The 72,089-nt window shown below is 37.8% G+C and overlaps 1 protein-coding gene and 1 long non-coding RNA gene across 2 annotated transcripts in view; both read right to left on the reverse strand.

The window, feature by feature from the left end:
- The window catches only part of KCNV1 (potassium voltage-gated channel modifier subfamily V member 1), a 13,700-nt gene extending 10,198 nt beyond the window's left edge, over window positions 1-3,502 (reverse strand). The window contains exons 1-2 of the mRNA XM_040547778.1: window positions 3,429-3,502; window positions 2,695-2,854 (exon numbers count right to left, since the gene is read on the reverse strand). Coding sequence (XP_040403712.1) covers window positions 2,695-2,854; window positions 3,429-3,502 — 234 coding nt within the window. The remainder of the gene's footprint in view (window positions 1-2,694; window positions 2,855-3,428) is intronic.
- A 30,262-nt stretch (window positions 3,503-33,764) lies between these two features.
- On the reverse strand, window positions 33,765-36,980 carry LOC121065503. The gene is made up of 3 exons (XR_005817119.1): window positions 36,869-36,980; window positions 35,970-36,070; window positions 33,765-33,889 (listed from the first exon to the last, which is right to left on the reverse strand). It is a non-coding gene; the product is annotated as an uncharacterized LOC121065503 (long non-coding RNA).
- Between the last annotated feature and the right edge of the window lie 35,109 nt (window positions 36,981-72,089).

Genomic DNA, 72,089 nt, shown 5'->3' on the forward strand with positions numbered 1-72,089 from the left:
GGGAGTTCGCAGGACGGTGTTGGACACCACCCCATCGTGTCCCCCTTCCCGCTGATATACATAAAAACAAGCGTGCTTCTGAATGTGTCTTCTTTAATGCTGCTCCCTCGTATGAAAGGCTGAAGCCAGTCAAGTCAAACAGCCACCGTCGTGGCCAGGCGATGCACCTCAAATAACTTGTTTCAACTTAGGTGCATTCAGCCTTTTTTTTTTTTTTTTTTTTTTTTTTTTTTTCCTGAAATAGTCTGGAATATGCTTGGCACTGTCCTGTGTTGACTTGTAGCTCTGCTATATCATGGTGCAAGTTAGATTCACCCTGCTCACATTCACCCTTCTCACAGTTTTGTCCCATACCATGGGAAACTATCAATTCTGACAAATTTCACACAATTTGCTTCTATAAGCCTGCGTTTTCTGCTGCCTCTTAGTTCTTGCCTCCTGTGTGGCCTGCTTGTGTGGCTCTTCCATGAAGCCTGCCAGGGGTAACATTCAGGAGCACAGAAGATGTGTCCACATGTGTCCTGCTAGCACTGCATGTCCTACCTCCAGCTTTTGATCCCCGGTCACTAGAGTTAAGTACAACTGTGTAAGTTGTACTTAATAAGTACAATATGCACTCAATAAGTTCAACTGTTATGTACCTTTCTCACATTTACTTCACAGAGGTCTCATAATGGTTCATCTTTTGGATACCAGTTATCTTCTATATTTTATGTTAAGATCAACTGAACACTTGACTTATCACTCTTTTAGCAACACCTGTGGAAATCTCTCTGCTCTGCTCAGTACTTGCAGGTGTAGGAATCCACTCTGCGCATCCATTCATTGGAAAAGTGTTCACTGATCAGAAAGAATCCAGAGGAGAACAGCAAGAAGGGGGTCATGGACAAAAAGAAGAGGAAGGATGGGATAGCTGCAGAGTGGAACAGGCATTATAGCAATGTTCAGATACATGAAAAGCTGCATGCAAAGTTGAAGGGTATAATCTGTCCTCCTTGACCACACTGAGCAGGCATAGAAGTAAGGGGCTGAGTGACAAGAATGATGTTGAGGGTGGTGATTATGAAGGTTTCGTTAGCCAGGATGATGAAGAAGTGGAGGAGATCCTCTGAGATGTTGGTCTACACCACTGGCTGTCAAAGAACCGACTGGAAGAGGGTCTGTCAGGAATAGCAGAGGTGTGCTTCACCCTTTCTTGAGGCAGGCTGGAAGCTTTAGATGACCTCGTGAGACCGTTTCCAATTCTGTAATTCAATATTTCAAGTGTGTTATAAAGAAATACAATACAAGTACATATTTGCATAGATATCCCACCTTTTATTGCTTAAAACAATTAAATTGAAAAATAATTTAGGTGAATAATTGCAAAAAATGTGAATTCATTTTCCATCAAAACTGTCACCAATTGCTGTTATGAAGCCAGCTTTTGGGCATAGCCCACATTTAGTCCAGGATTGCCATCTGGGAGTGCAGACCCTTTGATGGAAAGCACTTAAACCAGCACTTACTTATAAACAATAATTAAAAAATTCATTAAGTAGACCATCAGTAATGAGAAGTAAGTACTTCACCACAGCAAGATGCCTTACTAAGTGTAATAGACCCATAATTGTTCAGTCATAAACCTACTTAGTCGACCTCTTTTCAGACTATTCTTTTCAGTAGACATTCTTTTATGTCAGCACGAAGTGGTTTTCTAGACATATCTTCTCCATTGGTGTGGAGAACTGAAAACGTTCTCCTCACTATTACTGTGATTCAAGGGACAGGTACTTCCCCTGTGAGTCCAGATCCACTAGTGTTTCTAAGAACCCAATTAAAAAAATTTGCTGTTGTCTATTCAAAGTGACTATCTAATTCACAGCATCATTAAAACTGTAGATCACTTGTTCTGAAAATACCCTGATGTATAATTTTCAGCTTATGTAATTTCGGCCAATGTAATTTTCAGCCTTCGAGTAACCAGGTTCAATATTGTGTTTACCTGTGTTGTTAATGTAATAATGACTGTATATAAGTCACCTCAAAGTTAATTTTTTGTCTGATTATCCATTGTTCAAACTAGGATGTTGACTTCAAAGTGCCAGAGATGCACTTGAGGCTGTGTGCTAAGGTTGCGCTTTCCATTAGTTTTGTCCACTTCCTATGAATTATTTTTGCTCACTTCTCACTGCAGGAAAGCAGCATCACCCACAGACTTCCATAGTATCCATAACTTCCATAGCGTTAATTCACGTCACTGTCATTAGTCAGAAGATCTGGGTGTGATGTAGTGTGTTACCTCTGAGTTCTGACTTCCTGCTAGTTTTCAATTAATTTTTTATTTAAAAAAAGATCTTTTAGAAAACTGCTATAAAACTATTTTCAAATGTACCAGTAGAATAAAGCTGGAATGTTTTGAGAAAATGAAAAAAATGTTTTATGGGTAGAAAGGCTCAGAAATAGAGGATTTATTTTTCTGTCACTAGACACAAGAAACAGGGATTACTGGTGTATTTTTCGTTTTCTGGGGAACTCTTAAAGGATCAGCTATTTGTTGTTCCTTTTCATTGGTACATGAGGAACCAAAACAACAGCTCTCATAATTTTATCATTCCCCTGGCAAACCCACTCAGGCAACCATACTCTTATGCCACCGGCGTAGTGGCAAAAGCTAATACAGCAGAACAAAGAGAGTCATTTGGTTTTACAAACTCTGCCAGTGAAGTGCTGCTGCTGAAGTGAACCATGGCCACTTCCAAGGCTGTTTGGCTCATGGAACTTATAACGTTGGATAGTACCACGTCTGCATGGTTTAGAGATGTGGTTCAGACCAAAGGCGTTATCCAGTGCTGTTTTATCATAACAGGAATGTCTGCAACAATTGAATGATAGTGACATATGTCTAAACTACTGTCTTTACCAATGCTCCAGCTGATATTTCCCTGGCACAATACCACTGACTGAAGAAACAGATTTCATTATTTCAAGAGACAGTACAATTTTTTTTTTTTTTTCTTGAATGCTGAAATATGAGTTGGAATCCAGCATGTCTGTTGTGGGAGTTGAAAAACTTGCTTCAGCAGAAAACCAGCTGTTACAAAAACCTTTTTTTTTATAATCTATTTTCCTAATCTTATGTACTGCTCATGTTGAAAGCTATGATTTTATGTCAATTTTGTAGTCACATCTTCCAGCTGGAATGTTATGGTATACAGGAAAATTTGTCCTTATCTTTTCAAATAGCATTGATTCTCTTCTCACAGGAGTAATGCTTCACAATAAGCTGATTACAAGTTGCTGGGATTTCTGACACATATTTCCAAATTTTTCAAGTGTTTTGATCTCATATATTAGTCTATTTGGAATGTAGAAGTGCTTCTTCTGGACCTTATGTGGTAGAATGGAGAAAAGAGGTTAAGAAAAAGAGTATGACTGGTAAGACATACCTAGAGAAAACTTTCCTCAGGAACAGCTTCATAGTTTCCAGCATCACAGGGACTTGAAGAACCAGAGGTTGCATCTATCCTAACATGTTCAATAATGTTTTATGATGCTGCAAATCCATTTTGGACTCCATTTCTGTTTCAATATCCATAACATTTTGTGCACGGCTCTTCAGAAGTTAACTGTGCCCTGGGTGAAAGATACCACACAGTCTTGTTAAATCTTCCTTCATTCTTTTGCTGTGACTGCTGAATAATGGGCTCTGCTCACATTGCCAAAACCATTCATAATTTTGCTGGCATCTGTCATACTATAGTTTCTGTGGAAATGTTCAGTGTCAGTAGTATATCTTTAATTTTTTATATGCATCCAAGCTCTGTGAGTAATACACTATATCAATTGTTAAAATTAATGGATTTGGGCAGTTCCAGTATTTCATCATTTGTCTATTGTGAATATTTTGTCTCAGTGCAAGCCTTTGAGCCCTGAGTTCCATTACGTTCAACACTAGATATAATTTGTATCATAAACTCAATCCCTTGACATCGATCAAGGGTGACTTCCTTAACATAACAGTGGTGCTTAATCTTGCCCGTTGGTTAGTATGAAGCAGTGCTTTTAGGGAGCAGTTGCGGTTCCTCTACAATCTAGTTATCTGAAACCTGTCAGTCTTTCATCTACCCTGGGAGCTGCTTTAACCTCAGTCTAACAGTAATAGGTGAGAAGAAATGAAACCTGGAATTTCTATAGGCAACTCTCTTCTGTTTCCTTCGGCAAGTGAAATAAGAGCTTATTAGAACAGATTTGTTTCCTACAGGGATATTCTGCTTTTCTTGTGGAAATGGTACAGCCGAAACCAGTCAGATCTCACTTTCTCTGAGCTAGCTGCATAGATCAGAAGACGACACACAGCTTAGTCCACATTGTGTGAAAACAGTTTAAGGGAGTAGGTAACCAAGGCTAAGTTAAGAAAGCTGTTTTCAGTATCTTTGAACACTACCCACTTTCAGACCCTATTTATTTTCTTGCCTTTTACAATGTGGTAGGAAGTAAAAAAAGAGTAGCTGGGGAGGTAGTTCTGTAGAGCAACCTACACACATGAGCAGTTTTATTTTCAAAGTAAGGGCTGACTTTGCATACACCAACTGCATTGGCAGGCATGTGGCTGATGTTTCCTACTGAAAATGTAATGGAAATGGGCTTTAATATATAAAAATGAGTTTAGGAAACAGTGTATATAATGTTGGGCTGAATTATGGTTCTTTCATTTTTAGTAGATTGGGAAAGGGGATTAATATGAATTTTATCATGACAAATGTCCCAAAGTCCTTAGAGATGAATAAAAGACAGACAATCAGACCTGACTGTTGACCTACCTAATGCATTTTTTAGAAGCTATTACTTCTTTCTTCTATCACTGAACAGGTGCAACCCAGGAAAGCCAAGGATGATTACATACAAATATCAAAAGGAAAAGTACTTTTCTTTAAGTAGGGCCATGGCTTGTTTCTCTGAAGGAAAGCTCCAATATGTTAGTATCCAAAATAATGCCTTTTTTGAAAGGAATCATAAAATAGATCAGAGTGAAGTCATTCAGCACAGGATGAGATTTAAAACAAGCTGCGATTCAAATCTATGTTATCAGAGACAGGAACAACTTTTGTACAGAAAAACCTTTTCTGTCTTCACCAAAAGAGACTACGTTTTTGGATATTAAATGCATGCAATGAAGTATGTACAGTTTCTGCCCAGAATTGCTTGTTTTGTTTGGCAGCTAAGCTCACTGCTTGATCAGCCAACTAGCAAAGCTTCTGGTCCACTCTTTAAATAAACTTGAAATTGCTTGTCCTTCAGATTATTAGAAGATTATCATCTTCTAGTTTGGCAAATGACAGTTCCTTTCTGCTAACATTTCAGATAAACTCTCCAACCTTTAAATCTGTGTTTTATTCATACTTTCATGTGGCCTGTTCCAATGACTACTTTTTATTGTTTATGTTTCTTCACTTGTTTCTGCTGTGCTAATTTACCACACAAGCTTTTGCTTTCCTTCAAGACCATACACACCTTGTTACGTGAGCTATTTCTCTGTCTGTATGTAATCTGAGCTGCAAGTGCTTAGCTTACTGCACTTGAGGCTGGTGGGCTCTAGTCAACAATGCAAAAAACTGGTTGGGCCATCTTATGGATCCTATCTATCTTGCATATCCTTTGCAAGGAAACCAAAATGTGATTGAATAGGAGGTAGATCAATACGGTCTTTGGGCAAGTTTAGGATTCACACTTGGACTAGAGAAGCTGAATTTTTTCCAGATCTCACAGGTCAGGCATATTTTCATTGCTGGCTTCTGTAAATCATTACTAATGATGCATCAGTGCTTGACTTGTTAGCTGCTCTCATGCCAGATTTATCACCTTTTCTGCTCAAGCTATATGCCCTGCAATTTCTATATGAAGCAGTCTTAATACTTTACATTCTTCTCTCTCCAAAGCCTGTTTTACAGTCTGTTTTATTGCCCTTCCCACAAAACGTAACTCATCAAAGTAAGACCACCTTTGTTTTAGATTATGTCTTTTTTTCTGGTACTTATGTTCTATGTCCGTTTGTGCTACCCCTCTGTCCCACTGCCCAACAGGAAAAAACAGTTTCTCATGAAGTTCTAGATGAAAAATTTTCACACTGTTCAAAACAGAGCAGAAATGAAAGAGAGGTAGTCGAATGATTTGTAGGGAGAGACCTTCCATCAGGAATTTCAAGCCAGCATCAATGCTCTCTGCTCAAATCCAGATGCTTCTCCTTGGACAGTTGCTACATTCTTATTTATAACTTGACATCATTCATGGTAGCAACATGTTTTCAACATGTTTTTGACGTGTTTTCTCAAGATGTACCATTTATTTTTAATGTAAGGAAAATGTAATGAGTGTGGCTCAGATTGAGTTAATTTTCTTCACAGCAGTCTGTATAGTGGGGTGTTTTAGATAAGTGACCAAAACAGTGTTGATAACACAACGTTTTATCTGTTGCTCCACAGTTCTTAGTGTCAAGGCCTTCTCTGTTTTCCACTCTGCAGGAAATAGGCTATGGGTGGGCAAGAGGTTGGGGGGGTAACATAGCCTGGACGGCTGACCCAAACTGACCAAAGAGGTATTCCATGCCATACAACATCATGCTCAGCAATAAAACTACGGTAGGGGCAGGAGGGGCAGGAAAGTTTTTTGAAACTAGATGTTGATTAGAGACTAGTTGGGCATTTGGCTGCTGGTGAGAGTTGGTGAGTAAATTCCTTTGCATCGCTTTTTTTCTTCTTTTTTATTTTTTCTTTTCTTTTTTTTTTTTTTTTTCTTTTCCTTTCCCTTATTAAATTGTCTTTATCTTGCCCCATGAGGTTTTCTTCCTTTTGCCCTTCTGATTCTCTGCCCCATCCCTTGGGGTGTAAGTGAGCGGCTGGGTAGGGGCTGAGCTGCTGGTTGGTGGGTCAACCCACCAGAGAAAGGAACACTCGAGACTGTATATCATGACATCACTTGCTGCTGTAACATTATACTTAGTAAAACCAAGTATATGAAGAAGTGATACTCACACTTCCCTTCATAACCTAAAAGATTTCTAGAGCTGTCCCCATTTCATTTTTTTTTCTTTTATTTTTTTGTTTTTTTTTTTCTTTTTTTTAATGCAGTACTGACATTCTGATGACTGTCTCATATGATCAGAAAAACACTTCTACAAGCTACTTTTTGTGTGGAGACCTCTGTGTGAAGACTGTGTGAAGTTAGTGATGTTCCAAAGAGAAAGATTTTGCAAAGAATTATCCATATCATTGATTTTATTCACTTTTTTGTCTGATTTCAAAATATTTCTCTATCTAGGTAGTTGAATAGCTGGGAAAGGAAGAGGTCAAGACATACAAATCTTCTTAGTCAGGGACTTTGCTCTTCTTAGGGGGAATATGTAATTTTGAAGATAGTAAATAAGCAACTGAGAATAAATGTATTATTACAAATATATTACGATACCATAGTCAAATATACAAAAGAAACAAACTGGACAAATTTTTACATGACGTATGTAGTTGATTGTTCACTTAGAAAGCTGTATCTGTAAATCTCTTGATATAAATTAAGAGTAGGCTCTTTGAGGAAGTTCCATTATAAACTGTTTTCTCAGCAGCATATTAGTAGAGATGGAAGACAATGCTCTTTTAAACTTTGAACATCTCTCATGTAATGAAGTCCATACCCTTCAAAGAAATTGGCTCCTGAATCTGTGAACATTCATTGTGTTATGCAACACATCATGGTCTTCTGGTAGAATACTGGATACCAAAATGAACCTTTTTTCATAAGATTTAATTTTTCATTTATTTTTCCCACTTATAAAAGGATGGAAATTGTAACAGCCAACAGAAAGAATATATTTAAAAATGATGTAATCAGTTCCATCCTATTAAAATATTAGGTAATATTTATGTAATAAATCAGTATCAATCTTTGAACAACTGCTAGGATGGAAAATATCTATTTTATGCAAAACTAACCACTGCTTCTTAAGAATTTGTGTAACACCAGGAAAGTGTAGACATTGCAGTAACCTCTGGCAAATTTAAAATATTTATTAAGCCATTCAGAAAGCATGTACATTGTAATAACTTACATATCCTTATCAACAAAAAAAAGATCCAATCCGTCTGGGTACTTGACAACTCCATCTACAGTTCTGACAGGCATAATAGCTAAGCTTTGTATAACAAGCAGGAGAACCAGAGCAGGCATGTCTTTTTACAGAAAAATCATCATCATGGAAATAACTTTAGATGATTTCATACAGTGCAAAAGAGAAACATGTTCTGGCAACTTCATCTCTGCTGCCATTCTCTGCTGACTTTAAGTGGGGTTCCTTTTCCCCCAAAGTACTGCAGTTTACATTTTAAGTGTTGAATAATTTTCTTCAATTAATAATGCAAAGGAAATTTATGTGGTGTAGTATGTAAAGTGGCCATTCACCAACTCTTCATTCATTAAAAGTAACTTAACAGCCTTTAAATTTACAAAGTTAATTTGAATATATTGGCTAATCTGACATATATCATTATAGCAAGAGGAATTCATTTTGTAAGAGGAGTTGTGGTTCTTAAGTGGCTGTTATGTATAAATTGACTTCCTGTGTATGCGACTGTCAGCATAATTGACCCACTTTGTCTGTCTATGAGGAGCAATTCATTAGTTTTATACACCTCTGTGTTAGGATGCGATGAATCACACCTTACATGTCTCCATTCGTCTCCCCGGATTCTAAGGGAAGGCTAGACAACAGCTGAGATAAGGTATCAGCATTGTAGATATCTGTGGTTTATCATATGAATTCGACTTGCCTTTTTTTTTTTTTTGTATTTGTTTATGTTTTGGTAAAAAACAAAATACTTCTTTACTACTTAAATCAGTTTAGTTATTAGTACTTGTTTATCAACACAAACATTTATTACCAGTGTATCACACATATTCTTGTAACAAGGTAAATACTTTGTACTTTTGAAATAACATCATTTGTCGTGGATGTTGCAAAGAATTTTAGAAATGCAATAGTTGATTAGTCCTCTCAACATCACTATGAAATAGGTAGGTCCCATTATGATTAAATGATGACAGTCATAATCCCACAGCTGCCCTGTGGGATTAAGTTGTTCTACACCAGACATCTCATGCTTTGAAGCGGCTGAATGTCTTGGAGTAATCTGGATCATATAGGAATGCATGACAAAGTGCGGAACTTCTCAGGAGAGACATTTATTTCTGGTTATGGGTGCAGAGAAGGGAGAGTTTTGTTTGTTGACTTCTTAGCCCATGTCCTAGAATTTATTTGTGTCTGGAGGTGGAGTCCAGGTCCACTGGAGAGCTTTGGGAATGCAATTCTGAGAAAACTTCCTTGGGCAGAAACAGTCCTTATTTCTCAATTTCAGCCCGCCACATTTGCATAAGTAGTGCTTCATTAATTAGTCATAATAAATTTTCCACGGTTTAGAACTAGGTGAACAATGTGACATGAATACTACTCACTGGAATGGTTCCTGTGTTTCATACACTGGGACATGCACACATGACATGGACTAAATAGTCTTTAGGGTCCCTTCCAACCCAAGCCATTCTATGATACGATATGGCTGTAGGCATGAGGACTGATGATGTTTCATGATATTTTGTTGTTAGACAAGACTGGATTCTAAATAATCTGGTCACATCTTACTACATTTGAACACTAATAAACAATTTCTGTTTAATATCTGAAAAATAAACCTCCTTTATCACATCTTGCAGGTTTTACTGCAAGGAATAAATCATCTCACAAATGATTCCCACACAGTATTAGTAACTTCTGGTTTTGGTTGAATGCATGTAACAAGAAGAAATAATGGCATATAAGCAAATGTATGAATATAATCACCTCAAATGTCTATAAAACTAGATACAGTAATATCGATTCCCCTTGAATACAGTATTCCAACTGCAATTGCTTCACCTTCAATAATTTTGGTTTTCACTTATTAAAACTCCAGCAGGCAATGCTTTTATAGATGTCAGTAGGTGTATGTTTATGGGTATGAGCCTGTCAGAAAAAATCTGTTTAATGTCTCCAGTTTTTGTAAGTCCTTTATTGTTGTCAGACAGAATTTCCTAGGCATGGTGATGGGTGTGCTTATGGATTTCACTCCTTTCTTCAGGCTGCATGCGACTTGGTATAGATTTGATCAAACACGTAATTTTCACAAATAAGAGAGAATTCATAATCTATCAGAATCCAGGATGTTTCCTTAGATAGTGCTAACAATAAATTCACAGGCTATAGTCATAAATGGTTCAATGCTCAAGCTTTGGGTCCCACTGAGAGTTTCCAAGGAAATTTTGCAACACTGTCTAATTCTTCACTTGATTTTGACTTTTAGGGTTTTGAAGCCTAAGGGTTTTGTCAGTTTCTAGGTCCCTTCCCTTCCCTTCCCTTCCCTTCCCTTCCCTTCCCTTCCCTTCCCTTCCCTTCCCTTCCCTTCCCTTCCCTTCCCTTCCCTTCCCTTCCCTTCCCTTCCCTTCCCTTCCCTTCCCTTCCCTTCCCTTCCCTTCCCTTCCCTTCCCTTCCCTTCCCTTCCCTTCCCTTCCCTTCCTCCTCTCCCTCTCCTCTCTATACTGCCCTGGTTAAATGCACATTTAAGTCAATAAGTGATTTTCTTTCAGTTTCAAAGGATTTCAGGATTATGCCCAGACTTTGTCTGCTTGAGCTGTAGAGAGGAAAGCCTTTCTGCTTAATTCTCTTGGTTCTTCCCTTCCGTGTCTTGAACTATTGAGCACTGAAAGTGAAACCTTCAGCTTGCCTGGGAAAAATACAGTTGCATTCCACCTCTGAACACTACTGCAATACCATTAGTGATAATTTATGTTATATCTGTAATATTCTTAAGTGACAATAAAGCCATAAATAACCATAAGTAACCATAAAAGAGTAAAGTCATCTTGACATCTAAAAGGGGATCAGAACTGAAAAAGAGAGGGGAATCTAATTCTAATGTCCAAATCTACTCTTTAGTAAGCAGAATGACTCTGTTTGTGCTGTACTGAGGTTTTGCCTAAAAGGAATGATAGGAAGCCTGAAATACTTCTGGCCATGTTGTTTTCTTCTTTTTCCTACACTACTGCTTTTTATCCATAATTTCTTTCCTTGCCAGTCTTGATTTCCATTTGCCTTATTCATGCTGCTGCCCTTGATAGCTCTCAGCTTCTGACTCAGTGGAAAAATCCCTGACTGAAGTACCTCCCTCAAAGAATGTTCGAAAACTTCTCATCAAGGAAAAAAGTGCATAACTTTAACATGCAAATAATCCCAGTAATTTTAGAGAGAAACCTTACACTCAAGCACATGCATACAATTTTCTGTAACTGTACATATGTAATAATCCTAATCAAATAGATTGCAAGCTTGATGAAAGATTGCTTTGTGATTCTGTAGAAAATTCATTTTGTTTTGTCTTTTCAAAGCCTAATTAAAGGTATGTGCCTTTCTTAATGTCTTGATCATGGTATGATCATTTTTTGTTAATGATTAAAATGTTTTAAAAGTAAACAGCAGAAATATTGAGCATAGGCTACTGAGACATGAATTCTCTGTGAATTCATAGATACTATGAATGATCCTTCTCTATACAGTATTGTTGCTTGCCAGAAAGCACAATCCCAGTAATCTCACCTTGATTTTATTTATTTTAAATTCTATTCACATGGCTAGCAAAATTCTTTTGGTAGACTTCATCAGTTTTAACTAGATTTCTGTGCTTTGTGGAACAGATATCATGTTAAGGTATTCTGTCATGTTTTGTTTTTATTTTATTTTTGCTTGCTTCCCCTCCTGCTTGAAAAAATTAAGACTAGCCAATGGCTGCACCCTGTCCGTTGCTGGGTTCCCTTCCCTTCCCTTCCCTTCCCTTCCCTTCCCTTCCCTTCCCTTCCCTTCCCTTCCCTTCCCTTCCCTTCCCTTCCCTTCCCTTCTCTAATTTTTGTTCCTAGATCATCATATTTAATAATTATACTGAACTATATAAATCAAGTCTTTCCTGCCCCTTTCTTGCTGCTATTTTTAATGATTTCCAGAACCTCAGTGACTCAGGGCTCCATTCATTCATCTCAGCCTACTGCTTTGAGCAACACATAGCTGCCAGCCCCTTTAAGCTGCCCTGGGATAGAGTCTGCCTCTGTGTGAGAGAAACCTCTCCTGCTTATTTACTTCACAACTATTGCTGTTTCATGGCTCCAGGTGGGGTATATGGCTAAATTGTAACCGCCAGGTTGGACTGTTTAGATTGGACATCATTAACTAAATCTGAGACAACTGGTGGTTTTTTTTTTTTTTTTTCCTGGAGAGTGATTTATAGCAATTCTTTCTCTGTCCTGGGTTTATGATGTTGTATATGACTTTTTAAAAAGGGCCCCTCTACTTGTTTTCCAAACCAACTTTTAAATGGTTCAGAAGAGGGTTTTGTTTTCTGGATAGGTAGGGAAAAGATCATTTTTAAATTAGTTTTTCCTACGGTTGTTTTCCTGCACTTGACCCATCATTTTCAGGTCAGCTGATTTTTGCTGTAATGTTACTTACCTGTGTCTGTAACAGACTGAATGTTAAGCATATATAAAAATGAAACACATAGAGGAAAACTCACTGTTACAAGAATGCTACAGGTCTGCTCTTATTTTTGGCTAGTTTTGTACCAGCTGAAGCATGTATTCTAGCCTTGTTTGCCCTTGCATGCAGATTTGAAGGAGATGACAATCTAGCCCTTAACCCCACAGCAGAGACTAAGACAAGGAGTCAGAAAAGGAGACAAACTCTGGGGGCCTCTCTGTAGGATACCCTGCTGTAACATATGAGCTGGCACTCTCAGAAGAAAGCTGTGTGTAGAACTCTTCCTGGAGACCTCTTATGTTGCTGAGAAATTAGCTGCTGAAGGTGCCACTTGTAGATGTCTTATCCTGGCAACCCGCAGAGATGGAGTTCTTTATAACTGCTTTGGAGTGGAAGTGAGGGAGGGAAGCAAGCAACTTGTCTCCTTAAAGAAAAGGTAAAATCTTAGCATTATTGATTCCTGTAGAGAAGCCTTAGTGATTTGATTAGAGCCAGGACTTTACTGTGAGCAAGGCATAGAAAAATCAAATGTCACAAGTTGTCTGCTTGGATCAGTAATATGTTTAGGGTCTTCTGAAGTACAGGCTCAGTACTCTTGTGTTAATTTTTTACCCCTGTTCCTTGATGATCCCTCTGACTGGAATATTCCTGTACTGTGGGTTGGTCTTGATTCTATTAGATAGAGGGTAACAGACAGGATGGACAACTGATGGAATTATCTGGAAAGGACCAAGCGAGTTGCCCAACTGTAGGCATCTCATACCTCCTTACATATGCAAACAAGCACCTGCTGCTTGGCCTCCTTGCTTCCTCAGGGTACCACGGATCTTTTATAGGTTTTGCATCACCCATGCACCCTCAGAAATATTAAGTGGCAACAGATAACTTCACTTATAAGGTGAGTTAAGCCTAAAATGTCTGTGTTAAAATAATTCAAACAGTGTATAGTTAAATGAATAAAATTTCAAATATAGAAAGTCAAGTCTGAAAGAAAAGATCTCATCTAAGGCTAATATTATTTCTACTCTACCCAAAGTTTTCCTTGAATTGAAAGCATTACTTTTGCTAAAGCAATTCCTTTCCTTTTGTTTTCAGTCCTTTTTTTTTTTTTTTTTTTTTTTTTTTTGGTTGTGAGGTACCAGCCCCACCTAGTGAATGATTAATGAATTCTTACAATACAGCATACCAGAAGAGTTATAAGCAAATGCTCATTTTTTTCTGGACTATATAGTCTTTTTCTCCAGTTAAAGACCTTGGTAATTCTTAACTTCATCAAAGCTGTATGTAAAAATTACTGGTGGAAGTGAAATTAAAATCAGAATCAGGCCCAATGGCTTGCTGTCATGTGTTACAAGATTAGTTATAGCCCTCAACAGTTTTAGCATTGTGGTATGATTCAGAGTAAATAGAGCATCAAAGCAATACAAGTTTTGGACCATGGAAGGGAGAAAGAATATTGATGTGTTTTCCAAAACTGTCAAAGAGAAAAATATGTAAAATACATCATTAAACTAGGTACTTATACTGTAATCAATGCAGTGACATATAATGGGACACAAAGTAGTATAAGCAAGTTTAAAGTGTTGGGCCTGATTTTTGGTTGGAATAAACTGGAACAAGTTGGAATAAATTAGAATAATCTTCTTTGGCTTGAGGCATGGCTTTTATACATCTGGGAACATGGCTTGCTAATACTTGAAGGAAAGGTCTTACTGATAGAAACAAATTATTCCTGCTGTTCCACCCAAACAGTTCATACATCCTTTGAAGAATTTAAAACAGCATGAGCTAGACTTTAATTTAGCTTAATTTTAAATTGTAAAAAATGATGATTATTATTTTTTTTTCAACTCTGTTTTTTCTTTCCGTGGCAGCAGAATACCTTGGAACGTATTCTAAACATTGAACTCTTGAAATCACATGAAGTGACATTTTAGGGACTTTACAGACTTAAGTACTTCATCTAGAAGGTTTGTCTTTCTGGGTTTTCTATGTAGTCCTTCACCTCCTCCTTCTGACAGGAGGTTTAGTACAAATCAGGTTTTGAAAGCACTAGAAAGAATGTTGACCATTACTAACAGAAGACAGAACACGGGTCTGTAGCTGTGGGCTACAGGTCTCAGCAGCATAAGTGAGATGAAGCAATGTCCCTCTAGATGCTGTGTAGTACACAGGGAGGAGGGATAACACAGAGACAGCCAAGGGAAATTAATTAAACCACTTAAAAAGGATTCCAAATATTACCTGTTCATAAACAGGCCACTAATATCTGTTCATTTCATTTAACAAATCTCAATTAAACAAACTTCAAATAAACTTAGAATCACAGAGGTCACCTGGTCCAACCGCCGTGCTCGAGTTCAGTTTGCTGCAGTTCATTCCACGTGAACCATGACATACCATGACAATGAACATCTAGATGCTGCTGCTGCTGCTGAGAGTTAGGCCTAGTTTTGGGCATGGAGGGGCAAGAAGTTATCTTCCTGATGGGAGAGTGTCGCCCCTTTTGTTTCAATGGGAGTTATGTATGAAACTCAGATAGCATTAAATGTTTGGTACTGCATGGGAACATTCGGGTAACACAATTTATTCCCTACCTTCTCCATCAAGTTGAACAAACCAAGTATCTTCAGCTAGTACTCACAAATCAAGGCTTCTAGTCCTTTCACAATCTTTGTTGTCCTCCTTTGGACACATTCTAATATTTTATATCCTTATATTTTGGACCCCAAAACTGCACACAGTACTCACAGCAGGCCAATGGCTCTACCTATGTCCAGGTGGAGGCCGGTGATGAGTGGTGTCCCTCAGTGGTGTGTCCTGGTCCCAGTACTGTTTAATGTCTTTATCACTGACATAGACAGTGGGATCGAGTGCATCCTCAGCAAATTTGCAGACAACACCAAGCTGAGTGGTGCAGTTGATAAAAACAGAAGGAAGGGATGCCATCCAAAGGAACCTGGGCAAGCTGAAGAAGTGGGCCCATGTGAACCTAGTGAGGTTCAACAAGTCCAAGTGCAAGGTGCTGCACCTGGCTCAGGGCAGTCCCAGATGTGAGTACAGACAGTGAGAAGAACTCATTGAGAGCAGCCCTGCGGAGAAGGACGTGGGGGGTTCTGGTGAATGAAAGGCTCGACATGAGCCAGCAGTGTGTGCTTGCAGCCCAGAAGGCCAACAGCATCCTGGGCTGTATCAACAGAGGAGTGGTCAGCAGGTTGAGGGAGATGATTGTCCCCCTCTGCTCTGTCCTCGTGAGGCCCCATCTGGAGTGCTGCATCCAGGTTTGGGACCTCCAGCACAAGAAGCATGTGGATATATTAGAATGGGTCCAGAGGAGGTCCATGAAGATGATCAAGGGGCTGGAGCACCTATGAAGAAAGTCTGAGAGGGCTGGGGCTGTTCAGCCCAGAGAAGAGAAGGCTCCAGGTAGACCTCATTGCAGCCTTTCAGAAATTAAAGGGGGGGGGGGGGGGGGGGGGGGGAGGTTGGAACTGGGTGATCTTTAAGGTCCATTCCAACCCAAACCATTCTATGATTCTATGATATTATGATACTCGAGGTGAGGCTGCACCAGTGCTCAGTATGGAGAGACAATTTCTTCTTTCGACTAGCTAGCTGTACTATTCATAATGCTCCCCAGGATACAAGTGGCTCTTTTTGCTGCCAGGGCACATATGTTAACTCATATTGACTCATCAACGAAAACCCCCAGATCTCTCTCTGCAGGGCTTCTCTCCAGCCACTTGTCCCCCGGTCTGTATGTACATCCAAGATTACATCATCCTGGGTGCAGAATTTAGCATTTGTTCTTAATAAATTTCTTATGGTTGATGATTGTCTGGCATTCTTACCTGTCAAGATCTCTCTGTAGGGCCTCTCTACCTTCAAGGGAATTGATGTCTCCTTCCAATTTATTATCATCTGCAAACTTATTTAGTGTGCACTCAACTCCTATATCTAGGTCAATGATAAAATCTTTGAAGATAATTGGCCCTGAAACTGAGTCCCGGGGAACACCACTAGTGACTGGTCACCAGCCTGATTTTACCACATTTACTACAACTCTTTGAGCCTCACCTTTCAGCCAATATTTACCAATCATATTGCATACATGTCTAGCTGTATGCTGGACATTTTGTCCAGAAGGATACTGAGAGAGAATATCAAAAGCTTTGACAAAATCCCAAGAAACCCCCATCCACTGCCTTCCCTTTGTCCACTAAGTGGGTAACCTTTTCATAAAAGGATATTAAGTAGGTAAGGCATAACTTTGCCTTTATGAACCTATGTTGGTTTTGACTGATGACTGTATTGTCTTTAAAGGGTTTTCAGTAACTCCTTCTATTGGGTTTATATGTCAAGTTTTTGGTAGCGGGGGGCTGCAGGGGTGGCCTCTGTGAGAAGAGCCCAGCAGCTGCCCCATGCTAGATAAGGGCCAGTTTCAGCTGACTCCAAAGGGACCCGCTGCTGGCCAGAGCTGAGCCAGTGAGTGATGCTGGTTGGGCGCTTGGGAGAACAGACTGAAGAAAGAGGGAAAAATAAATAAAAAAAATGAAACAAAACAAACAAACAAACAACAACAACAAAAAACCACAACCTGCTGTGCAACAGCAACTAGGAGAGAGGAGTGATAACCAGCCCTGAAGCCCCCCCAAGGTCAGTGCAGCAGGAGGGCAGGAGGTGTTCCAGGCACACAGCAGCAGTTCCCCTGCGGCCTGTGGAGAGGCCCCTGGTGGAGCAGGCTGTCCCCCTGCAGCCCATGGGTCCCACACAGAGCAGATCTCCACGCTGCAGCCCGTGGAGGAGCCCCCGGTGGAGCAGGTGGATGTGGCCTGGAGGAGGCTGCGGCCCACGGAGAGCCCCCGCAGGAGCAGGCCCCGGGCCGGAGCTGCAGCCCGTGGAGAGGAGCCCACGCAGGAGCAGGGGGTCTGGGGGGAGCTGCCGCCCGTGGGGGACCCGTGCTGGAGCAGTTTGCTCCTGGAGGATGGACCCCGTGGTACGGAGCCGTGTGGGAGCAGTTCTTGAAGAGCTGCTGCCTGTGGGCAGCCCCCGCAGGCTCAGTTCGGGAAGGACGGCATCCCGTGGGAGGGACCCCACGTGGAGCAGGGGCAGAGAGGGACCGTGAGGGAGCAGTGGAGATGAAGCGTCAGGGACTGACCACAGCCCATATTCCCCTGTCCTGCTCAGGGGAAGGAGGTAGAATAGGGTGGGAGTGGGGAAAGGTGGTTTTAGTTTGTTTTTAGTTTCTCACTGTTAATAATAGGCAATAAATTATATTAATCTCCCTATGCTGAGTCTGCTTTGCCTGTGACAATAATTGGTGTGTGATCTCCCTGTCCTTATCTCAATCCTTGAGCCCTTTTCATTGCATTTTCTCCTCCTTTCCATTTGAGAAGGGGCAGTGAGAGAGAGGTTGTGGTGGAGCGCAGATGCCCAGCTGGGTAAAACCACCACATTCCCAGAATAATCTCCTAATTTTACCAGGCACCAAAGTGAGACTGACAAAGACTTAAAAGGTCTCATGGGATTTGAATACTTTAGTTTAGTAGTTTATCCATTTCTGGCCTCACTGGAGATGGGTTGGAGTGGTACAGGGTTAGAATGGTGGGCAAGCTTCTTCAGCTGCTTCCCTATCACTGGCCATATGTCAAATTGTTGCTTGAAAGAGGAGAAAGAGTGCAAGTGAGATGGTTTGCCCTGGGCTTTCTATTTTGAAAAATTTCAATGACCCTTTAAGACTTTACAAAATGTCATACTATGTAGAGTTGAAGCAGTGCATTTTGGCTTAGGTTGCCTGGCACTCCTCAGCATCCTAGCTGCAGCCCAGTGTTGTGTTTGCATCGTGCTTCTCAGTGGAGGAGGTGGTGCCCCACTCTGTGGCGATGGCACAAGAGAGTAAGATTTACAGACTGATATAGCATCCTCTGTTTCATGCTTATGATTAATGGAAATTGAAAACTTTTGCATGGCATAGAGGAAGATGCAGTTAAGCAGATGGTTATTCTTCTGATAGTTTGGTTAGACTTCATAATGACGATCCGTACTTAGTTTATCAGTCATATGGACCAGTGAGTAAGCATTTGTGCTTTGGAAGTTTGGTCTCAGTGTGGGAATAAGGAACTTAGGAAACACATCAGCTTGCATTACAAACGTAAAGGACAGAACCATTCAAAACTACTTCATACATACCAAACAGAGAGCATGTATATGAACAAATATGAGTGTAGTGATTCAAAATGGCCAGGCTACTGTTCCTCATTCATTGTGTCCGATTATTTTCAGACACCTGGTAAATATTTCAGTAATGATCTATTGCTTTTAAGAAAGAGTAAAAGCCGTTTTTCCTTTGTTGTTAAGCATTTGTTGTGCATTTGTGATGTATGTGGAAGTTGAGGAAATTTCTGTTTTGCTGTCTTCTTAGATAAGTTAGGATGAATAGTTTTAGAAGAAATAGTTATGCATGCTCTGGCTTATTTGTATTGGGAATGTAAAACTGGGGTGGCTGAACACAGCAAAAGAAATCAGGGCAAATGTACTGTCAAATGTAATAGTTCAAATCCAGGATTAGAACATTGCAAGACTCAAATGGTTAATCAAAGATAAAAAAGACTATTTAGCAAATCATATTTAATTATTCTGTGCAAATTTACATGCCACTCACATTTCCATTTCATTATCTATGAATAAAATCTGATTAAATACGAACGTAAGTTGATTGTACCAGTTTTGATGTGGCAGTGCCACCTGCTGTTACATTATACGATTTATATAGATTTTTTTTGAGTAACCTAGAGGTTTACATATACTTTGAAAAGATAGACACACAGGAAAACTTAGCAGCTGTGATGCTAAGGTGGTATATGGAGTTATGTTGACCTTATTCATTCTCATATTTGATTTGGGAAATGGATTAATTTCATTCTGAGGGACTGAAGGACGCACATTCCTCTGAGAGATGACTGATTAATGTTCATATCTCTTAATGGCCTATTGAAGATGGAGTCCACTGGTAGAATTATGGAACCCATGACATTTCCTTCTCATTTGATTTAGGACCTCACCTAAAACAACACCTTAGGGTGTCTTTACAGATTAAAATTTAGGCATCTGTAAGGAATTTTAAGAAACTAGAGTATGGATTATATCATCTGCAGGAACAGTTGAACTTCTCATTCTCCACTGTTCATCATCCTTTTTAACTTTCTCTAATTCTGTTTTATCCCTTTAGAAATGTAGAGTGGGAAGGGACCAAAACAGCAGAAGATGCCCCATCAGGGATTCACCTATAATGATCTGCTCTATTTTATTCTATTTCTCTTTTTACACTTTTTAACATTCTCTGTGGTTTTTTGACCTCTACTGAGCTCATGTTTTCATAAGTACTGTTAAAATATCAAGAAATACCAAGATCTCTCTCTTGGGTGATAATATCTAATTCAGAATCCTATAATCCTACAATGTAAATATAGGGTAAGACTGTGGTGGTGTTTTTTTTTGTTTTGTTTTGTTTTGTTTTGTTTTTCTTCCAGTTTGCATTAGTTTATTTTATCTCGATTGACTTTCATATGTCACTGAATTGCTTACCACTATGAGATCCTTCTGTTATTTCCTCAACCTGACCCACTGGGCAGTTCCTTTTGTGTCCCTGAATAACTTGTTGACATAAGAAAACTGTGTTACTTAATTATATTTGTTCTGTTTTCCACGTGTTGAATAGTCCAAACCTGAGAAAACCAGTAAGCAATTCTTATTTTTGTTTGACTTTGTTTCCTAGCTTGAAAAAAGATCTTTATTCATATGGGGACTTCCATTTTACTTCATGGCAGCTTGTTGTCTGTGACTGGCATTGGTGAACAACCCTGTTGAATGCTTTCTCAGGATTCAAGCACATTATACCAAATGGATTTTCTCCAACTGATTTGTGAGATACAGCTTCTCTTTACAAACATATGTTGACTCTTCCTTAAGATATTTTCATCCACACTTCAACTAATGCTACTGTTCATTATACTTTCCAAGAATTTGCTTTGTACAATTTCAGATTTACTTCTCTGGAGTTCTGAGAGCCCTTTTAAAATATTGTCATTGTGTTTACCACTTTCTGCACTTGATACTGAGACAGTTTTAAGTGCATGGTTACACATGGCAGTGAACTGATTTCCTTTAGAACTTTTGGGGAATGGTATCGCTTCTTTTTTGCTGTCTTCTCAGCCTAGCTGCTCCATTTACAGTGTCTAAAAATGTAATCTCAGAATTGTCTCCTGATGTGATGCCTCATAATTATGTGTGAGCAATTCCACAGAGTCTCTCTTACTTTTGCAACTTTTTAGACCTATCTCAGCATGTCACAGCATGTCATCTGATGCTGTCTTGGTCATGCACTGGTACTATAGTGATATTATTACCTGTAAAATATATTCTGTGTTATAAACTGGTATCTTCAATTAATTTATTGGCTTTGACTCTAAGCAATATTTTATAAATTGCTGGTCTGTTACTAGTAGAGCAGTGCCTGTCAGTCCTATGTAGTTGTGTCCTGGAATGGAAATGTATCAGGGAAAATAATATATGGTAATAATGTGAGTTTTAGAGTCAGTGGGCTTTAGTGATAAGAATTTTTGAAAGTGCAATGAAGCATTTATCTACATTTTCAGACACATTTTCAGATGCATATAAAGTTGCAAATGCAAGAAAGACATTTTCCTGCCTTACCAAATAAAGATTTTGGTAGTCATGGCCAAGTTTATGTTATTCAAACTATGGGTACCAACAATGAAATATTAATGCACTATAATTCAAATAGATCTGCCATTACTCGAAGGATTAGTAATAAATGTTAGGAAACTGCAGAGAGCTTCATGTGTTCCATTTCCTTGAGATATTTTCTTTAACTGTGGACATTTCCAAGAACAAATAAGCACATCTCCCTCCTTTTCACTTACTGTGCTCTCAAAATAAGACAAGTGCTGTCCTATCTTCTTGTGTCTATACTTCTTTGTTAGGACTCTCTAGACAAGCTCTTGTCTTCCCAGTTTATGTAAACTTCTCAAGTTCATGTAAACTTCTCAAGTTTATGTAAAATCTTGAGAATTCCTCATTCTTATTGCTGACAAGCCTATGTTGCTGAGGAGGTTAAAAATTCTCAGATGAATGAAGTTTATGCATACCTTGGCTTTAGTCCTCACAATTTTTCTACTACTGAAGTTTCATTAGCAGTATTTTAATTCTTAGCAGTTGCAGAGGGCTTTGGGTAAAATTCTCACAGCAGAGTACATAGAATATCTGAGATTACATTTTAAATTAAATTTACTTATATGCATTCTGTTTGTAGCAATAGTTTCTGTAAAATCACATTTGATAGGGTCTTGTTAGATGTATGATTTTACTTATAGCTTCTCACAGCATTAGGTGCTAAGGACGTTTTTGAAATTGGAAATTTATTCTCCAATAATTTATTCTTTTTTATTTTTTTTTAAATTTTTATTTCTCTTCATGCTTCCTCTCCAGTTTAACAGGTTCACCCTTAAGTGAATCATTTCCCTGTGCGTAGATGAACTGAAGTGAGAGAGCCAAATCATGAGAAAACCAAACTGTTTGTCTAGACAACCTTTAGCTAATTGCTTAGGGGAGGAGTGGGAGAACATTTTAATTTTTCTTTAATCATGTAGTTTGGTGTTGATTTTTTGCCAAACTTGCTCTGGAGGGAAACTATTTGCTGACTAAATTACTTTGTTTGACAAGTTAAAATGGGCAGATTTTTCTAATGCTGTCCAAAGAAAAAAGGGTACCAAGCAACAGTTCTCTCCTAATAGTTTTAGTGTATTTGAGCCTTCCACCCCACAGAAGAGAAAAGTTTTATGGTTTCATGCATTAAGAGGAAGAGAAAATTTGATAAGAAGGTAAGGTGTCTGCATACTGAATAGCTCACATTTGATGCACAAGAATATTTGGAAGAAAAGCACGGATGTGTAATTGTGTAGCCATTTCTCCCTCTGTAAGGGGCAGATTCAAGTTTATAGAAGCTCCTGTTACCTTCAGAAAAATTTGGATCATACCTAGTGGAGCTGATTATTTCCCACAAACCTGAAACATTCTGCATCATCCCACAGCTTCCTCTGCAGGCTGAAGGGAGGATTTGGGCTTTCAGTAAAAAAATAAAAAAATAAAAAATAAAATAAAATAAAATAAAATAAAATAAAATAAAATAAAATAAAATTAAATTAAATTAAATTTAAAAAAAGGGGGGTGGGGTGGGGAGTTAGACAGATTTTATGTATTTAGAGTACAGGCAGCCACTACCATTTGAAATGTGTTTTCCATAAACTGTCTACAGCCTGCTTGTGGATTTGTGTATGGATACAATAGCTGAAACATTTATTATTGGCTTGGATGTGTTCACAAGCACTAATCTCATAGCTCAAGTGAAGTGAACACACATCAGAGATAGATTACCATTTGTGGTGACATATACCTATGGTACAGGAAATAAAGAAGAAGGAATGCAGATGCCTGACAAACAGTGTAAGAGACACAGTGCAGAGCAGAGAGAAATTTCTGTAGAACAGTGGGTGGCACTGTGCACATGTGCTAAAAAAATTCATCTCTCTCTGTAACCACTAATATGTGCAGTGTTAGAAAGGCAAAATGAAGGTGACACTATATATAGTACAACATTTTATCCATAAAGAACAGGGCTAATATTTCCTATTTACACATATTTAATACTAGATCTTCTTCTTAGGCAAATAATGATGATGGTGATGATTATACTTTACAGCTCCATTAAGCCTGTTTTTGGGGGATATCAAAGCACCCTGCAAACATTACTGAAATCAGCATAACATATTCCAGTGAGACAGATAAACACAATTCCTTTCTTGACAGGAAGAGATTCAGAATTATTTTTATTCTGGTTCTTTGATGGTTGGAGGAGCGTGCCGGCTCCTGCAGCATGCACTGTACTTTGTTTTAGTGCTGGCCATGGCACTGGACCACACAGCTGAGGATGGACAGGCTGGCTGCCAACGAGCAGCTCAGATAGGGAAAGATGGGTTATAGCACACAGTAGAAACTCTTCTTCTTTCTGCTATCCCCCAGTGCTCTTTGTTTTGCTGCAGGAAGCAGTGTGATCGCCTTTGCTCTTCTTAGAGAGAAGCCTTATGTTTGGATACTTAAGTGGCAAAATACCCTCTGTAATTTTCTAGTGCCGATCAAGGTGCAAAATTGTGGATATTTGTTTCACTAAATAATCTTCAAATAGTAGAAGAAAAAGCTGTATTTGCACATATTTCTTCCTTATTCACAGGTATGCATTATTTCTTGTGTAGACCTAATAGAAATTGCAGTTCTCATATGAATATATTGAAAATTCTGGAGATATTCCTTTGTATAGGCACAATGAAACTGACTTTTTTCACAACATGAATAAATCCAGAATTAAAATGCATTCAGTTAAAAGAAATATTTTTCTTAATCTTTGCTAAAAATACATAGGCATTACAAAAAGATTAATAATTCAAACTAATCTTAGTCAAATAATGAAAGAGTGGGCAACCTAAAAACCACATCTGTTAGTTACACTGTGCCAGATATTTAATGCATGACATGCCCAGCACATAAAAAAAAGACAATTCAGATGGGTTTCCAGACTACTACACAATGATCTGATGAAAGTACACATTCAGATCATGCATCTTTTTCTGCAGCTCTCCTCAGCAAAACTACATAACAGTGAGAATGCAAAACATGGCCAGAGCTAATATAATAAAGACGAGCAAATTAAATCTTTCAGTAATATAAGGAACTAATTCTTCACAGCCAAGTAATGCTCCAAACAATTTCCCCCTTGGCATAACAACATCAATGGGGTTGAAATTAGTGACCTAATGCAATGAAACCTAGTCAAGGTGTAATTTCTCTTGTGTACAGGTGAGAACCTAGACATATGACAACGTAATGTATTTACAATAAGTGTCTGTAGTGGTCTAACTATTTAGAGTGGTGGACTGCTCATTTTCATAACAATGACCAGGCAACTCAGTTACAAGCAAGGAAACTGTGGAAACCTCTATTAGTGGAGCCACAGCCCAGAGGATATGTTAAAGAAGCCAAATTTAGTTGACTTGAAGGCTTGGGGGAGTTCTGTCTGGTGCAGATACACACAGAAAACACGTCTGACTGCATGGATCCACATGGAAAGTTCCCCAGTGTGCACCCCCTTCCTCCTCACACCCCCTTCTCTTGGTCCACTCACACACACACAGCCTGGGGTCCCTCAAACCCTAGACCTGTCTGTCCAGATCACATTGGCCTTGACTCCCTGCCCAGGCTGTAGGCTCCAGCTAGGCCTCCTAGGACTCTAGCTTCCAGCTTTGTCTAACCAGGTTTTGTCTGAGGGGGTCAGCCCATGTTGAAGTTCCATAGTGAATCATTCCTCAGCCCCCTCACAGAGCAGAGAGGCAGGTTTCACAGCAGGTAGGTGCAGGGCTTGGCCAGAAAAGTACACCAAAACAGCTCATTTACACATGAGGCAGTGGTTTTTATCCCACCGCCTCTGTTTCTTATGCTTCCTTCTCCATCCGTGGGCCCACAGGCATGACCTCTCAGTGTGCACACAGTGTGGAGGGGTTGGCTTCAAGCTGGTTAAGATAATTAGCACATTTGGGATGAAACCAGTGCTGGAATAAGTGATTACTTTGGTGAAGTAGGATAAACAACTTTATAGAACAGCATGGACTATATTTTCACCATTCCCAATGGAAAACTGCAAAGAAGTCATATTTCTGATTTTCATATTTTGGATGAATGTGTGTTAATCAAAACAGTTAATGTACTGTCATGATGGCACACAGCATTGTGCTAAAACACATGTGTCCAGGGGAATGGGAAAGGAAAGAGGCTGATGCTTCAGGAGTTCTGAAGAGGACACACAGATTAATTTAGGTGGTTTGCTTTCTGTCTTTTTTTTTTTTTTTTTTTCCTATACGTTAGCTGTAGAAAAAAAAAAAAAAAAGAATGTCTGTAAAATGATCCAGCCTACTTAAAACAAATTTCTGTTACCTTCATTGAGAGTATCGGTAGCCAATACCACAGGTCAAATACCTGCATCCACATCCTCCATTTGGGATTCAGTATACTTAATTTTCCTCTGAGAATTAAAAAGACATAATTATGCACAGTAAAAAGACCCATTTTTTGCACAATATTCTATAAACTAATGAAATTATCTGGGTTCATGTGTCTGGGCTGCCCAGATCATCTTTGCCTTCCCCAAAAGTAATAACTAACTAACTAAATCAGGACTGGACAGTAATTAATGGTAAACTCAAGTCAGCCTCCAGCTAACCTGTCTTTTGAGTGCTTCTCCAATAAGAACTGACTAAATGATTTCTGAATAAATTTCCTGTCCAGAAAATGATTACATAGAAGGGAAATATCATCACCATGTCAAATGAAATTAGCAGTAGTCCTGACACATCTAAACTTTCATGTTTTTCCAGGAATGTTAATAGGCTTCAGTGCTTTTCGCCCTAAGCCTGGATTGTGATGAGTGTTCTTATCTTACCAGAAAAGGTATCTTTAAGAACGCTGGGTGGTGCCTGACAGATGGACCCAAGGGATTATCAAGTTAAGGAGGAGAGTGTTTAATAAGGTAGGTATATAAGAAAAATTGTCTTGGAATGTAGGCAGACTACTCTGCTACTTCAAATAATGAGAATAATAAGTAGATTTTGGATATATAAATCCAAACTTAAAACAGGATGTAGGCTGGTGAGATTTCATTTTTATTAACTTCTTAGGAAATTCCATTGTTGTTCTTTCACCAGTGACATTGACATTAATTTTATTTTGCTAACTGCAGTCTGTGACATATATTCAAAGAAGGCTCTTTCCTGAAGTTTTTTGCCTAGTTCTAGTTAAAACTGAATTTCATTTCTACCAAATAATTCATTATCTATGTCTCTGATGTGTCTGGGTTAGAAAATAACAAGTACCACATTCTAGAAAATCTGCATTGAGTGGAAAGCAAATAACTCTTTTTCTTAGACTCCCCTGATTTTTTTTTTTTTTTTTTGTGTTCTTAAAGCTTTCTGAAAGTTGTCAGGAAGTTCTCTAAGATCACTGGTTGAAGGATGTTGTAAAAACACACAAATACGTAGTTGTTACAGAATGTAGTCACCTCTCCTGCTTTCTCTCAGATTCACAGAAACCTACTTTATGATTGATTAAATATTTCAGCTCCAGTTTGGTGTTTAATCTGTCTCAGCTGTCAGTATTTCTGAGTGTAGTTGAAATAATTTTTCTCACTTAATTTAACAAGTTCTTATGTAACAACTGAAATCACCTGAAAAGGAAAATTCGCCAGCCTGATTGAATGTGAAGATACAGTTAATAAGGAAGCTCTATCTATATAGTCCCTCTTGGGGGGCAATGAAGAATACAATTTGGTAAATATTTTTTAGAGTAAACCCTAGCAATGGACAATAACAATGAGACCTCTAATTCAGACACCCACAGTAGATTCCTTAAGCATCTAAAGCCAGATACATTCCTATAATTTAAGATCATAGCAAGAGTTTCTCATTTGTCTTAAAATGTAGCCTTCAATTCAGATAGCCTCAGAGACACCTTACAAATATTCCAAGTATGTTTTAATATGAAAGAGTACAACTAACTTGCAATCTCTGAGTGGGGTTCAAAACCAGTGAAGACCTAGGCTCAGCTGTTCCTGTTGACTGCTTTGATAGTGGAGGTCAATGGGTAACCACCTGGTTTTGATTAATCTTCCAGAAGCACTTATCTCCCTCTATTGTCTTTAGAAGGAATCTAAAGGGCAGTCATGAATTAGGTTCCTTTCCAGGTCTAAGTGAGATGGGAAGGCCTAAATGGTAAATGCTGATTTACTGTAAAAGCTTTTGAAAACAATTGTCTTTCAAATATGCAGCATCAGACAGCTTTACCAATGCTACAAGCACTATATGTAATACAACTTTAATCACATCTGCAGATTAGTTATACTCCAAAGTTCATCATCTGGAGGTTTTTCCGCCCAGAAGACATGTAACTTCTTGATGTGCCATTTCAAACTAGTATACCAGCAAGTAGTATGTTTTTGTTCATGGTAGTTCTGCATACTTTGCCTTAGAATACATTGGTCTTATTCTGCTCTTGCTGTACAGGGAAGTTTAGACTTGCAATCATTGTAAGTGTTTTGTATCACACACATTGATGAAAAATGGGGCTTCAATATGAAGGCAAGGTTGGATGGAGCTGTGAGGAACCTGATCTAGTGGGAGGTGTTCCTGCCCATGGCAGGGGGGGTGGAATTAGACGAACTTTAAGGTCCATTCCAACCCAAACTATTCTATGATTCTGTGATTCTATGACCCAGAATCATAGTTTCTACTGGCCATGCAAAAACAAATTTATGTATTCCTAAATCATTCTTAATAGATGCATCTTTTACTTCTGCTTAAAATCCAGCTGTAAGGGACATGTTGTCCCTAAGTAATACATCCCATTCCTTTTATCCTCTGTGCTAAAAAGCTTTTTCCAAATGAATAACTTAAACTCTCTTGTTACGGTAATTAAATTAATTTTGTAGCTAGACATGTAGACACAGTACTTCCTCTTTCTGCTGCCTCTTATCAAGAATATTATGAAATATGAGAGGAAATTACCTATCAAAGTATATTGTTTCTGTTACTATATCAACCCTATTCTGAACATTTTCTTCAAAGCCGCCTTCTTTTAGTTTCCGTTGCTATGTCATGGTTACTGTTGTGAAACCCACACATTTTTCAGGAAGATCAGTTTTATTTTAGGCAGGAAAATTCTACTCAGTGCTTTCCACATGGGCCAGTGTGAAACCGTAATGTATTCCCATAGCAAATTAATATTGATCCTTGACCACTAAACCTGAACTTGATTTTATGAACTTGTAATACCTCATTTGTTCAAGAGCATGTATTTTTGGCTAATATTTTTTCTATGTGTAATTTAGTAAATGGCAAATTTAGTAAATTACAAATGGAGTCTTGCTAGAGTCCTAGCATTGTCAAGGCTGAAGGTTGAAGTGAACCTATCACCATATAAATGTGTATTTTTCTTCCATGTGTATTTTTGTGATCTTTTCATTGCAAAGAAGTGTGTAAACTTTAGTCAGGAGATTTGAATACTAAGGTTCAATTCTTCCTGATCACGGAAGACATCCTTTCAGGAAAACTAATTAAATTCCTCAAGCAAAATCCTTACTATGCTTTAATTATGTATCTGACATTGTCTTCAGTGTGCAGCATTTCAGCTCCGAACTGAAGGAATCCAGAAACATTGATACTGAACTGATAATTTAGGAAGTCATTAATGTTGGATTCTCACTTGGTATTTGAGCAGTATATACCGATATGCTCAAATTGCTTTTTACCACTGATATTCCAGCAAACCATAGGATAGCTAAGCATACAGCTATTTGAAGTCACCACCATGTGTGAGCTCAACTAACATCCCCATAAGAGTGATTCTAGGTCCTTTATATAGAATCTATAATATTTTTCAGTAATTGCTACTGTACAGTGGTGTAATACCGTCAGTTATTACATTCAGGTTTTGCTGTACATTTTCTAATTTTCTTGGAATATAAGTTTGTTACATTATGTTAAGGGAAAATCCTGATAGAACTCTACTGTAATTCATATTAGGACTGTGTGAAACCACTATAGATGGTGGATTGTAGTCTGTACCGTTATCAAGAGCTTGGAATGATCACTTCTAATTCAAACTACATTTGTCTTTCAGCATTCACAAGAAAAAAAAAAACATCTGTGAGAATAACAAAAGGAGTAGTTTTTAGTAGCAATTGCTGCAGATATCAATAAGTACTAGTGGAGGGTAATTATAATAATCAAACTAAAGAAAACTGTTCATGCTGTTAGTAAAATAATATGCATTCTCTTATGTGAATAACTAAGAGAAAGGAACGTAATGGTATCAAGCACTCCTAAGCACAGAAAATAGTATCCTGAAAGACTGTGCTGTGACATTGCATGCCTGTTTTAAGTGGCACCACGTCATGGTGAAGCATCTAATTTGCAGTTGCCTGAGTTCCTGTAAGTGGTTGGGATGCAAGCACTTGTGAATATGTAGCTTATCGCAAAACGATCAAAAGTTTCTTATAGAGACTCAAGTTTAGGAACCTGACTTAAATCCCTAAAAAAAATGCTGCGTATTATTTGCATAAATATACTGGCATTGCCTTTTCCATACCTGGAATTCTTCTTCCCCCACTGAAATTAAGGAGCTTAAATGATGGCAGAAGTCGGTGGGTTTGCTTGGTGTATTGCTTCCTGCAGGTAACTGTTTTCGATCTTCCCAGGGCCTTCTTTTTCTAAAATTGCTACTTTGAAATCCGCACCGTTCGTATTGAATATATTGTCAGGACATGACCAAAATGTTCTGTAAACATATTCCAGATATTTGATACTGTAAATACCAGTTGATAAAACAAACCACCATGAGGCAACTTGCCAAAGGGCAAAGCTATGATCCATGAGCCCCAGGACCAAGCACTCTTCTTTGTGTTTATTTGTAGGTAGCACTGAAATAGTATCAAATATATGAGATGAACTGCAGGGTGAATTTGTTATCATTAGCTAAAATGCATTAAAATTTTTTAAAAGAGACTGAAAATACACCAATAAAAGGTACATTTCCATGCTGCTGTGTGTTACCATGGTCCTTGATTCAAAGGCTCTCCAAGACCTGCAAAGCAAAATCAGCGAACCCTTTCAGAACTGGCTTTAGGCAGCTACTCTCAGGGAAAAGTACAGCACTATTGATCTTGAATAGATAAAGGCACCTTTCTGTGAGAAGAAAAAAATCTTATAGGAGTAGGCACTCCCATGCTTAGAATTTTCTATTATGTGAAGAAAATTCATTGTGTGTGCTTCCTTTTGTCCTATTCTTAGGTGAGTAGTTTTCTCTAGCATTTCCTAGGAAGCTTCATCACCTTCTTCTGGACTTGTGTTTCACTTCAGGGTACAAATCTTTAATGCAGTTTAAATGTTTGTTTGGTTAGAATCTCAATTTTCTACACATTCTCTTCTGTGTACTTAAGGATAGATCTTCTAGCAGTCATTTTAATAACCATTTCTTTGCTAATGAAGGGCATGCTATGCCTTCCTTAAAGTAAAGAGATACTGCTGTCAGCTAGCTATACTCCCTATTTTAGAGCTAATAGAGAACTTCGAGCAGCATTTTTATTCTTCAGAGGGTATTAGTGTTATTCCCTGATGCATTGAACAGATACCAGTAAGACAAAAGTTTCCATAAAAGCTGATAATATAGATATGTATCATGGAAGAAGGAGAAAATAGAAGAGAGTGAAAAATGTTTTTGTCCCCATTCTAGGAATGGAGAGCTGCAGCAGCTCTCAGTTGAAAGATTTTTTCTTATGTCAAAGTCCACAGCATAGCTATAAGTCAAAGTATAGGCTTTTGCCTTTACTGTAAAATCAAGATTCATTTATATTTTTGTTGTTCTGGTTTATAATTTAAAAAGCTTAGAATTTCTATAGTTAAACCTTGCTGTTCAGGTGAGACTGTGTCTGGAAAATCCTAGCAGTGTAAAAATGGTGAGAATTACTAACCTTAGACCATGGAAGATTAGAATTGCTTGTACATCTATAGCAACTTGGTGCCATTCCATTAAGGAATTAGTTTGTGTCTTCTTAGTCTAAGATTGCAAATAATTTGAATGTATTTTAATGTACATTTGAAATGAAAAAGTCAAAAATATCTGTGATTTATGGAATTAATGTGTCATTTGACATAATAAACATTACACTGTGCAGTACCTTGACTACATGTCAACAGAGTAATAATAGTATTCTTAAGTATAATTCTCAACTTAAGAAATGCCAAAGCAAAATGCTTATATATGTATGATTTCACAACAAAGGGCTGTTCTCTACCCTGCATTTAAGGCTAGAATTTTGTTACCAATTTATCCAATAAAAACTCAAGCTTCCAGTGAATCTGAAAGTATTCATTATGTAGGTCAAGGACAGTACAATTTGCTTTCATCATACATTTTTCCCAAGAAAACAGGAAAAAAAAAAAAGGAATATTAAAAAAACTGATCTCTGGCAGTAACTTTAAGTCATGCAAATGCCTGGTTGTTTGAATGCTTAATTGATTAGATTGATGCTTCTGAAGCAGTGAAATGTCTCTGCTATTGCTATCAACACAGATGGTTTGAAAACTGGAGCACATTTGTGGATAAGTTTGGTGTAACGCAACCTGAAATCGGTCTAAGCTTACCAAGGTTTCAGAGCTTGACATCTGAGGATGGAATGAGAAGCCTTAGCAGTGAATCCAGTGAAGACAATAGATCAGTGTCTAGTGGCAGGTTTTATTTTGTTGCTGCTGATGTTTTTGAAAAGACAATAACTGGTATATTACAAAGGTTTATGAAATCTAATGACAGTGCATTAAGTAATGGATATCATGCAGTCTGCCTACTTTCAGTCAGTCACTAAGATACTGAACAGATTTAAAAGATCAAAAGAGGGACAAAAAGTTGTCTAGAAGTACAGTGTTTACCCAGAACAAAAGAAGACAACACTGCATTTATGATGAGAAGCAGAATGATTAGATGACCAAATTTTAAAGATGAACATTATTCCCTAGCAATGATCCCACTTTAAGTAGTATGATTTAAGGCAAATTATCAGTTTTTGAGATTAAACAGTGATCAGAATAAATGTTAATGAAAAGTAACCCATCTTTTCAGTGTGTAGATTTACTATTTGAATTTGAACAGAATTTTGGATAAAATTTTATCCTTGATGCAACAGTCCTTTGTGTCTCTTTGTATGTTTAGCTCCCTCTCTATTGGTTGAAGTTTTACTTGTCCTGGCCACTATGTGGATTGTATACCTGTTGGATGAGAGACCCTGAGCTATTCTATAATAAGCAGCAATACTCAATTTACCCTTACCTGTTGAACAGTTATTTCCTCCTTTGATAATCATGCATCTGTTCAAAGGGCCTGATTTGCCACTCTTAATTCATTAAGAAAGTTGCAGAGTACCCTGCTGAAATCTCTAAAGCAGCTCATGGATAAAAGTGTTCAAACTAAAAAAAAAAAATCTTTTTTTTTTTTTTTTTGCATTTTTATCACGATCAGTATTATCAAAATATTTGATTTTGTATTTCTAGTTCAATGTCTTTTCATGCTGAAAGTCTCCAGATAGACATATAGTTAATTAGGTGATTTCAGTACCTTAATTAACTATTATATTTAATTGTGCTTACATAAAGCTCAATAAATGAATCAAGACAAGCAAACCTTCTCTAATAAATAAAGGAATGTTGACATAACTGTGCATTAATGATGTTGTTAATTATATTTTGCATAGCAATAACATCCCTAGACACCAGTCAGGATAAGAGCTTATATTGTACTAGACAGCAAATGAACAGGATAGTTCTTATCCTGCAGCAAGTTTGGCACTGTGGGGGACGTAGTTTTGGTGAAGGACAATGCTGGAGGTTTAACACATGGATTCCGTTTTCAACTTCTATAAGGGTATGTCAAACAAACAAATATAAATAAATAAAACCCAACCCAGAGGACTGTTTAAGTGTTGAAAGCAGAACTGACATATGAAAAAAATGACATGCTGTTTCAGTGAACAAAAAAAGGTTTGATATGGATTTTTTTTTTTCCCAGTCAAAGTTAAAAAAAATCAGCAAAATCAGAAAACTCTGCAAGCAGGAAATTAACTACGGGAAAAATAGTTTTTAAAATCGTTCAGTTTTGCCTTATAACTAAATTCTGGAAGGTGGCATGGGAGAAGTAATTCCTGTTCTGTGCCCCAAAACAAAGGTGATGATATTTGTATGCATGACAACAGAGAAACACTAACAATTGAAAATTGAAATATTATTGCAAATTTAATATCATCTACAAAATCATGTGTAACTGTCATTTTCCCATTCTACATGGGTCTAAGAGGCAGATCCTATCTATGATAGGTGCTTACATGCAAATTTTTCATCTAGCAGTGGATAAAAATAAGGAATTATAGTTTGTGCAGCCTTAAAAAGCTCCATGGCAATACAGCAGGTGTCATACATTTAATAACAGATCTGTACTTAGATGAAAGTAAATACTATTTCTTCCAAGCAACAAATTGTTTCTAAAGTCCAGAAGTCAGCCAGTTGAGCCCTAACAGTGTCTATTCGTCTTACCTTCAGTGTGTTTCACAGCCATCCGTCTCCTGTTCATTATAGTTTTCACCCTTATCTAAATATTTGGAAAAAAAATGACATAGACAAATGAGAAGCATGCTATGTAAAGCATTGTAAAGCACTCCATGGAGTGTAAAGCTGTGCTAACACAGAGTGAAAAAGATGAGCTTTCTTACACAGAGATGGAGGAAAAATTATTGCCTGTAATTAGTTTCTAAGGGTGTAGTTTGACATGCACGTAAATCAGCATATTCGCTGGAAATGGATGTCCATTAGTACCTCCTTTATGCCCGCAGCTATTTATTCTCCCTCTCTCACAACATATTTAATGCTAATACAACACTAAACTTGGTTATTTTTCAGAAGGGCCAGTGCCTGAGCTGTGTAACTGCATGGCTTCATAAATGCCTACGCTGGTCTAGTGTGAAGAGGAGGGAAACCACAATAAGGTGATGAAGACAAGGTGAAGACAGAGCCTCTTTCTACCAGGCACAGCAGGAAAATAAATACTTATAAAAATTATGACCCAACAGTAAAAACTTGGAAGTATGTCATAATTCAGGACCAAATAGCATGCAGATTGTAGTAAAGAGCTTAAGCATAGTTTTATTTCTTTAGAGGAGTTTGTCGAAGTGTTGTTGAAGCTATTTTGCATATTGTATTAATGCAGTGATACTGGTCTGTAAAACTAACGTTCTTTCCCACCCAATTCATTCTGCTGTCCCCACCATCTATTATGGGGTTCTGTAGTGAGAAACAGATATGAATTACAATCCTTGAACATCAAAAGAAGAATGGCTCTGGTTTACTTTTTAAAAAGCCAAGTCAGCTCCTCACTGTATGCTGCAAGGTGGACCCACAAAGGGATGTGTTGGCATAACCAAGGGTCCCGTGTCAGCTGCAGAAGGGGTGAGCACAATCTGGTAGGCCTAAAACCCACCTTTTCAAAAGCTGGTTGACTACAAAAAAAATCTTTACTCCCAGTATGTTATCTCTTTCTTTCTTATCAGGTGAAAGGGATGGGGAATGAATGTATGGAAAGTTGCTGGGTTCATGGAAAGTGTTATGAGAAGTAAGAAGATATGCTAAGATGATAGACCATCACATGGCTGTGTGATGCTTTAACAGATTTACAATATGAGCCTTGTAAACTGAAATCTTCCCCCCTATTAGGTTTATATTAGATTAAAAAAAAAAAAAATGGATTCTCAACAGTCTTAGTAACAGTCTGAAAAAGAGTATTTCAATGAAGGTAACTCCTATGTTGAAATCAATACTGAAATATAAAAAGGTATATCTTATTTCATTTTTATCTGCTAAATTTAAAGATTTATTTCAATTACTCTGGCATGAAAATGTGGCAGCAATTAAAATATTGATACTCAATAATTTTTTTTTGTAATGATCTGCTATCTAAAAGTCTCCCAGATGCTGTCTAGGTAAATATTCTGCTTGTGTGCAGAGTATTGATCTGGGAGAAGTCAATGTATTTTGATCAACAGAAGATCCACAGCTACTCTAGAGGTTTCTTGCAAAACAAAAGTAATTAGAGTGGAAGATTGTAATTAATAAGTACTGCTCAGTCCATTAATATGTACTCACTTAAAGATGCAATTCTTGGTCTTCATTTTCTGTAGGATGCTGATTACTCAGCTCATTAATCAATTTCTCTATTCCCTTTTCTGGGTCATGCATGTCACTCTAGGAAAACTGAGTAGCTTCCATAAATACACAGTGTGCCCACATCACACGCTAAACAAACTTTGTGTGTTAGCTCTGTGGTAATTCAGATTCTAACTGCATTTAGGTTAGGCAAAAATATGAATATTTTATATTACAAAGACTGAATACGTTGCAACTATTGTCAATTGCCAGTATCTTGCTGACAATATCTGAATAATGCAGGTCCAAGGCTGATGAATGATTAGCTAACCTAATGACATTCTATAATTTTTATAGTATATATATATATATAGGATATATATACGTATAAAATGGGTGTAAGAGATGTTACTTGGCATGCACTTCTGTGTTTACGAAGGGCTCAGTTCTGAATAGGTTGTGCACTGTAATTTTTTTTTTGCTAGATCAGTAGTTCTTTTCCTTTCCTGTTTTTAATTTTGAGGCTCCCTTACCCTCTCATCCCCAGTTCTCACAGCAACTAATGCAGTTCCAGCCTCTGTGCAATCCTGAGGGGTCAGGAGTGAGCGTGTGGTAAGAGACAGACATTTCCACCCTGCAGGAAAAGGAGAGGAAGAGGGATTAGTTGACTGACCACCACTGCCACTCCTGCAGTGCTGCCCTGCAACTGTGAGCTCTGTTGGCCAGCCATCTTGAATGGAGCTGCCCTTTCTCTTTTCTCGCAGCACTGGGTTTCAGCAGCTCTCCTCTTGCTTTTCTTTTCTTTGCCTCTTCTTATGCAGCCCAAGCTCTGAGAAGCATCCCCGTCTTCATAGTCTTCTCGCAGGTTAGCAGGAGCAGACGGCAGCTGGCATCTCAATCATCCCCAAAGGAAAACTCTTCTCCCTTTCCCCATAATACCTCTTTGGGAGAAAGCCATTATCCAGTAGGAGGATATCATATCTGGCTGCACTTTAATTTCCCCAAAGATGAGCTTTTAAGTGGATTTAAAAACTTCTAACCGCTACAGCAATATCCTCCCATGATGTTTGAAATGTTGCAAGAGCCAAGGGGATGCGCACAGTAAGTGCTGTTGCTCCCTTGCCCTCCAAATACCCTGCAGAGGTGTGTGGGTGATACTGAGTAACACATCAATGGGTATGGCTGACACTAATGACCAGGACTGTGGTCTGGCATTCAACAATGTATCAAGGAACACGTTAGAACCTCAATGGTCCCTTGAAGTTTAACATAGTTTTTTTACTGCAGCACTGGAATTAGTCAGAATAAACCATTATAATGTAACCGTGAAGCTTCCTAGCTCATTTATTCAGTATTTCTCATGAATTCATGGATTTTTAAAGCCAGAAGATATTATTAATTCACTTAGTTTGATCCCTTATATGATACCCACCATAGATTTTTTTTTTTTTTTTTTTTTTTTTCTGAGACCAATATCTTATTACTGACGGAATAACATCTTCTGGAAAGGATCTTGCCATCAGTTTCTAGAAAAAATGGAGAATCAAACCACCTCTGTTACCTGTAAAAGTAAGAGAAATTTTTTATCTGAATTTCTTAGGCTTCAATCAGCAAGTTGTTTTCTTCTGGGTCAAACGTCTTTTCAAATACAGTATTTACTTTCTAAAAAATCACTTACTTGCTAAAAATGATCAAAATAAACAGATTGTGTCATTTATTTTATTTTATTTTATTTTTAATTGTAATGCATTTTCTCTTTTTTATGGCTTCATTTTATATCTTTCCCATTTTTCCACTTTTTTTTTTTTTTTTTTTTTTTTTTTTTTTTTGAGAGGGGGGTACAATATGGCAGACAGAACTGTAATACTAGCTTTGTCAACAATTGGCACTTTTTAAGAAGATGAAGCATTATCTCCTTTCCTTTTTCAATCATTCTCCTATGTTTATGTTCAAAGATTCCTTTTTTTTTTTTTTTTTTTGGCTTCTATAAGGCACTGGATCATGTTAGTTCACTTGTTCACAGTAACGTACATCATCTCAAAGTTACTAACCTTTCTAATATCTGCCTTTTAGTCATTCCTTGTATAATCTTACACTTGTTACATTAAAGCGACTTAAGTGGGCCAACATTACAAAGAAATTCATATCACTCTATGTGACTGCTCTGTGCTGTTTTTTTTTTTTTTTATACTACTAATTACTCAGGCATATTTACACCTCATTATGGAATATGTTGCAGAGATTTCCAAGCTATCATCAGATGAACTGCTTCAAAATCAGAAGTTAAAGAATCATTTTCAGACTGACCCTCTGCCAAGGGCGACCAAGCTCTGCTGAGAAGCATGGTAATTAGTTTTGGAACAATATATGGGAACCCAGATATACTGATTTTAGAGCTCAGATATACTCAGATGTACTCAGTTTAGAGCTGGTATATCCTGATGCCATTTTGTTCTTCTCTGCAGGTATGTCTTTGATGTCCTCTGATTATTATTTTTTTAATTAATTTCTTATTAATTCATTTAAGTTCAATCTAGATCATGGCCTGCAACCCCAGGCACCATTGGTAATTTCTGTAGAAAAATAATGTTGATAGTTATTCCTCACTGACAAAACATATTTTCTGAGATACTCTAGTTAGCCCATTCTTAAACCATGTACTTTAAAAAAAAAATTCTTCTTACCTTTTTGAACTGTCAGTTCTGCAATTCACTAGTCCTCTGATTCATTTCCTAAGGGATACTTTTATGTGAAATGGTTTAAGCTAGTTTCAAGTCTTATGGGGATAGATTTTACAAACATAATCTCTAGTTTAAATGTAGAGAATCTTGCCAGTTACATGAGTAAAATGATTAATGAGACACTGTCCATTTACTTAAGAAAGTCTTTTGAAGCAAAAAAAAAAATGAATAAGAATGGATATATTAATGCACATTCCAGTTATTTAACTCTCAGTATGACCTTGAACTTTGCTGGGAATAATGGAATAAGAGAAAAGGGAAAAACATTGTAAGAACTAGCCTTTTATGCTTGTTTTTTATAAAAACAGTACTAAAATCTAATGAATAGGTATAAAATCCTACAGTTTTAAAGTCCATTTTATGTATTCATAAATGAAGTAGTAATTTTGCTATAAAGGAACATTTACATTTTAATTGTACCTCATAACAGTAAGATCTAGAACAATTTCCCTGAACAAATACTGTTTTTTTTTTTTTTTTTTTCCCTGAAATGGATTAAGTTCATTATGTTTTTGCTATTGTTTTTGTTTGTTTAATTGTTTATTTAATAGGTAGAATCTAACTCAAGGGAGAGGAGAATGATAAATTCTTGTGAAAGTAATATAGAGTGTTTATTCTGAGATACACTGAAATATTTTATAGTGTTTTAGGAAGGTGCATTTAATTGGATTGGATGCACTGCTCTATCTAGAGTGGATCCAGATTAGGAAATAATTGCCTACAGCTTCTTGTAATGTCCCCAGTGGAAACTATTGCTCATTGAGATCTGCCATCATGGCTTCTCCTTAATCTCTGGTTTGGATTCTCAACAGGTTTACTAAGTTGGGCACAGGGTCATTCTGAGAATGGCCGATTACCTTATGATTTTGAAGCAAGACGTTCATTGCTTGCTGATAAATTTCTGCACCATATTCTGTGATCTAGTATAAATATACTTTACGGTTGAACAGTGACAGATATTGATGAGGATGGAACATATAAAGCTATATAATTTAGGTTAGTATATATCTCCTTTCTCAGTACTGTACTTCAAGAGCACCAGGGTGTAGCCTCTCACACACACATGCTACAGTTTTCAGAAGACAGAAACACTGGATAGTGGAAGAGAAAAGCAGGAGCAAGAAGCTGGGCCAGAAATCATTTATGATCAGAGCAGTATGCTCCTAGGCATTGTCTACACCAAGATTTCTTTATTTGTACACTCATGCTGGTGTGGATGAACTAGCACAATGATAATCTGGCGGCAGTTATTTCAGTATAAAACAAATTTTCATGCCAGTTTCAGAAATCAAGATGACTAGTAACAGTAGAAATATAGATATATTGATGCAATGAGTTATACTTTATGGAGGTAGTTAGGTTGTTTAGAATACAGCATCTCTAGCAAGTATATTTTCTATACTGATAGAAATGCTGGTAAAATGTAGAAAAATATAACTTGGTATCAGAATAGATGAGGAAAGAATCCATGGGGTAAAATTTATCCTTGAGCAAAAAAACCTGCAGAAGAATGTACATCTCCAGTACTCCAGTTAAAATCGTAAAATGTTAAAATTGTTTCTAACAGAAACCTCACAGTGAAAGTTTTATTTTAAACATAACAGAAAGAAACAGTATTTAGACATATGCTTGCAGAGGACAAGAGTGAGGTTCCACACTAATGCAGAAACCAGCTACAGTATGAAGAGATATTTGGCGGGCTATTTGTCTGTAGTACATTACAAGATGACAAGAAGTCAATTATTTCAAGCTATTGTCAAAACACACAAACATGAAGCAATGACATATGGTTAGTAGAACCTACAAGAGATGGCAATTCAACCACTTCTCTACTCAACATTGGTAAAGCATCTGATGGAATACTTAAAAAATTCTGGGCCATGTGCATTAAGAATCTCTGAACCTATGAGAGCATAACTACAGGAAAATGAACACACACAGAAAAAAGCATTCACAAAGAGAAGAAACTTGAGGCGCAATTGTTTAGTTTTGAGGAGATTAAAATTTTCCTAAAAAAAAAAAAAAAAAAAGATGAGTATAATCTATTTTCCATGCCTACTGTGGAAGAATAAGGAGGAATGACCAGCTCTGCAGCAAAAAGGATTCAGATGGGACATGAGGAAAAGCTTTTTAAAAGTAGGTATGGTGGAGTACTAGAATGTGAGGTATGTTTGTAATTGTCATACTGATAAGCCTGAAGAAGAGATCAGAAAAGCATCTACCCAGCATTACAGATTTACTGAGCAGAGGGATGGACCACATAGTTTCTGGATAATTCTTTCATCCTGTTTTACTGAGGTATCTACTGCTCTGTACAGTTATGATCATTTTTTCCCCATTATCTTATATGATCTTATTTGTCTCTTTTTGTTTCATTTCTTGTCTGTGGACTTTGCACTGAGAGCCTTGCATGCAGTTAGAGCAATTGTCTCCTGCTGGACCAGGCTCAGCCCTGCGCAGGCAGAGAAACAATCAGAATCCACTCTCTGGCCTCCCTTTACCAATACACCTCAACACAGCTAGGATAATGTCCTCTAAAAGTGAAAAAGCCCTTCTGTCAAGTGGCAGAAAGGAGAGCAGATGAATTCAATGATATATCCAGTGTACCTTGGGCCAAGTCCATAATGATTTTTTTTTTTTCGTGATGAAAGAAGGAAGCCGTCTTCCACTTTGTCTTGGTGAGACACTTTTCACCACAACTACAATCTCTTTTTGACACTGTATTTCTAGAATGTGGAAACTCAGGACAAAATCATGCCTTTCTTCTCCTTAGACAACTCAGTATACGTTTGTGAGGATGTTCAGTACTTTATCTCTTGTTGTTGTTTTGTGTGTACCTTTCACCCTAACAGCAAAGACTAGGCCTGGTCTGATTCTAAGCTATGATTAAATAGACTCCCTGATGCTCAGATTCTCTCCATGAGGCTAACTGTTATCAACACCATATCAGATGCAGTCTCTAAAGCAGCAGCCTGAAGGGATCATGCCTAACATATCATAGCATAATTAGTGAGGCATTCACCACTTGACATTGTAAATATCTTCTCAGGCTGCAAGAAGTAGACTGGACAGTGGCTATTTGCATAAAGTAGTCTGTGCAGAAGTCTTAAAAGATATTTTTTCAGTGCAGCTATGCCTACTAATACAATACCTGTAAAAATGGATGTGTTCTAGTTCTTCACAGGATAATATCAATTGCCCTGGATTAATTTTAAGTACACCTTCTTTATCTGTTCAGAAAACAAACAAACAAAAAAACAAACAAACCCACCACCACCAACGAAAAAACCACACTGTTCTTATTTTAGGAAAAGAAGAGAAAAAATGATGTTCTATACTTTTCCTTGAGGCTTTGTGCATCTTATTTTAGTTAACATGCTTCTCAAAGTATAGCAATTTCCCAATGGCTTGATTGAATATATGACATTTCTCTCTCACTACCCCTTTACTTGATCATTTATTGCCTTACTATTTCACAAAATTTTTACCTGTCTGCAGTTTTATACGAATGCCATTTATAATAATTACGTATGAAATGGGTGGACTTAGAATTTGAATAATGGATTTTTTTTTTCTTCTGTATGCACTATTGTGAGATGACACTGGGAGGGATTAAAGACGAAACTCTACTTTAATGTAACTTTAGGTATCTAAAAGACAAAAATGTTAGGCTGTTGCATGGTTTCCTGTGTATCACAAGCCAGTTACGCCTTGTGTATTACACACGTACAGAGATTAATCTATCCTTTTCCTGTTTCTGTGGAATTAATAACAATTTCAGTGAGTGCTAATAAATTCCTCTGCCTTTTTTATCTGAGGGGTAGGAGAGCTTTTAATCCATAGAAGTATATGCAGCTGATGCAATTCACCCCAAGTGGTATTTTATTAGCACAGGGTAGAATTTGTTTCTCAGAAAAAAATATGATCAATCAATCTAAGATTATCTGGAGGTTGCTTTCAAAGAAGTTCTGAAGATAGAGAGTACCTTTGCAATATAAAAGAGTGACATCTGTATTAAAAAAAAAGATTTTTCCTAGATACAGAATTAGATTTCACAGAATCACAAAATGGTTTAGGTTGGAAGGGACCTCTGGAGGTCATCCGCTTAAGCAGAGACACCCAGAGCAGGTTGCCCAGGACCATGTCCAGATACCTTTCAAAGATCTCTCAGGAGCAAGACTCCACGACCTCTCTGGACAATCCATGCCAGTGATCAGTCAGTAATGAAGTACTTCCTGATGTTCAGAGGGAACTGCTTGTGTTTCAGTTTGTGCCTATTGTATCTTGTCCTGTCTGTTACTGGGCACCACTGAAAAGAGCCTGACCTGATCCTCCTAGCACCCTCCCTTCAGGTATTTGTCCACATTGTTGAAATCCCCTGAGTCCTCTCTAAGCTGAATAGTCCCAGATCTCTCAGCCTTTCCTCATAGGAGAGATGCTTCAGTCCCTTAATTACCTTCATGACCCTTTGTCAGACTCTCTCCAGTATGTACATATCTTTCCAGTACAGGGTAGCCCAAAAGTGGACACAGCATTACAGGTGTAGCTTCACCAGCGCTGAGCAGAGTGAAGGATCGCCTCTCTTGATCTGCTGGTGATACTTTGCCTAATGCAGACCAGGATGACGTTGACTTTCTTTGCTTCAAGGGCACATTGTCCAAGAAGCCAGGGATCAAGTTAGGAAAGCTAAAGCCTAGACAGAATTGAATCTGGCCAAGGATATGCAGGGCAGGAAGAAGGGCTTCTACGAGTACCTCAGTGACTGAAAGAAGGCTATGGAAAATGTGGGCCCTCTCCTGAAAGAAACAGGAGACTAGGATACCCGAGACAGTGAAAAGGTTGAGGTACTGAATGCCTCAGTCCTTACCTGCAAGACCAGCCTTCATGAATCCCAGGTCCCAGAGGCTAGGCTGAAAGGCTGGAGCAAGGAAGATGTGTCTTTGGTGGAAGAGGATAAGGTCAGGTAATACTTGAGCAAACTGGACATCCACAAGTTCACAGGCCTTGTTGGGATGCACCCACAAGTGCTGAGGTACCTGGCAGATGTGATTGTGAGGCCATTCTATTATCTTTGCTTGATCATGGCAACTGGGAGAAGTGCCCAAAGACTGGAGGAAAGCAAACATCACTCCTATCTTTAAAAGGGGCAAGAAGGGGGACCCAGGCAACTACAGGCTGGTCAACCTCACCTCAATCCCTGGGAAGGCGAAGGAACAGCTAATCCTGGAGACCATATCCAGGCACTTGAAAATCATCAGGTTTAGTCAGCATGAATTCACCAAAGTGTGCAGAACACAGATCTTAATTTGCTCATTCATATATGAAGAAGTGTGCAATTAAATGTACATAAAGAGTTGCACCAAAATGTACACACTGAAATTTTGTCCAGTGGCACCTGCATTCTGCACACACTATGGAGGTATTCCAGTGTTGCATCTGAGTATGATGTTACATGGCATAAATACTCAGAAGGATCCTATTTATTTCAGCTGAGTCCATTAAGATTGTGTTCAGAGCTCAGATAAGCAGTTAGTGATATTTCAAAAAGGATTGACAATGGTTGGGCACCTCATGTTGCTGACACCAGCCTGTTGCTCTGACCACTTTTCTCATTGGGTGTCCACATTGCTGAACTCCTGCTTCCACTTAGCTTCCCCAAGGAGCTATTGGGAGACACACAGGTTTCTCAGAAGGCCATGCAGAGATGGACCCAAACGATGACTGTTTATGAAGTAAATGTGTAAAATGGCCTAAAAATTGGGCATCCTAGGGAGATTTTAGGTATACCTTACTTAGTTCCAGGTATTTCCATTCTGCATCTGTCTTTTCTTTTGCTTTTTCTTTCACACTTTATTCACTTTGCATCTATGGGAAGATTTGTTTGTCTTGTTATTTTTGTTTGTCTTTGTCTGTTATTTTCATGCATGCTGGAATTCCTGTCCACCCAACTAGTCTTTGACATGCTATAAGAATTTATATATAATAAAAGTTAAGTAGCAGGTAATGGGGACGGGTCAGGTCCATGAGGAAGATTATAACTAGGCACAGACTATCAAAAGGGATATATATATTATGATATAGTGTCCCATCACACTTAATTTTATCATTCTGCTTAAAATATGTGCTTGCTTACCCTGAAAATGACTATGCTAGGCACACAAGATCGTAAGACCTGCTGTACTTGGTCAGACTTACAACCTAACTACTTCCATGTCCAAAGCTTACAGTAGCATCCAGTTTTCCACTATGGAGGGAATTATCTAGAGCATGAAACTATAATTTTAATTACAGCCATGGATATATGTATTTAAAGTAAAGAGTGAAAGGTCTGTCATGACATAAATGTGCTGTGTAGTACAGATCAGCTCAGATCTGTGTGAAATTAATACTATATGCTGTAAGTTTAGGAGAGAAAAATGACTAGTGAGATGTCAGCTCTGAAGGATATCAAATTTTCAGTGAAATGCCAACTGAATATGTCAGCATGGCTCCTGAAAAAATAATAAAAAAATAGTTTATCTGCTTCAGGTAAGTATTGACATGTGAGCTGATATGTGAGAGGTGGGAGAACTAGTAAACTATCACTTGAAATGCCGTGTCCAGTTTCTGTGTACCATATTTTAACATCTTAGAAACAACTTTGACAATCTGGAAGAACAAGAATTGGTATAGAATATATAAGCCGTGAAAAAATATTGGTGCAGTTTAGTAGTTTAATCTAGGCAAGAGAAAACTTGTGAAGGAATGCAACTATAATATTCCAATGCATTAAACACAGTTATTAAAACAATGATCTTTGACTCTTTTTCATGACCATTGGGGACAGGTTATTGAATTTAAAACAAAGAAAGTAAAGGTTTCATACTGAGGAAAACTTTCCAGCTCTTTAGAATGGATTAAGAAAGAAACTAATAATAATAAAGAAAAAATGTCTTGGTGATCAATGTTTTTGGTTTGAATGATTTCTTGAAATTTCTGTGAGCCTCCAGGTCTCTATATCTCTGTGCTGGAGGTATGGAGGCTGGAGGCTGGGGAGAGGAGAGGATTCTGTAAGCACTTTAGTAGTCATGGGGATTTGTCCTCCCTGCAAGGTACTCTTTTTTTTCTTTTTTTTTTTTTTTTCATTACTGTTACCATTGAACCATGAAAAAAAGCTTCCAATAGATGTTTTGGGATTCTAAATCTACTAGAAGATTAGTCATAACTAAAGACTTTTGTTATTATCATGGCTTTATCTTAGATGTTGAACAACTTTAAGTAATGTTTCTTGCTCTGAGTTTGCAATGGGGGTTTGCAGTGCTATGTTTGACAGAAATCCTTTTCAGATAAGATTTTTGTGTGTGATACAAATCTTTCATGTAAATTTTCTAGGCTAATAAATATGTTGGCTGTAGGGACAGATGGATTAGGTGTATCATAAATTCAGCTATATCTGGATTTATGGGTTAAGAGTCCTCTCTCTCTGGGTTTATGTATTAATAGCCCAAAAACTAGGTACTAAAAAAGACCAATGGTTAATAGGACTATGAATTGAGGGGGACATAAAACTGAAGCCCTGGTGGAAACACAGGTGAGATTGTCTCGTCGACCGTACCTTAAAAAAATGCATTTGTTTGTACCTCAAAGGGATAATAAACCCAACATTTAGGAGAACAGATAACCAAGAGTATGCACCTTCATATATATTTTAAACACACAGCTGGACTTTCAAAGCTGCTGGTAATAGGCTATTTTTTTTTTATTTGAAACTGACTCCATGCTTAAATCGTACAGCAATCTAGTGCATATTTTTAGTATTTGATTATTTGTTATAAGTATTAAAGTTTAGAGTCTTATAGCAAGGAGTCTAAACTAGAAATGGTCTTAAGTTAGCTTCTTTTCCTAATGAATGCGAGTTATGTTTGCATTTCATTTAATTCATTTTCCAAATAGCTGAAGCTAAGACAGTATGTCTACTTTTTCATGAGTCTGAGGCATCTCTGGTGACATTATTGCTGAGCAAAGTGATGTTGAAATAGCATGTATAGTTTCTTTCACTGTTGTCTTCCAGAACCAGCTCAAGGCTTCTCAGAGTTATAGACAAAACTGAGTTTTGCAATGCTACAATGAAGAGGAGCAACCTGACCCCAGACTGTCAGTCCCATCATAGGGAAAGAAAGTTTAAGGTTAAGCTTAAGTTTACTGTTAAGCTTAAGAAAGGACAAGGTGTAGAAGATGGCTTTTGGGAGATAGGCTTTTTGCTGATATTACTGTAAGAAGTGTAAGGATAGTCCCTTTTTCCTGTTCATGGCAGACCACACCATCTTACAATAGCTGCCATCCTGCGTTCCCTGATATCCATTTCATGACCACAGTAGTAGGAACTGAAAAACACTTTTAGCAAGAAAAGCCAATGAAGTAATTTTGTTACTTCTGTCAGCCTTGTACTTAATCCAATCATTTCTTTGCCTATGCCTAGAGTCAGTTTTTGTTTCCCCATTGATCCCCACTGTGAGATACGTGAGTGTCAAAACATGTCTTTGTACCCTAGATTCTGTTTTCTATAGCTCACTGCTTGATTTAAAAATCTTAAAATATATAATGTTAGAGGTAAGTTTTAGAACAGATTTAATCCGAGGAGTGATGTCAAGGAAATAGCATAAACATTCCTTTGTATTCTACCTGACATTCTTGGGGGGCCTTAGCGCTACCAATATGCTGCAAATTACTGAAGTGTGAATTTCTGCAGGCTGGGCAGCAGAACAGATGCTAGGAAACTGAATTCTATATACATGCACAGAGTACATTACTGTAGACATAGTTCTATCAAATAATCACCATTTTTCATTGGAGTATTTTAAAACAGTTTTCTATTATAGTTGTTTTTATGTTCAATTTTCTGTCTCCAGTGGTTGCAGTGCAACCTCCAATTTTGGGGTTGATGGGAGCTGAGCTAAACAATAAATATTTTGATCATAACTTCAAAGACAAATTCTCTTGAACTAGGTCTCAAATTGGTTCCTTTTTCCTCTCTGGTTTGAGAAAGCTGAACGTATGACGGTTAAGTGGAAGTGAATTTTCAAAGCCAACTATTCTGGCTTTTAAGACTATTTTCTTCTGAAAATGAAACTTATTACAGATAAGAGTCCTTTTGTTTTTCTGTCACTGATAGTTTTTGTTTTTGCAGCAGGGTGAGATAGCTCTCACATTTCTTAAATAATTTAGAAGGAAATTTAAACTCTACAACAGATAATTTTGGAAAGAACTAGCTTCCAAAGAGTTTTGCAACATCCTGTCTGTTATTAAATAACTCCGGGCTGGTCTGCTTTCTTCTGTGCTTGTTTAGCCCTTTTCATTTCCGAAGGCAGTTTTTATTGTGTTTTTTCCCCCTCATGGGAATGAAGTGATTTCCACTTTCTAACTACCCTCCATTAGCAGAACTCTTCAGCCTAAATTTGTCATGTCTATGAGAATAAATTGGATCCCCCTAGAGAATTTTTCCATCTTTCTTACTATCAGTTTTAAAACTGCTGAGTTTACCCCGTCATACTTGTTAAGGCTCTTTCATTTTCAGTTTCTGTCAGGAGACTGATCTGAAGCATTTGCTTTCTTTGCATTTTTCCTTGAGTTAATCTGGCAGAACCCAGCAATGTAACTTGGCATTTCCATAATTTGGTATTTAAATCACAGAAATAGTTTAATTCAAACTTTTGAGTGCTTCATTTGTCAGTGGTGCCCTGCAGAACATTTAGGCCATTACAGCTGTATCATAGCTTCTACATCCCTTTCTCAAACAATTACATTCAATCAAAGATATTAGGGGACCACTTTCATTTCAGAGTAATTGTAATGTAAAATAACATCTCACAAAACTGTTCATTATAAGAGATTGTCCTGGAGTGAATACAGCTGCAAGGTACCCTACAGCTCCAGCTTATGAGCTGTAAACTTCCTTTACTTCATCAGTGAAGGAACATCTAGCTGGCTCATTACAACTGCTTGCATGTACTTCCCTATGCTCTCATAGAGTATTCTGACTTGCACAGTGCTCCAAAAAGTGGTGATCAATATTCAACCCACTTAGGAGGAAGTGGCTGCCTGTCCTTAGGGAGAGAGGGCTTAGACGGGAAAAAATGATTGCAATATGGCACTTCTAATTGTTAATAATTGTGGCAGGTTTTCATTGGAGCAATCTAGGGAGAAATCTCATTGGATCAACCCGTGGGAACATCATGTGAGTAATTTCAAAAATACATTTTTTTTTTTTAATCTTTCAAGCTTCAAAAATATACTGTAACCTGTTTTCTGACTATCGTTATACACTGATTTTTTCTGTCTTTTATGACACATATTCTAGGAAATAGGCCCTGAGAGCACCTACAAGCTCTTGCAATGCTGGCTGCTTGGGCTCAAAGTGCAGCTTTATGCATCTGTATCATACTGTTGGGAGATGAGTTGTGAGTTGTGGTTGTGTATAGCAGTCACTGGGCTGCTGGTTGTTTCTGGTTTCCATTACTGATCTGCTCTGCACTACTTGTTTGGGTGCTGACTTTAAAGCACGATGAGAAAACTGCAAATGTCAATTATGTCTTCAATTATATTTATGTTTAAATTTTTATTTTATTCAGAAAAGCTTGAAAGTGGCATTAACTTCAACAGTATGCAAATAGTAAGTGGTCCTTTCTACTTGGTATTCCTGAAGAACAGGAAATTATACTAACAACTTATATTATTCTATTCAGCTTATTACTGGAGAATAATTAGAAGTGAATGACTGTGTTAAAAGTTTTTTCTTCTGCAAAAATTAGGCTTTCATTATATATATATATTTCACATTTATTTTCAACAGCAAATATCTGCCTTTGTAGCTTTTTCTCACATGCACACTTTCACTCCACCATTACTGACACTGGAGTTTGAACATTAAAAATTTAAGAAAACAGTAAGAAAAGTTCAAATTCTTTCTGCTCATAGTTCAGTGCCTTTGATAGAGGTTACCGTATTCTCTAACTGAGATTTGAACCTAGAAGAAAAGGGGCAAAAACCTTTGTTGGAACTGTGAAGCATAAATTTACCTCTATCTTGGGCTCTGTGTTCTGAAGTTTGATCAGTAATATCCTGAAGGTCAAATAGATAGCATTTTTTTTTTTCCATGGGCCATATAATACATTTATATAGCCTGATTAGTATCAACCATCCCTCCTGGGGTCATGTGCATTCTCTTGTTTGTTCTGTAGCCTATTGAGAGGGAAAATGTCCTGGATAGATATCTGGAAATTATATGGAAAATGAAAGAACACAGACCAGTTACTCTTAACTCATGTGTTTAACCTAATTTATTTGACTATCACAGAAAGTAGTACACACGGAAAGATAAGTGGATTTTGATACAGTGGCCAGAGCGTAGATGCCTACTTGCTTAGCTATTCTTCCTAGCTCCCAGTTGCTGATCCAGACAGACAAAGCCTGTCCCATTGGTCCTGAGCCATTTGTACCAGTCCTACTGGATATCTTGGATATTTTGGACCATTTTGCATGACAGTAGGTTTAAGTACCTGAGTTCAACTGAGGTCTTTACTAACAGTAATGGGAGCATAAGCTCCTACACCTCCATATAGACACCTAAGTGTATTTGTCTTAATCTGGAGTTGAATCTTATCCTCAAACTCCCCTTTTTTAGAGATCCTTGTAGATAGCTATACAGATCTCTCTTCCTAGTTTACTACAGAAAGCCTCATCTTACTTTAGTGGTATGCAACTGAGAAGTAGAAACTTGCTTTCAAAGGTTTTCACTTAGTCCTCAGGCAGGATGGCAAATATATACTCCCTCTCAATTTCAAGGTGACCAACAACCACTACCTTACCTGACATCTTGGGCATACTGGAAGGCACATCCATGAATGATACATTTGTCCACTAAAATCTAATCTACAGCATGCATAGAATCATAGAATAAAATAAATAGAATCATACAATCATGAAGGTTGGAAAAGACCTCCAAGATCTTCTGGTCCAACCACCCCCCTACCACCAATATCACCCACTAAACCATGTTCCTAAGCACCTTTCTTTAAACACCCTCAGGGACGGTGACTCCACCACCTCCCTGGGCAACCTGTTCCAATGCTTGGCTACTCTTTCTGAGAAGAAATTTCTCCTAATTTCCAACATAAACCTCCCCTGGTGCAAATCTTACCTGTCTGGGATGACTAGAGGCATACATAACCAAATACTTTTTTATTGTTTCTGTGGATAAAACACTGGATTTATGACCATTTTGTACTGTTACGTTGTGAATGGCAACGGACTAAAATGATCACTTGATGTTCAGATGACATTTGTGCTGGAAGACATGCAAAGTTGGGGTCCAAGCTCTGTTTCTAATACCAGTTGGTAAAATCTGTCTGCCTCCTCCCTAGTAATCTTAGCTTCCAGATCAGGGTGGCAACAAACAAACTGTGTATTCAAAGTGGACCTTGAATGCGTTAATTCACAAACCATGCCTGCAAATTCTTTGGAAAGAGTGATAATTTGCCTAAGCTAAAAGCATGCCAGAAAACACTGTAACAACAATATTGCAGATGATAGCCTTTCAGTGTCCAGCTCTGCCTTGGCATTGTTCATTTACTAGTGTAGATGTCTCATTTACTAGTGTAGATGTCTCTGAAGTATTACGAAGAATATTGGAAGCACTGTATGGAATATATAAGCATGCCTCATGAGGATGATTTTGGCAACAGAAGTTAGGGCATTCACCATGGAAAATTATCAAAGCTCTTTTCACGTGCAAATATTCTGTTTGATGTTTTATGTCTCTATATATCATTTCACCCAAGAGAATCATACAGCAGTCAGCAAACTTCATACAGAAATACCATGGTGTCTGTCAAAGTGGACTAGTATCTTCTGGAGTGGAATGTAACATCTATCTACCAGGGAAAATAAGACTGCAGATCTGAGTAGTACTGGAGCCAAGGAATAATCCTATGTGGAAGGGAAATTGCAGAAAGCATGTGCAGGTAAAAGTTGCTCAAAAGACCTGAGATTATTAAGATTAGAAAAGTTAAATAAAATCTCACTTTATCTTTTTTTTTTTTTTTAATATTTCTCATCTCTAATAAAAGTTCTTTATCTGAATGCAGCACCTTCAAGAACACCATACCCTGAAAAATCACATTAAGGCTTAGCTGATGTAGAAGCAAATTCAGCAAATCAATCCCTGATTCAAGTGTGGTCTATGTACATTTACATTTACAGTACTTTACATATCCAAGTACTGATCAGGCCAAATCTTTGCATATGCTTCTGCCTTGGAGAAGACTTTGTGTGGGCACAGCGGTTTTCCTGCACAGAATAATTACTAAGACTCTTCAAATTGTGAACTGCAGGTCTTGTCTTTATAAGAAATTGCACTGACTTAAATAAAGGGTTTATTATTAAAGGATTTAATTATATTCTTCCATGAACACACGTCTTTTAGTTTAGAAGTAGCTTATTTCAAAGTTAGTAGGGGTGAAAGGAAGCATTCAGACAAGATAATCTTAATTGGACATTGGTGGGAGTAGAGAGTGATGATAGTAGGGGGTAGAGGATTGTTACTCAGAAAAGGAGACACACAGACTATGACAATCTGTGAGAGATGACCGTGTCAGATAAAATGAAAAATGTATTCTCAAAGTAAAGTCAGCAGCGTGCGGGATGTGAGAGTTACTTTTGGCGTGATGATAAGATGTAAAGTAGCAAATTACTCAGTCTGCTTCTTCTCAACTACTTGAAGGCAATGCTGTCAAGTGCTGTACACTGTTACTTAATTTCTATTCTATAATGAATGTATATGTTTTAGCTATCACTGATTTCAAATGAAAAATAATTTTATCCACATTTTAAAATGCATTCTGTTCTTTCTACTGAGAGAAATAATAGTGGCATTAAGATAAACAAGGCTTTAAGCAGCCCAGTGTCTGCACTGCTATGATAATGCAGTACCCAAAAGCCAGTTGTCAAGCACTACAACCACTGTACAGGATAAGCAAGTTAAAATGTTTTCTCCTTTAGCATCCCCTTCATAGGCTTAATGGAGTTCAAGCTTCAAAAGCTGAATAACTTTTCTAACATATTGCCATATTTTACATTGCTTTCAGTAACAATTTACATGTTTCTCCATAGGTGTGTTAGATACTTCTTTGGAAAATATTTCTCTACAAATACCTAGGAATCCTTTAACCCCCACAGAACTTTTCCTTTATGACTGAGGGTGGTAGAAGGTGGGCATGTTTGGAGACCTATGAAGAATATTTTGAGGTTTATGATAGATGAGAATGGAGGAGGAATGGGAAAGATCAGCATTCTCTAGAAGCATCAGTATAGTCTTCTCTTAGGGGGAATTTGCTTGTTCTTTATTCTGTATGCAAAGAAGTTGTGCAACATGGAGGAAAAGTCTGGAGCTTGATGAACTGGAACCATTCCAATAGTTAGAAAAAATTCTTGACAAACTAAATGGAAGCAGAAAAATCTAGTACACAAGATATCTTTGCATAAGAGTACAGATATCTCAGACCTCACGTGACCATGACCAGGGTGTTACATGAGCCATGTTACATGACTTCACAACCTAATGTTACATTATGGATCCCTCCAGTAACTTATATTCTTGGATTTCCCCTGCAGCTGGACCCAGAAGGCCTGGTCCCCCTCCTTTGTGCTCAGACACACAGGCACAGGTAGGTCTCAGTCAATCACCAAGCCCCATGGTTTACTGAGGAGCTGTCTGGGACCTCCTGGCCCATGCAGTAACAAGCCCACAGACCCTCTGGTCTCTCCAATATCCCAGCTTGATACCTGCCTCCCAAGCCCTTATTCCACTTGCAGGATCCTGCTTTTATTTTAAAATGTATTGTCGTTTTGAACTTACCCACACTAACTAATATATATTTTTACAATTTATGTATGTAGGAAGGCTTAATTTCGACAAAGATTTCACACAGAACAGCTTTAGCCTTCATCTGAATACATACAAATTTAGATCGGTGATTCACAAATGCTAATTCTCACCTCACAAGCTAATAAACCAGACTTGTCCTCCAGGCAGAAAAGAGCTTTAACCAAAACTAGATTAAAATACTCCTCTGAATAAAGCTCCTCTTTGGAGGATCTTGTCCATTGCCTTTATCATTTAAGGAAATCTAGACTGTTTCTTTCATTAGGTAAATCTGAGACTCATTGAATATTCGTTCATTTGAATGGTAAATATCATATCGCTATCATTTTCTCATCAGTTTGAGACATTCTAGTTCCTTAGTGATCCAAAAATAGAGCATTATATCCTTATATATCTACAAAGATAAAGAAAAGACTTTTATCAGAAAGAATGAATCAAACACTTCCCAGTGTTCATCATTAATGAATAAAATTGCTCTGACTTTTGAAGTATTTTTTCAAACTCCAAGTACGGGGTGCTTAAATGTAGACGCGTCTTTATCTATCTACTACAAATCTTGTGAATATGGAAGCATTTCTTAGAAAAAGAAAGAAAAGACATAAGACTTCAAGAATCACATGACACAAAGAAACCAGCTTTGTGGTACATCAGATTATTAATAGACATGTCTTCTGATGGACTCTGCTTCAAACTACATTCTGAAATAAATGTGATCTTCTTAAATTCTTAATAAAGTTCTTTTGATAGCTCGTGTTTATAGGGATTAGTCTTATGGAAATATGAGCAATTTCAACTGAAACTGGAGGGGAAGTCAGAGCTTCTGCTCACCTAAATTGGATGCCGACGTGTCCCATCACCAGTTGAGGAGCCTTTGGTTACCTTTCAAATGCAATGAAAAATACAGGCACCACAGAAAGACCAAAAGCCACCTGAACTCCACTGGTTGCACAGGGAATTTAGAGAAAACAGTTGCACAGGGAATTTTAGAGAAGACTAAAGGCAGTTTAGTTAAGACCCTACTTACATGGGGTAAATCTGGGTTGGAAGTGTCTTCACGTCCCATTCTGGTTTGATCTTAACAAATTACCATGTCCTAATAATAAATATTTTGGAGGAAATTTCCTCACATTCTTTACCCCATTGTGGATATATCACTGCCAGTTTGCTCAAGAACACACTGTGACCTTGAGTGATGGTTATCATTACAGCATTTACAATTAGCAGTCCTGCACATGGCTATTTTCAAGTTAGTCTGAAAAAGTGTGTAAAATAAAATGTCTGCAGCATATTGGCTATTTGAACTCATAGTGGTGAGGGCAGCTTGAATGAGCCTCCCAGCAAATTAACTAACTGCACTTGTGAAAAATGCTGATAGTGGAGAAAAGCACATTACTACTTGACCTCTACATCTAAGCCTATTGCAAAAGCTTCATTTAAGTTGCAGCACTACCTTTCCTGCAGTAAGGCTTCTATAAAACTCAGTGCTCGGTTTAGCTAGTGCTATGTGTAAATCAGCATTTTCCAGGGCGCTTTGACGTGTCCCTTCTCATCCCCCCCCCCCAAGTTGATCTATGCTTTTTTTTTTTTTTTTTTTGGCTCAACTTCAGTTTTCTCACATTTCACCTTTTTTTCCATGTGAAAATGAATTTCTTCATTTCTGTCTGCTTGCAACACAATGTCTCCATTTCTTTCCTTTCCACCCACTTCCCCCATCAATTTGAACCATGTACTTTCATTCTGCTATTTTCAGAGTCATGCTAGCACCCTTCATTTTCCTGGAGTACTCGTTGTAGTCTTTATTCCTTTCTATAAAAATAATGTAATGTCCTGGTTGTTGTACCTGTCTGTCACTTCCCACTGGAAGAGAATCACAGACATTCATATTTAGAATTTGTCAAAACAACAAAAAATGTTCCTGATGGGAATTTCTACATTCCAAAGCCCAACTTGCTGAAAGAAGACACAAAAGCTAGCAGTTTTTCATGAAATGGTTTTAAGGAATATGATCTTACAAAAATAATATTATTTTGACAGCATACATCAGTTGATGTTGAGAATATCAAATTACTCAATCTTGATGATGATATCAAAGAAAAAGTTAAATATTAAAAACAACAGAAAGGCTGAAATAAAATTAATAAGTGATTAAAAAACCAACAACAAACAAACAACTTGTTGAAGTGGTACATTTCAGTATTCTCAGCCACCTGAGAAATTAAAAAAAGAGGGCAATATTCTCACGTGCTGCTAAAATGGCCACAATCCTGACGAAAATTCTGATTAAACTGTATACTTGATAGCAAAATCATGGTTTTATACCAATGTCATCTAGTTCTCTGTGATACATGCCATACAACGCCATATTTCTGTAAACAGGAAATTCTTTTACCCAAAGGTTTTTCTTTACTGCCCTTAGAAATCCTGGATGGCTAAAGGCTACAATGACTAGGAGATATTAAATGTGAAGTACTCCATACTAATATGTTTTTTTCCTTTTCTTTCCTCTTTTTTTTTTTTTTCTTTCTGAACATTTTTTTTTTCTATCAGAGAACTTGAGGACTTTCAGCCAAAGGTTCATCATATTTCTCTCAACAGAACAAGAGGAAGCTCCCAATAGTCCCTGTTATAGCTACGGCTTTTCAATTTTTAAATGTTAACACAGAGGCTTCTGGGAACTGCCTCTTCAGTTTCCTGTTTGGAAATGCACATAATGAATGCTAGATTTTGTGTTGCTTAGGATGACAAAAATATAAATAAAACATATGAAGAGCTTTTAGGTAAAAGAACAGGGAAAAAAAATGTTCTTTTACTATTTTGTTGTTTTGTTGGCAGGAAAATATTGCACTTTGGGAACTGCAGATGAATAACTTATTCAGGAGCTCAATAAATAGAGAAGAGAAATTGAGCACATATTGGAACAGACTCATTTATTTATTTATTTATTTATTTATTGTAAAGTTATAACACTTAGTAGATAAACTTAGTATTCATTCCCCATACACTGAGAATATGATGGGTTCAATCTGCTACAACATTTTAGACTATTTATGCTCAGGAGAATTCCCAATGACTGTTAATATGAATGGAAAATATAGCTTATTTTCCTAATGAAATGAGATTAATCTGAGCTCTCTTCTACGTAATTTGCATGTCAATCCCTTTTTAAAAATTTTGAAATACACTTGTTAATTTTAGTCTCATTTGAGAGATGAGTAGAATTCTTTAAGATAATTATGTTCCTACAAGTTTACTGAAAGGCTGACTGACTAAAGGAGAAAGACCCAAATTAGTACCTCTCTTGAGGGCAAGGGAGAGCAAAATCAGCCTTTAGATGTTCTCTTTGGTAGCAGACAGCCATCTCACATGCATGTAGTTCAAGACTAGTACGTTTTCGTCTTCTTTTGTGTGTATTTCATAAGGGATCATCTGGTGAGGAGCAGAGTTAGCTTTACTGCGGTGATGTGAGTGACATGAAGAAAACATGACTGAAATATATAAGAAATCAGGTTTCATTAGCTCCACTGCTGGTATAGCAATGCGATATTTTGAGAGTCAGTACGAATGTTTCTTCCTCCAATTACATAAATGGATATTTAAAACATTAAAACCATAGTTCAGCATTGTATGCATGGCCATGAATGGTCTCCAAATTATGGGATTTAAGTGCTGCAGAAATCGAAGTCTGCTCATCAGTGAATTTCATTTCTTGTGAAAATTATGTATGCACAGAGAGAATTGCTTCTGTCAAAGGACATTTAGCTCTTGGCTCTTTCAAAACATTACCCCTTCATTGTGAGAAGTAAGAATTTGTTCAGAATATTCTTCTAAGTTGCTTTGACTATTGCATCTATTCCAATCTATTACAGACGAAGAGTCATCTGGCCTTCAGATTGTAATGAAGTATAAACATGAACCAGTATAAACAGTCTAGCTGTAGCTGCATGGTGATCTACAAAGGCTACTTTAACAGATGGGGAGTAAATGAGCCTCACTAGATCTTTGTGCAGCTTTCAGGGCCTGAATAGTTCATCTGCAGTACAGACATTCACTAAGTGACTTGGGAGCCTGTGCTGCATTTTTAAATTTGCTGCAGGCATTTCAGCAACTCAGTCTAATTGCAAGACAATGGAATTTGATATTGCAAGTGCTGAAGTACTTAAAAAAATAAACCTGATACATATTTCAATTTTACACTTAAAAAAACCCTCCTCAGGTTTTAAAAATGTAAAAACTTTCTAAAATAACTGTGGGTTACTGTTAAAATCTTCTAATCAAAAGTGTTTTTTTTTTTTTTTTTTAGTCTTTGGTACAAAATATGAACATTAATATCATGGCTGAAAAGCAAAAGAAACAGAACTGAAATTGAACTTGTTAGAATAAAGAGGACAGAATGAAAGTATACAAAACACAGAGAGCATAAAGAATTGTCATGCAAAAAAAAAAGGTATATATATTAGTAATCTAAAGAAGATATAAAGGAATGATAACTTTTAACTTCAGTACAGGTCATGTGATTTTCAATATACAGAGTATCCAAGGAATGTAATTTATGTAAGCTCTGTCTGTAAGATTAGAAAATGAATTTTCAAAGTGCTATTGATTTTTATATCTGTCAAATAGTTTATCAGTAGCAGTCTTAGAGCTATAGGCAGAAAATTCATAGAAAAATATCCCATTGCAGAGAACTTTGGTGGTATTGCAAACATAAAGAGTGAATGGGAGAAAAAATATAGGAAAATTCTCTCTATTTCCAGCCACAATGAAGCATGAGTAAAAATTCTTAACACCATCAAAAAATAAAAAAGCGTTACCCACAGTTATCAATAGCTATCAAGTACTATCAGCCTTGAAAGCTAAGAGAACTACTGCTGACAGCTACAGGTCAGACAGTGAATTGAAATGGATAATGTGGAGGAAGGAATAAAGATGTGGAAGGATGCTTACAGCGTGAGTAAAGACTGAAAGTATTTTTAACTTGAATTAGGCTAAAGACAAGTCGGCCACTTAAATGTATGGATATAGAGCATGAAGAGCGGCAGAAAGGTGATTATTACCTGCAGGCCCTTTAAAGATTTAGGAAAATATTGCAAAGATGGTCCCAGTGCTGAGCTGTTAGAGATGTCAGAGTGAGATGACAGTGCATATTGGGCAGCGGAAAGAAGCTCAGCTAGAGAGATGAATCAGGTGACTGAGTGACATCTGAGGAAGAAATGTGGCAAAATTGAAGTGATTAAAAATTCTGAAGTTAGTATTTTACCAAAAATGATTCCTCAAACATGATTCACAGGGCAATGGGAGGTCAATGGTGACTTATAAGACAAGCTCTGACCTCACTGAATTGACGAGTAAGTACTAAGAAATATTCCTGGGCACTTCAATAACTCACTTTAAATTAAGATGCCACTTTTTGAGACTAAATTTACCAAGGTTAGACCATCAGTCTTCCACACAAATAACTAAGGGGAATAAAGAGTCTCAACCTTGTAACCTATCGACTTTAATGGATTATTTTCATAATTTACATTTAAGTAGAACTAAGGGTGCTAAGAACATGGATGGACATGGACCCTGGCCCCAGACCTTATTGTTCAAATCCATGTTATTCTTTCAAAGGCTACATGGTCAATTTTTTTTCTATGAAAAACAAACAAACAATGATGACAAAAAACAACTCATACTGCAAACACAGTTTGAGCATAATTACTCTTCTTTTTGATGTAAGACTTTCTGATATCCTCACAGTACCATATATTTATGAAAATATAACATTCAACCATCTTGCTTTTTAATTCAGCATATGTGAATACATTAGATGAGAACAAGTTAGTTGTTCTGTAACATTTTTAGATTGAAAATTGCAGATGACATGCAACTACATTCTTATGCTGGCAGCAAAATCAAAGTGACTGATGCTGAACACTAATGAATATCCATAACAATCCCATGTTGTTTTTGTTGTTTGTTTGTTTTTTTAACTGAAAAAAAACAAACAAAAAAAAGATATACCATGCTTAAGGTGCAGTGAATCTCTTACTGGAAACAAGGAGGCAGATTTACAAATGCTCAGTAGAGGTCCTAGAAATCTCTTTAGTGTGTCTTTCTTCAAAGAACCAGTATTTCAGAATGCTACAAAGGAATCAGCAAAATCAAAGAAGTTCTGGGAATAAAATCTACAAAGAATACCCAAGTCTGGATTCTTGTCTCTCTCTCTCTCATTCTCTCTCTCTTTTTTTTTTTTTTTCCTGTTACATGCTTCTAAGATACTGCTAAATGATGTAACTTATCTCACTGTTTTAAGTTCTTATTCTTGCTATTCTACTTTGTGAATGAGAAAGACTTTTCTCTTCTTTGATGTTGGAATCACTACTTATAGAAAAGTATTTTATACACACACATCATCCGACTTTAGAGATGAAGAGTGATAACCTCCTCTATAGCAAGGAAGGCAGGAATGAAGGAGACTGAACTAAACTTATTGGAATAGTCAGAGAAACAAAAGATGAAGAGGCAAAGGCAAAGAAAGGTGTATGGTTTTAGCTGGGACAGAATTAATTTTCTTCATAGAGGCTTACACAATGCTGTGGTTTGGATATTTGATGAAAATAATGGTGACAACACACCAATGATTAGTTGTTGCAGGGCAGTGCCAAGGACTTTTCTGCTTCAGGTGCTGCCCTGCCAGCAAAGAGCCTGGGGTGCACCAGGAACTGGTCACCAGGACAGATGGCCCAGACTGACCAAAGGGATGTCCCATGCCATATTGTGTCATGCTCAGCAATAAAAGCTGAGGTAAAGAAGGAGGAAGGTGGGGGGAGGGGGGGAGCCTTCAGAGTGATGGTGTTTGTCTTCCCAAGAAACCATTACGCGTGGTGAGCCCTGCTTTCCTTGGAGTGGCTGAACACCTGCCTGCTGACAGGAAGCAGCAAATGAATTCCTGGTTTTGTTTCACTTGTTTGCATGGCTTTTGCTTTACCCAGAAAACTGTCTTTCTCTCAACCCATGAATTTTTGCACTTTTACCTCTCTGATTCTCTCCCCCATCCCACCTGGCGAGAGTGAGGGAATGTCTGTGTGGTGTTGAGCTGCCTGTGGAAATTATACTACAGCACAAGGAAAGAGAAGGTTAAACCACAACACGGGGAAGGGGAAGGGGAAGGGGAAGGGGAAGGGGAAGGGGAAGGGAAGGGAAGGGAAGGGAAGGGAAGGGAAGGGAAGGGAAGGGAAGGGAAGGGAAGGGAAGGGAAGGGAAGGGAAGGGAAGGGAAGGGAAGGGAAGGGAAGGGAAGGGAAGGGAAGGGAAGGGAAGGGAAGGGAAGGGAAGTCTGATTCAGTTTGTGCAGACTTCCTGATATGTTTGTCTATAGGTTTCAACCAGCTGAATATTCAGGAAGAAAGATTTCTCAGCTTAAGACAGCTCAGTAGATTGGGCCACCAGTGCAATTTATGACACTTGTTCTAGGTCTTTAGTTTAAAGAGAAAGCCTACTGCTACAAAGCTAAGGAGATGACAGAAATGGTAAGAACTCCTGAAACCATGTACTTGTTCTTCAAAGTGTAGTGTTTTTTTATATATGTATTTGACACGTTATTGCATTTTTAGTTTTTATAATGGACCCTGGAACATCTTTGGCCATGGACTCAAAAAGACAATTTCCCTAATCAGTACCCAGATACAACATGGGAGGTTGCAGGGGCTGAGGATTGTTCTCAACGAAAATCTTGGTTGTGGCCACAGTTCTAGAAGGTTAACAATTTAAAAGTGAAAATGTAGCTAGGCTATGGCAGTTCAACTGGGGCAGAAAATGGGTGTAAACAATGCAAGTGTAGGTGCAATTATGGCTAAAACAACATAACTTTTCTAAATGCTAACTTTGTGATATCTGGAAATAAAATCTTGATGTTATAATTAAAAGACATTCTTCATTACTAATAGGTTAGGAACATGACATCATTTTATCAGTCATAGAAGGTCTTTTCTAGGTCTGCAGACTGATCACACAATGTCTTTTTACTAGAGTTCTAGGCACCAAGAATTATTATGTATACAAAGACATTTGAAAATTACTACTGCCAACTAAAATGCATCAGATGTGCAGAACACAAGCGTGATGAAATATATCATTCTTATGAGTATTGTGGAACATTTCTCATTTGGAAAGCAGTAGGCAAGGGGTTTTGTAAAAAATATACCCAGAGTTTGTGGAACTGGCAATGCACATTTTAGATTGCTTTCAAGTTCATCATATATTTCTAGCTAATGCTATATGTAACATCATAGAGTAGACAGAAAATCAGCACAGTTAGTTATGCTCTGTAATGTGAATAAGCATCGCATAAGCTTCCAAAGGTAGACATCACAAGGCCTGTTTTTAACATATTTCATGATTCAAAGTCATCCTAAAAAAGTGAAGTTGGAAAAGAAACAGACGTACCTAAGTTCTCGAACTGTAACAGTTCTATAGAAATATCCTCAGCAAAGCAAAGGTGTTGCACAATACACATACATGCAAGTGGATGTTATGCTTGTATTTTAATCTTGATTCTTAAAAGGTAATTGAATAGACATTTGGATGAACTAAGGAGACTACCACCATTCTGTGAAATTGGATGGTTTCCAAATGTCTCATCAGCAACTTGAAGTATAACAAAACCCATGCAACATTAGGGGTATCCACATTAGTATTTCTGTCCTGATTAATAAAAAATTCATAATCATTCTCTTTTACTTCACTTTAGTTTGCATAACAGAGGAGTTTGCAATGGAGAGTTTGCACTGGAATACCCAACCTGGATTCATTTTGGATGAAGCTAAGCTTGAGAAAGTGTTACAAAAGTACAGCTAATGCAATCTGCTCATAGAAGATCATTTTGTTTGTAGAGTCAGACAAGAACTAGGTCAAAGGAAACCTCTCTGAAATGTGTATGTTAAGGACTTTGAGGCATTGACACCAGGTATATCATCCTACAGACCCAGCTCTATCTGGCTGCACTAATGCAGACATGGCATGTGCATTCTGATCCTAAGAAACAAGAAAAAAAAAAGATGCATTCATTGCTATTTATAAGCCAACCAGAAGCCATCAGCTAGATGTGCATGCTTCCAAGAGACTGAAGATATGAACGTAATTAGATCACTAGATCAGAGACAATGAAGGTCATCGGAAGACAACTTCTGCACAGACCACTGTTTCCTTGCTTCTGCGGAACTGACAGGCTGTAGGTAATAATATTGTCATTATTACTACTGCAAGTTAGTAAATGTCTATTGACACATATATCTGTACCTAAACAGATATCATTAAAAAAAAAATTGTAACAGATCTATTATATTTCACTGTATAAACAACATTTTACAAATAGACCTTTAGGATCTGGTTTTATTGAGGATGTTTTCACCTTCAATGGGTTGTTTTGTTGGTCTGAATCTATTATCTTGATCTATGTCTACCAGCATGGTGTAGACTCCTCTCATCTAGTCATCATCATCTACAGAATGGACATCTGTGCTAGTACTCTAGGCTCATTCTATATTCAGGGGCTTTAGCAGTTGTATCTTGAAGACAATTCGTCTCATCTGTCCATCTGTCTTAGAAAGGGATGACATATCTACCTCTCTCTTTTGACTATAGCAGGAACCTGGGGTTACCAGACATTTAGCTTACGGATGGATAAAATTAGGTAAGATAAGTCTTTTGGCATATCTCTACTGGCTTGAATAAATGTTGACTGAAATAAAACCATGAAGAGTTGGTGCATTCTTAATATTTCTCTTACAAAGAAACAAGAATAACATGAATACAAAGATTTATCCTTTTTTTTTTTTCTTTTCTTTTTTCTCTTACATTTTAAGTGTATGCAATTAGCAAAAATTTGTACAAGATTTTGTCTAGTTCTTTAACTGAAGGTCCTCTAGGAATTCATTTCTCAGTAAAATGTAAAAGAAAAAAAAAAAAACAAAACCCTACACTGGATACTTCCAGTAACTTTAATGGTTAATGAGTCATGGGTTTACAATTTTTTCACAGAAAATAAAAGATCACTAGTTTTGCAAATAAACCTTTGCTAATACTCATGTGATTTAGCCAACATATACTTTCAGTTTTCATACATCTGTACCAGATTTAAAAAAAAAAAAAAAGAGCTGTGGGAATTTCAAGTTGAACTACATGTATAAAACAATTAGCCTTGAAAGACATATTTCATTAAGAAAAGGAAAAAAATACTTGAAGCGAAAATGTGAATATTATACAAAGAAGACAATCCTACTAATAACCATGGAAAAAAGAAGGTGAAGCTTAGAAAATACAGGAGACCACAATTGCCTATTTTAGGACTAAAACAGTTCCTTTCTTTGATCACTGGAGAGCACTGTTCCCCTATGAAACAATTTGTTTCAAGAGCATAGCTTGGCATTCTGCTGCAGAAGTGATTTGATGTAGAAAATTATATAACATATATTATGAATTCAGAGTTATGGAAGGAGAAATGTTAGACTCCTGAAAAAAAATAAAATAAAAAAGTAATGTTTCATGGGATTCCATTCTCCTATCCCTCAATTTATACTGATAATATCATATTATTTATTACTTTTACTGTAAGAATGTCTACAACTTCATCTGGTCCAGAGGTGTATTACACTGGTGACAGGGCGTGTATATTCAAAAGATTCACTCTATTTATTTTTTGTTAACATCTGTTTATCATAAAAATATCACAAATTGTGTGAAATCCAGAGTCCACGCACATAAGTAGTTGCCTCTGAACAGGTGAGAATAAAAATTAACTGTATCATTTTTTGCCTGAACTGGAAGGGCTAAAATATACCTTTCCAAACCTTGAATCATTTCAGTTAAGTGTAAAATTATATTTTCAGAAAAGAATACAAAAATTTAACATGCAACAGTACAGAACTAGAACTATCTCATGATCAAGACAGAGATTTATTCAGTAATTCTGAGAATTCTGTCTGGTTTCAGTATCTGGGTGTAAACAAGACCTTGGAAATCCTTGGACGATGCTTTATGTCTCAGGTTTCAAACTGTAATCAGGGGTTAATACTTGTCCCTCCTGGGTTCCCTTTGGTGCTCCTGCTTTTGAGGTTCAGTGCTTTGTGCCAGTACAGTTTCTTACTCTGATTTTAGATTCGAATGAGCAGGGTGGGACCTTGGGTCAGATTTATCTGCCCTGCTTGTATTAAAACAAAGATGGTAGCATCTGGTTTCTATGTTAAATCATGGGACATTTAATTGGAATGCAAAGCAAGAAATCATATTTATCATATCAAAGCTGAAATAAGGAGAGAAAATAATACCTTGCTATCAGCTTTACCCTTTCATAGGTGTAATAAATGTTTTGTTTAGTTGTTAGCTGTTATTACTAAGCAATCATGTATACTAAAAGTGAACTGCTCATCCTACATATTATTCTGTTACAGATAATGCATATTAATTATGAACACAGAGGGAGGGCTTTCAGGGGTCCAATCCAAGGAGAGCAGTGAGGTCTGCTGGATATCATAATCTGCAATGAGAGCGGGAGGATCAGAGCCCGTAGGTCACCTACCAAATCTCATCTGCAGCTCTATGACCATGTCAAACATCTTGTTCACCGTTGATGTATAATTCATTGTACTGTTTTAATTGAATTGCACACTGAAAAGACCTGATTTGTCAAGATAGCCTTCCCATTTCACAGCAGTAAAGCTCCATTGATTTCCAGTCAGAGAATAGGATGTCACGAACGGTCAGAACAAAACGTTTTATATTCAAATCAACTGAGCATAGCACTGACCTCTCTCAGCTTCCTGTCCTGAATAAGGACCTCTGCCAATAAGCAGCAGACACACACATGTGAGAAGCCCAACCTGCAGAGGATCACTGATCAAATTAATTCAAAATCGATTATGGAGCCATAAACTAAAGGAGATTATGATTGGCAACATACAGGATATAAAGCTGATAGGAGGTGTTCTTCAAAGTGTGGAAGAAGGAATTAGTGCTACATTTATTAGCACTATCTTTATTTGATTGCTCTGGGCTTTGGCTCAGTGAGTTCCTCGAGCAATACAGAGAGTTATAGCTTTTCAATAATTAGCTGAGAACATCTCATAATTACATACCTAATCGGTAAAGAGAATATGGCTGTATAGTCAGAACCTACTTTAGCTTATTAACAATAGGGTATGCCACTGTTAAGGTTTTACCCAGCTGGGCAGCTGAGCTCCACCACAATCGCTCTCTCACTCACCTCCTCAAAGGGAAAGGGAGAGAAAATATGATGGAAAGGACTCAGGGGAAGAGATAAGGACAGGGAGATCACTCAACAATTATCGTCACAGACAAAACAAACTTGGCATAGGGAGATTAATATAATTTATTACATATTATTAATGGACTAGAACAGCGAGAAATGAAAACCAAACTAAAAACACCTTCCCCCCATCCACTCTTTTCTACCTCTTCCCCTCAAGTGGCACAGGCGAACCGGAAATGGAGGCTGCGGTCAGTCTGTGGTGCTTTGTCTCCGCAGCTCCTTCACAGTCCGTCTCTGCCCCTGCTCCACGTGGGGTCCCTCCCACGGGATGCCGTCCTTCCCAAACTGAGCCTGCGGGGGCTGCCCACAGGCAGCAGCTCTTCAAGAACTGCTCCCACACGGCTTCGTACCACGGGGTCCATCCCCCAGGAACAAACTGCTCCAGCACGGGTCCCCCACGGGCGGCAGCTCCCCCCAGACCCCCTGCTCCTGCGTGGGCTCCTCTCCACGGGCTGCAGCTCCGGCCCGGGGCCTGCTCCTGCGGGGGCTCTCCATGGGCCGCAGCCTCCTCCAGGCCACATCCACCTGCTCCACCGGGGGCTCCTCCACGGGCTGCAGCACGGAGATCTGCTCTGTGTGGGACCCATGGGCTGCAGGGGGACAGCCTGCTCCGCCAGGGGCCTCTCCACAGGCCCCAGGGGAACTGCTGCTGCGTGCCTGGAGCACCTCCTGCCCTCCTTCTGCATGGACCTTGGGGGCCTCAGTGATGTTTCTCACTCTTTTCAGTCCCAGCTGCTGTTGCACAGCAGTTTTTTCCCTTTCTGAAATCTTCTCTCACATAGCCACAAGCAGCATCGCTCACTGGCTCGGCTCTGGCCAGCAGCAGGTCCCTTTTGGAGCCAGCTGGAGCTGGCTCTGATCTGACATGGGGCAGCCTCTGGGCTCTGATCAGAGGCCACCCCTGCAGCCCCCTGCTACCAAAACCTTGCCATGTAAACGCAATACAGCCACGATTTCCTCTAATGTGAATTTGCAATGAGATACAGGGTAGTTAGCTGAGCTGTGAGGTGATTACTTATGCAGTGACATAGATAGGAAAATAGAGGAAAACATGTAGGAACTTGTGATATTAAAGTGAGATACAGTGAGCCTAAAACCCGTCCCTGGACAGAGCTCCAGTGTGATTGGAACCAAAACTGTACCGCAAATCATATGTGGATGTAAGAAAAGAGATGCTTTAGAAGCTTTGGAGCAGTCCAGGTTTACGTGGAAAAGTAATGAAAATTCACTTCAATATCATTTGAATATTCAGTGGAGCACACTCCAAGCTTTATGAGCTTAGTCATGTCAAACACACGTTGGCTTCTACCTTTAGGACTCTCGATGTCCAGGAGGATACCCAGGAAGTTGCAGTCTGTCACTGAAAGCCTGGGATGGTGTCTGGTTCACATTTACAAGTCATTCTCCTGAAATCAGATGAACAGACCAGCTGGTTTTTGCTGGTCTGTCATTTGGCTTACTAGTACCATATGTCATCAGAAAACATTGATGATGTCATGGATGACATAGATAGTGAACAATGTCATCTGCTGACTGAAATATAAACCTAGTATATATGTGGTCAGAAATGTGATTTTCATGATTTATGATGCTAGTCATCTCTATGCTGGTATTTTTCTGATGGGCCACACTAAATCTCAAAGCTCTCCAGTCTTCTACTCATCTTGTTGTCTGGGAAATTTGATTTTGATACCAGCCCCCTCCTCACCCCCAATTTTCCCACCATTTTTTTCTGGAACGGTCTTCCTAATACCAAAGCCCTCCATGCTGGGATATTGTTTAAATAGCTCAAGTAACTTGACAAAGATTTGAAGCATCTAAGTCCATCCCTTTCCTCCAAGTGTCTAGTGGAAAATATTGCTCTCTATATTGCATGTCTAGTAGAAAAGAAAGCGAATATCTTCTGTTTACTTTCTCCTTAAAAAACTTCTTTAATTTTGAATTATTTCCCTCTTCTTCCTTATTATGGTAGTCTGGTATACAAACAAAGGAGTAGGCTGAAAAATTAGAATTTCTCATCAGATACCAAATAAAAAAGTCTCATCTCATTTATTTTCTATCCAGTCTTATCCTTTTCTTATCTAATCAGAATAAAAGAGTACTTTAATTTAATTTCAATATTTAAAAATTGGTGAAATCTAAGATTCAGTACAAATTTTAGTGACTTTCTGATCAATTTGATTTTTTTTTTTTTTAAAGCTTAAAACATCAGGAATATACAGTTTTTCCTTTCCTAAAAGATTTTTGATATAAGCAATCTTTCTACCAAGCAGACGAAACATGTAAGCTAAAATAAATAGAAATTAATGAAGTAAATATTATTGTGATATTATATGTTGAATGACTGTTGCATTTTCCTAGTAATCTCAGGTTTCTTGGTGTATAGTTTAAATCATGCCGTATTTCAGGGTAAAAATTGGGGCAAAAAAATATAAAATTATTCATTACGAAATTCTCGGAAAAAAGCAGCCAAGCATTTATTACAACCTAACCCCAAACTCTTTATCTGAGTGTTTTTTCATGCATCATTAAGATGGATATATACACATCAAAGATTTCATTTTCTATTCCATTCCTCATTGAAGACATGTTTTTGTTCAAATTATTTCACTAGAAAGTTTGCTGTTATATTTCATTTCCGCCCCCCATGTTATTTTTTTTTTCATCATATTTTTTATTTCACAGCAAATACACAGAAGCATACCTCTAAAGGGGTTATTTTCAATGAAAAATAGACTTTTGTCAAAGAGCTAGTTCAGCATAAGTGTTCCATCTGAAATATTTTCTATTGGGAAAACAGTAATGTGCTCTCAAATGATCTAAATGTAAGAGTTTTCAAATGTTTAATAGAACAGACACATTATCAGACAGATAGTCCTTTGAATCACCTATCCTTTTACTCCTGGTGCCCATGTCACCTGCTAACTTATTCACGAGGGCCAAAACCATATTCTTTTCCATTTACTGCCATGTAATTTCCTGGTGTCAATTGTAGTGACAGCTAACAGAAAATTACCATCAGGGAACTACAGACATATTGCTTCTACATAGAAAAAGAGAAAACTTTTTTTTTTTTTTTTTTTACCAACATTTTATCTTACTTTCTGACTGGTCTGTTTCCCTTTTGGAAGCAAGTATATGGCATTTGCCGTATGCCATCTGTACACCTAATAATTTCACTGAGAAACACTAATAGGCTTGGGATCTCTGACCCAGTAGGTCATCACTCCCTTTAAAGTAACTGATCATCTCTAAATACACTAGAGATTAATCCAAAACCTACTAAAGTCAGCAGATGCCTTTCAGTAGACTTTGGATCAGACACTGAAAATTCAGAAATGTGCGGTCCATTTTGAAATGGAGAGGCTGATTAGAAAATGACTCCCCTGACATTCAGATTGGTATTTTAATCAGCAATCTGTAAGCAGAACAGAGTGCTAAAAATGACCTTCCAGTGATTTTCATAAGTTCAGAAGATTCAACAGCTTAGGGGTACTCTTAGAATTAGGTATATCTCTTCTATGGTTCCTCATTTGGTCTCTTAGTTTCTTAAGTGTCTGAAGTTTGCAGATACTGTGCCTCTCTCTGTGGCATAAGTGGGTTATCTAAATTAGCTTTAAGCCTAAAAGGTAATTTCTTCATCCAAAGTGCCACCACCTTTTCCAGTACAGGCTGTATAAAGGAACAATAAAATCATGTTGGAAACTGTAGTTCTCCACACGATGGACATTTTAGGGCAGTAGTTTAAAAAATCATTTAGCATCTAGTTGCCGGTGGACCACGACTAACTACTAATTGGTCCCTTTAGATGCTCTGCCAGTTTATTTTTCACTCCATCTCTTATTCCTTTTTTTTTTTTTTTTTTTTCTAAATCCAACAATCTAAAAATCTTATGATAAGGCTTTTGCTAATTTACATAGCAGGGGTTGCTATAGCAACCTGGCAGAACATTTCCAGAGGCAACATAGTAGAGGTAACCTTTATCTTTATGAGAGAAATATGCTTTAAAGGTTTGTGATAGTCCTGTATATGTTTTTTTCCTGAATATGTTTAATCATGCAGTGAAGTCAAAATATTTCAACTTTGATATCACAGTCCTCAGCTCAGTGAGCGTTGTTGTCATAAACACATATTATGACCTCATTGCATATCAAAGCATGTAGAAACAGCAAACTGCAGAGTTCAAAGCTGTAAGACGTGCTGCGGTGTTGGACATACACAGCTGAGGCTTTAGGACATCATCAAAATGGTCTTCCTAGGGCTGCTTGCAGTACCCAGGTTCTTTGAGAATTCGCTATCACTTCTGTACATGCACAGTCCTGAATGTCAGCCTGTGACCGCATGGCCAGCTGCCCCCCAGCTTTGAACTGCACAGACCAAAGTGTTTGAGAAAAGTGTGGCCAAAAGGCAGGTATTGCGATGACAACAACCAGCAGTTCTGTCATCCACCTCTGATAAGAAAATGGATCCCTAATGGATCCATTAAGCAGTCTAAAAAAAAAGGTTGTCTGTAATTTGCTTTAGCGCTATACTTTTGGAACTACAATAGCAATATTATATTCCCATAAATGCAAGGCTGTGTAAAAGATATAGTGTTATTAGCAATTCAGAAAAGGAAGAGTCTGCACCTTTATATTTCTGTGACCTTCAGAGTTGAGGTTTGTGTTTCACTGTCTTTTACCATACCAGTCACCCTTCAGAGTCACGACAGAGGAGAGCTGCCCTGCATTTCCCACCCTGCGAGGGCTGGCCCATACATCTCAGGCAGGGACACACTTTGTTACTCTTTGAATATAGTGGAAGGAGGTACTGAGAAGCTGTGGTGTATCTTAAGGTTTCTATAGCCCCAGGTTTATAGATCTGCCAGGTACTTATCTATTTATTATTCTGTTATTTAAGTTGCACTTAACTCCAGCTGGGATAGCTGTCATAGGCAAGACAGAGTAGCAACAGCAGGCTGTAGTGGATCTGGTACTCTACGTGATTCTCATCAATGACACTCATTCGTTGAGCCCTAGCTTTATGTTCAGTATTTCTTGGCTTCTCTTCCCAGCAGGAAAGGTCACTGCTGGCCAGTGAATGCTATGGCCAAAATTGTGTTGGATTGTGCTGTGCTTCTGCTGGCATTTATCAGCCTCTGGTGTTACAAGACAAGGTCCTGGGACTTCCTCCTGCATTTGTCTTGATGCTTCTCTGCTACCTCAAGGATCTTCCCCAACTTCCAGGATCTTTCCTTCCACCAGCATTTTCACCACTATGGAAATTCTTTCTGAGATGTGTCCTCTTTTCAGGAGTGCTGCTTTCAACCCTAGCCCAAGTAGTCACAGTGCAGAAGCAAAATGCATGATCAGCCTCCTAACTTGCGCTTCTGTCTCATGTCTCTTGTTTTGTCCAAAAATTTACAAAATTTACAACCAGGCAATATCTGTTGTATCTAGCAGTTAGCAGACTTATGCTTGGGAGTGCAAAAGTTCACTTTCAAGCACTGACCTGCAGACAGATGTACACCCAATTATCTGTTGATTGTTAGCATTCAAAATTTAAGCCTTTTTTTTTTTCTTACTAAAATTGGATAAAATCTAAATATAATACTTAATTTGTGGCATTCAAACTAGTTAAAAACAATTATAAAAATACATGACTACTTATCGTAGGTCTATATCACAACAGTCTCCTCTCCCTCATTCTGTTGACTTCCTCCCTTCTGACAAAGAGCTATGGCTTTGTGCTTGCCATATATTTCAAGATGCATCTAAAGCATGAACAGAGATTTTTCACCAAGGATTTCACCTGTATAAAAAAGCTTCCATCAGAGCTCTGCAATCACACCATCAGACAGATTTAGAATCTGTATCAGCCTTTCTCCTCAGAAGCCATTTATTCCCTCCTGAGCTGAAAGACTGTCAGACCTCACTTTGCTTTAGACCAAGAGCCTTATCCCAGCTTAACTGACTAGCAAAAACAATTCTTTTCCTTAAAAGGTAGAATCTGCTTTACCAGATGCTTTGGTTGCTGTTTGTCATGATTCATTGTGCAATACATCTTTCAGTGAACCTTGTGTTATACTTTTAGCTGAATGTTAAAAGCATACTGGAAAACAAACAAACAAACAAACAAACAAAAAAACACCTCAATATACTAACTGTATGTAGCCCATTATTAGTTCTTGATCAAGTCCTTGATTAGTTCTTGGGGGTGGGGATGAGCTTAGGGTGACTGATTTCTAGCATTATTCCTGGTAACAATTCATGATAACAATATGGTAACAATTAGAGAAGCCCATGAAAGAGGAAAAAAATCTAATCCTAAAATTAGGAAGGGAGGTTGTTATCAATACAACTGAAATTCCAAGATAAAACTGCAATATTGTAAAAACCTACCTAAGAAGGAGTGCTTGGTCAAATTTCTTAGCACTACCTTAAAGCTAGTGCTGGTAGGACAGTATTCCCAAAGGAGATGAAAAAAGTTTATTCTTGTCTCCCAGTCCTGTGCATTGTCACACAGACACTGCGTCTCACCACAGAGATGACACACAGCAGCAGGGCAGGGGCTGGTGCCAGTCAGAATAAAGCAGAAGATTTCTTACCCAAATTTATGTTTTCAAGGAGACATACAATTGTAAAACCATAATCTTTTAAACTAGTATTTTCTAGGTCTGGATATTCATCAGAAATTATATGTGACTT

The sequence above is a fragment of the Cygnus olor genome, chromosome 2 (genome assembly GCF_009769625.2).
Source record: "Cygnus olor isolate bCygOlo1 chromosome 2, bCygOlo1.pri.v2, whole genome shotgun sequence".
Lineage (NCBI taxonomy): Eukaryota > Metazoa > Chordata > Aves > Anseriformes > Anatidae > Cygnus > Cygnus olor.